Source organism: Leiobunum rupestre, chromosome 3, assembly GCF_980474605.1.
Source record: "Leiobunum rupestre chromosome 3, qqLeiRupe1.1.hap1, whole genome shotgun sequence".
In the NCBI taxonomy this organism is placed as follows: Eukaryota; Metazoa; Arthropoda; class Arachnida; order Opiliones; family Sclerosomatidae; genus Leiobunum; species Leiobunum rupestre.
In genome coordinates this window covers 43,692,937-43,749,908 of record NC_143386.1, presented here as the reverse complement: position 1 = coordinate 43,749,908, position 56,972 = coordinate 43,692,937, and the positions used below count along the sequence as shown (strand labels likewise).

At 38.0% G+C, this 56,972-nt stretch overlaps 9 protein-coding genes across 11 annotated transcripts; 4 read left to right on the top strand and 5 right to left on the bottom strand.

Moving 5' to 3' along the window:
• Positions 1–7,834: 7,834 nt before the first annotated feature.
• Positions 7,835–9,605, top strand: LOC149951859 (F-box only protein 22-like). Its single transcript, XM_090168310.1, has 5 exons — positions 7,835–7,851; positions 7,953–8,242; positions 8,303–8,528; positions 8,590–8,851; positions 8,912–9,605. The coding sequence occupies exons 2-5, from the start codon at positions 7,970–7,972 to the stop codon at positions 9,495–9,497; spliced, it is 1,347 nt and encodes a 448-aa protein (XP_090024436.1). The 5' UTR covers positions 7,835–7,851; positions 7,953–7,969; the 3' UTR covers positions 9,498–9,605.
• Positions 9,494–15,947, bottom strand: mxt (Eukaryotic translation initiation factor mextil). Of its 2 annotated transcripts, XM_090168308.1 has the most exons (16): positions 15,862–15,947; positions 15,254–15,445; positions 15,037–15,180; positions 14,791–14,963; positions 14,543–14,727; positions 14,054–14,115; positions 13,831–13,902; positions 13,312–13,372; positions 13,192–13,246; positions 12,803–13,126; positions 12,306–12,362; positions 11,957–12,244; positions 11,799–11,904; positions 11,358–11,425; positions 10,902–11,213; positions 9,494–10,840 (listed from the first exon to the last, which is right to left on the bottom strand). In XM_090168308.1, exons 2-16 carry the CDS (start codon positions 15,411–15,413, stop codon positions 10,727–10,729), a joined length of 2,181 nt encoding a protein of 726 aa, XP_090024434.1. In that variant the 5' UTR covers positions 15,414–15,445; positions 15,862–15,947; the 3' UTR covers positions 9,494–10,726. The 2 variants fall into 2 exon arrangements, with proteins under 2 accessions (XP_090024434.1, XP_090024435.1); XM_090168309.1 differs by lacking the exon at positions 13,831–13,902.
• A 72-nt stretch (positions 15,948–16,019) lies between these two features.
• Positions 16,020–17,652, top strand: LOC149951857 (E3 ubiquitin-protein ligase CCNB1IP1-like). 2 transcript variants are annotated; one of them, XM_090168307.1, is made up of 10 exons: positions 16,020–16,178; positions 16,256–16,271; positions 16,338–16,409; positions 16,474–16,544; positions 16,604–16,678; positions 16,740–16,854; positions 16,930–16,950; positions 17,015–17,227; positions 17,299–17,349; positions 17,425–17,652. In XM_090168307.1, exons 1-10 carry the CDS (start codon positions 16,116–16,118, stop codon positions 17,547–17,549), a joined length of 822 nt encoding a protein of 273 aa, XP_090024433.1. In that variant the 5' UTR covers positions 16,020–16,115; the 3' UTR covers positions 17,550–17,652. The 2 variants fall into 2 exon arrangements, with proteins under 2 accessions (XP_090024433.1, XP_090024432.1); XM_090168306.1 differs by having other exon boundaries at positions 16,027–16,178; positions 17,299–17,355.
• On the bottom strand, positions 17,645–22,113 carry LOC149951856 (uncharacterized). Its single transcript, XM_090168305.1, has 8 exons — positions 21,901–22,113; positions 21,722–21,783; positions 21,507–21,639; positions 21,168–21,312; positions 20,933–21,104; positions 19,719–19,896; positions 19,522–19,658; positions 17,645–19,455 (listed from the first exon to the last, which is right to left on the bottom strand). The coding sequence occupies exons 1-8, from the start codon at positions 21,929–21,931 to the stop codon at positions 19,282–19,284; spliced, it is 1,032 nt and encodes a 343-aa protein (XP_090024431.1). The 5' UTR covers positions 21,932–22,113; the 3' UTR covers positions 17,645–19,281.
• Positions 22,114–39,208: 17,095 nt separating this feature from the next.
• Positions 39,209–40,693, top strand: LOC149951855 (uncharacterized). The gene is made up of 2 exons (XM_090168301.1): positions 39,209–39,295; positions 39,483–40,693. The coding sequence occupies exon 2, from the start codon at positions 39,527–39,529 to the stop codon at positions 40,613–40,615; it is 1,089 nt and encodes a 362-aa protein (XP_090024427.1). The 5' UTR covers positions 39,209–39,295; positions 39,483–39,526; the 3' UTR covers positions 40,616–40,693.
• Bcat (Branched chain amino acid transaminase) lies at positions 40,687–43,778 on the bottom strand. Its single transcript, XM_090168300.1, has 9 exons — positions 43,650–43,778; positions 43,408–43,467; positions 43,031–43,348; positions 42,851–42,970; positions 42,594–42,754; positions 42,308–42,536; positions 42,174–42,242; positions 41,270–41,416; positions 40,687–41,205 (listed from the first exon to the last, which is right to left on the bottom strand). The coding sequence occupies exons 1-9, from the start codon at positions 43,743–43,745 to the stop codon at positions 41,167–41,169; spliced, it is 1,239 nt and encodes a 412-aa protein (XP_090024426.1). The 5' UTR covers positions 43,746–43,778; the 3' UTR covers positions 40,687–41,166.
• On the top strand, positions 43,776–44,770 carry LOC149951853 (dynein regulatory complex protein 8). The gene is made up of 4 exons (XM_090168303.1): positions 43,776–44,041; positions 44,117–44,189; positions 44,258–44,337; positions 44,394–44,770. Exons 1-4 carry the CDS (start codon positions 43,947–43,949, stop codon positions 44,617–44,619), a joined length of 474 nt encoding a protein of 157 aa, XP_090024429.1. The 5' UTR covers positions 43,776–43,946; the 3' UTR covers positions 44,620–44,770.
• LOC149951852 (multiple coagulation factor deficiency protein 2 homolog) lies at positions 44,653–45,615 on the bottom strand. The gene is made up of 4 exons (XM_090168302.1): positions 45,393–45,615; positions 45,250–45,336; positions 44,999–45,183; positions 44,653–44,935 (listed from the first exon to the last, which is right to left on the bottom strand). The coding sequence occupies exons 1-4, from the start codon at positions 45,551–45,553 to the stop codon at positions 44,811–44,813; spliced, it is 558 nt and encodes a 185-aa protein (XP_090024428.1). The 5' UTR covers positions 45,554–45,615; the 3' UTR covers positions 44,653–44,810.
• A 254-nt stretch (positions 45,616–45,869) lies between these two features.
• RpL39 (ribosomal protein L39) lies at positions 45,870–46,936 on the bottom strand. The gene is made up of 3 exons (XM_090170133.1): positions 46,834–46,936; positions 46,578–46,681; positions 45,870–46,070 (listed from the first exon to the last, which is right to left on the bottom strand). Exons 1-3 carry the CDS (start codon positions 46,834–46,836, stop codon positions 46,022–46,024), a joined length of 156 nt encoding a protein of 51 aa, XP_090026259.1. The 5' UTR covers positions 46,837–46,936; the 3' UTR covers positions 45,870–46,021.
• Positions 46,937–56,972: the final 10,036 nt, after the last annotated feature.

Below are 56,972 nucleotides of genomic sequence, written 5' to 3'. Positions count from 1 at the left end.
CCCGCTAATTCCAAGTTTGTTATGTACGATTCGGTGGCGCCATTGGCTACACTGTACGCGAAACTATTATACGCAAATACTTTTGGGATTGTGCGTAAAAGCGTTACACCCCTGGTTTTCGCTATTTGAAATTTCAAAATTTCCTACCTATAACGATCAACAGGAATCCATACATCTACTTGGAATGCTTATCGCGGCAGATTTTTGTCTCGATGTGGCTGACGGTTTTTTGACGTCACTATAGCCGCGTTCACACTAGACACTTTGGAACCGTTTTAAAACGGGTTCGAAAATACAAATTGTAAAATTTTGCTGTCGAATGTATTTATCATATGGCTTTTAATACAGATGACACTGAAAATGTTCAATTTTAGCTTTCGATACCGTTTAAAAACGGTTTCAAAGTGTCTAGTGTGAACACGGCTAAAGTTAACTGAACCACAGCCAACTTTGATCACGTGCTACAGCGGCCAACACATTCGTCGAATAGATCTTAAAAGAAATTGATTTGAAAATCTTCATCGGTTCATTGTGTAAATTGGCGCGTGCTTGCTCGGAAGGGATAATCTTATTGGCTAAGACAAATGCAGATAAATATCGCTAAGCCCACGTGATTCTATTTTATTATCAGAATAAATAATTACACGTGCGACGAAAAAATGGGCGATATCATCGAGATTCACGCGTTTTTAATTTAAAAACCCTTCCTTTTGACGGTTTTTATTTTGGAGCGAATAATTTCTTTTGGCGTCTATTTCCGCGACCAAGGATTTTCCCCCTATAAACTGTACTATAACGTGTAGGAGTTCAGCGCCACGCTCGGTTTTTATATTGGCTTCAGTGTAAAAACTATTATAATATAATAATCCGCTAGCGGCGCTCACGTCATACACATCTTTTGCTCATAGGTTAACACAGAAACGTCAACGAATGAGATGGCCGCTGTAGCGCGAGGGAGCGTGAGAGATCAAAGTTGGCCGTGACTGAACAAACCAATACGTGAGAGGGGAGCGCGCGCAGAGGGTTTTTTTTCTCTCGTAGGCGGGGCCAAAGCCGTCAGAGTGATCTTACCATCCGCGATAAGGCAGGATAAGCATTCCAAGTAGAGGTATGGATTACTGCGATCAATTGTTGCATAACCTTTTATATTATTTATAAAAAATTAATGAATTAGCCTTTTCGTTTACATTGAATTGAGGCTGTTAAAACTTAATAATAAAGACGTTCTCCAAATAAATTTCTTTTGTGCTGTGGAATTTTGTGGGTGTCATTTAGAGACCCAAATTGGTCTGTGGCTCTACTTTTAGATTTTTATGGGCAAATCTTTCTCTAGGTGATAAGCCTAAATGATACATCAATAGATAGGAAATGTCGATCCCCACATTTGTTATAGATAGAAAATATCACCCCCTCCCCTCGTAACAATTATATGCATTTTGGTGATCGGGGCCCCAAACTTGGGCAGTACCCTTTTTTATTTCGCCCATGGCCCATTTTATGATTTATCATATTGTACATAATTCTCCAACCTATAAAGTTATCAACGTTGCATCAATCGATTAGAAATTTCGCCACCTTAGTTGCCTTCATATCACTGTTGGCGATCGGGGGCCCAACCGATAGAGCTGACGTGTGTGTGAATGATCTGCAGGTCAAGTCAAACCATCGCTGCACTAGGATTTTCGCAATAGACGCTTCAATAAATCATCCTCCAAGGAAATCGCCTAGAAGTAATATACCCGAGAGCCAGGACCTGCTAGTTACTGTTTATATAGTGCTTGTTAAAATAATGGAAAATCTTTACCTTTACGGCAGCAACAAGCGTTCCCTTTGAACCATGTAGCTTTTTTGACATATTAAGACTTAGCAAAAACAAGACGTTCTATGAAAAGTGACATAATTACCAAAAGTGTGACAATCCCTGTACTTTCTTATGCTAAAGGTTTAATGAATGCTCGACTCGAGATCGACCACGTAAAAGACTATTTATTGTCGCCTTTCTGGATCTTTTTTTAGTCTATGGTATTATATGGTAGGTAGATGGCGATAGCATCTCCACAGAACGACTAAAAATCAAAAAATACACTAACTTTGACCGGTGCTACTTAGTTCCTCCGTTCCTCACTACGAGGCGTTATTTGTTGGTTTTAACTTCCTTCCCTCCCCAAGGCATACTTTCCCTTCTCCCCTCCCAACTTGTATTTCGCTCGTAACATTCAATACGAAATAGGTCCGATTGACAAACTTTTGGTTCTATTAACAGGTGGAAAGTTTCCATTATTTCAACACGCACTATTAACAATTTGCTTCTTGGCGATTTCCTTGGAGAATGATTTAATTAAGCGCCTATTGGAGCACTAAAACCTGAGCAGTTTTTTGGTTTATTAATCTTCCATCTCTAACGCTATTATTTTCTCGTTTATTAGTATTTGAGCTTTTGGGGTGTTTTCTTGTTGGCGGACGAAGTCTGAAACCGGATAGCTTTAATCAGGTGTTAATTTTCATAGCTTATTGTTACTTTTGGCGCTTTTATTAATGGACAAGTTTAACAGGGTGATTGATTAAGCGTTGTAATGAGTTTAGTGCGTTAATTATGTTTAAGCACAGATGGATGAAGATAATGTATTTATGTAAAGGGTGGTGGAGAAAGTTGGCCTTAGCGATTTTCGTCTAGAAATATACATACTAAAATTGTAAATTTTGCGTAGTTTCGGCAAGCATTTATTTTACGGTAATGGCCAGGGCTGTGGGAATACTCGAACATCATCGAGTACTCGGCTTTTTTTTTTAGGTCGAGTACTCGAACTCGACCTCGAATAAGTAACTGGAGAATACTCGTCGATTACCGAGTACCAAAAAAATGCATATTCGGGTATCCGATTACTCGAATAAGCTGCTCTCTAAACTCGTCGAGTATTTTTTTTCTATTCTCGTTGCTTCAAAGTTCAAAGAGGGGTTTTTACAAAAAAATGGGGGGGGGGTAATAAACGGTACCTACAAAGTTGTAGAAACTGTATTTTCAGCATTGAAAGTTACTTCATACCCCTTTTAAATTTAATTTCATAATTTCTTGAATAAAACCAGCTCCTAATCAAGTACTCGATAACCCGACTCGTTAAAAATATTACTCTAGGGTTTTTTTTTAGTTACTCGACTAGAATAAGAGAAAGTTTCCCCTTAATCAAGTACTCGATTACTCGACTCGACTTCAATATTACTCGACTCAAATACTCGATGAAAAAAGTTTGATACTCGATAACCGACTCGATTGCCTAAAGCCACTAATCGCATTGGTTGTACAGAGTTTATACACACAATCCCTAAGGCATTTGTGTGTACGAAGTCGTACCATGTAGCCGCCGCCGAATCTTACATAACTCTTCAGCAATTAGGTCTAGAAGGGTCATTTGGGCGCTTGTTAAGTTTAACTCCAGAGTTCTATTCCCTAAAATAAGTTTCTATCCCGGATACTTTTAGTCTCTCCGTAGAATATTATAAACTCCAGAGCTTTTTCAGTCTTGTGTTAGAGTTAGCATTCGCTAAAATAAGCTTGACCAATTAGAGTTAATTTTAATTTCAATTTTCACCCGAGGTACATTCCGCAACAAAGGCTATTCCGAACAAAAATTTTAACCTAAACACAAAGTCAATTGCTCAAAATTAGAATCGCGAGAGCTTTTATTTTAAACCAGGAATCCATAACGCTACACACAGAAAAATATGTAAATTTTACAGTAAGCTGCGGTCAGCATAGATGCCAGCAGAATGTTGTAAATTTCACAACCAACTCTGACTGTTTTTTTTATTTTCATGCTTCCTGTTAAATTTACTGGACAGTCTGCTGTTTAAAAATACAACAAGATAAAGTTATATTTACAGAGTATTGCTGTTTATTTAACCTTCATTCCAGACGTATTTAATATGGTAAATGCATGCAGTTTTTACAGTAAAATCCAATATTTGTAATATTCCAGTGTTGGCCGTAGTTTTAGTTATCAAACGTATTTAGTACAGAACCTATTCACAACGTTAAGATTTCATCAACATTTTTACGGATCAAACCATTATCCTATTGGTTTTATTAAAAATTTTAAAATATTTTATTAATCAATTCTTGATAGAATTATATAAAAATTTACATCAATTATTAAATTTATTATATCAAAAACTTTGACGAAATATTTTCATAATCCAACAGAGAAATGTAATCATGTTTCGCTCGAGCCTTTGTAGTTTAGAGTTATGGGGAAAACCGAAGGAAAGTAAACTATTAACTTGGTTTCAAATTATTAAGCACACGTTGAACAAGGGTTGTAATTAATAAAGCATTTTGCGTGGGGTGCTACTTATACAAAAGATAATATAAAAATATTTTTATCGGATATTATTATATTTAAAACTAAAATGAAACTTGTGCGATTTAAAAAAATGTTTTGACAACTAACTAATAATTAGTTGTTTTATGTACTAGCGCTTATAACAGAAAAAACAGCAACGTGTGGTAAATTTTACGCATTTTTGAAGTAAAACTTCAACCACGGTTTCATATTGTTAATTTTAATATAACTGTCATTTTAAAAACAGTACGAATATTAATTTTTACAGTCGCTACTGTTTTCTTCAAAATACAGCAAAAAGCTGTAAATTTTACGACAAACTGCTGTTAACCCACTTCAACTGCACCTTGCTGTAAATTATAAACCGTATTTACTGTTTTTTTCAACAGTAAGTTTTGAGTGTGTACTTGGAATGAATAACGGCTTCGATTCCCCGCCGTTGTGGCGGAACATAGTAGGCGGAGCTTATAAGCCTTTGTTTGTCACTGAATTTGACGTCATTTAAGGCGGTATAAGCGTTCTAGCCCCTCCCACAATGTTCCGCCACAAAATACCACAGGGGATATGGGGAGATACTCATTCCAAGTAGCGTTATGGATTTCTGTTTAAACTTATATTTCTCAATTTAACAGATTTAATAATAATAATAATAATAATCAGCTAGGCTAATACCCAAGGCACCACCTTAGGCCTAAGTCATCAAGCGACTTTTGAAGCCTTTAATTCAGGTGGCCGGGTTACAATGCGTAGGAGGGTGGTGGCAAGCCCCGCAAGCCACGCGAGCCAACAGCTCCCTACACTAACTATTACCGTTAACCTCAACAAGTTTTTATGGAAGGGGAAACCGAAGAGCTCGGGGGAGATTTCTAATGCCCAATAGACGCTTCAATAAAACATCTTCAAGGGAATCGCCAAGAAGTAATATTTCCGAGCAAAAATTTAAAGGAGTTGTAGGGGTGAGTTGAGAAGTATGCTTGTTTTATTCCCATTTTCCTACGATGAGTTAAAAGAGCCCCAGAGAGCTTCAAAGTGTGGCTTACTAGCCCCTGGAAGTAGGCTGCAACAAGCGCAAAACCAAGCAGCAAGGAAATGCGAACATTCAGGTTTGGGTTCGTGTGATAGGTACAAAAGTACTTTGTAAACAAATTGAGGTAACTAGCGTAAAAAAGTAAACTTAAAGGGATCCCTCACTCACAACAGGGGAAGGCATAGGGATCACAAAAAACTGGTTTTGAAACACACTGAAAGTCTGGATTTTATGTTACCCCTCTGCCTCCCCCTGTTGCGAGTGATGGATCCCTTTAAACAAAGTCGTGATGGCCCACGCATTCGCAAATTCATCGTACCCCTGAAATCGCATTTCCCTGCTACTTGGTTTGGCCATGGGCCAAATAATGATAAATCCAGGACATGACTCTATGCGAAAAACCCGTCCAATAGCGCTAACACCCGACCACTATTGCCCCCTATTGGGAAAAACGCGCGATCGCGGACCTACGTCATTTTGGGGGCATATTTTTTAGGGGCAGTTTTCAAAAATAATACACGTGGTCGGAATATTTATTCACAGTTATCATATATAGTGTGGTTATAAATGTAAGTACTTATTTTTATACTTACTAAATTCGTAATTAGTATAATATATATCATTATATGATATTAAACATATTCTTTCCTAGAATAGTTAAAATTAATCTAAAACTGAGGGGCCAATATGGCATAATTTTTGAATAATAACCGCCACTTATTTCCGAATTCCGATTTAGTCAACACAAGATGGCGTTCCGGAAACCGGAAATTTCTGCTTGATTTTGCTCCCATTTTTTTTTATTTGCTCCTTTTCCTCACCTACTAAAATGGCCGCCTGTTACTTTTGGTGGACGACTGATTTAGTACGTGTGAAGGTACCAGAGTCATGTCCTGGATTTATCATTATTTGGCCCATGGTTTGGCGCTTATTGGAGTCTACTTCAAGGGGCTAGTAGGCCACACTTTGAAGCTTTCTGGCGCACTTTTCACTCATCGTAGGAAAATGGGAAAAAAAGGCATACTTCTCAACTCACCCCCTACAACTCCTTAAAAATTTTGCATTACCTTTTGAAACACCCTGTATAGTGCTTGTTGAAATAATGGAAACTTTTCACCTTTACAGTATGCAACAAGTGTTTCCTTTTAACCAGTTAGCTTTTTATTGACATATTACGGCTTAGCAAAAACACGACGTTCTGTTTCCATGCGAAAAGTTTTCATTATTTCAACAAGCACCAAATTAACAGTGACTTGTAGGTCCAGGCTCTCGGAAATATTACTTCTGTGCAATTTCCTGGAAGATGTTTTATTAAAGTGCCTATTTAGTGAGCTTCAAATTTCAACCTTGGGGTAGCTCCCATTGCATCTTTCTTCGTTAATCTGGTCTTCACCGAAAAGTAACTAAAATCCATTTCTTAATATTGTCCAAACAGTTAATCCCTCTTTATTTTAACCGCCCCCACAGGGAAGAGGAATTCCACTGCCTAGCCAGTTCAGACCAATAATTTCCCCTCCTTACTATTCCTTCATGCTGCGTCATTGATGACGTAGGGATGCAAACTATGTTATACAAATGTATTTGGAAAATTATAGATTGAAATGTGATTTGTGAAATTCTGGGTGTGGGGGAATTATGAAATCTAGCAGGGTATCAGTTAAATTCGAAGTTTCAACGCGAAATGACTCATATGAATGGTTACCGAGAGCATCTGTAGTCAGTATGTGGATTGGGGATTAAGGAAGTAAGATTTACCTTTAAAGTTAAAGAAGTACTCCTTAAAGGGCCACAGAATCGTTTGAATTTTGAAAGTGGGGCTACAGAATTGCTTGTTTTCGAAAGAGATAATTTATGCGGCGTCACTTGGTGGAAGGGGAGGAGCTATCTGAATTTAGGACAAGATTTTTCAAATTATCTTTATAATATGTCAACCCTAATTAATATTTTGTTGATTAAATTAATTGATTGTTGTGAGTTGTGACCGATAATTATGACGACGCCAAAAAGCAAGAATAGAACTAACGCGGGGTGAAATTTTAAAAAGGAATATTCCTGTATTTATGAATAGTTTTAAAACCCTAACTTTTAAACTTATTTTCTTTTGTTTAAAACAAAAATTTTCATAAACATAACTACGACCCCAATATTTCGACAAAATTCAAAAACACCGCCAATAGAGTGTTGTCGTCTGAAACCCTGCGACGTCACCATTGTAATTTGCCTATTGATAAAAAACGGTAACTGTCATGGCGGCCACTATTAACACTACAGCTGTGACGTTACAAGTTTTCAAAATCGTATCAGACGACAACACTCTATTCTCACCCCTTATTAGCGTATTTATGTTTTATGAACCTTGTTCTCACCCTATGTCATAGAAAACCAATCGGCGATTATCTGCGCCATCTATCTAATCTATTTTTAATAATTTTCGTATAGGTGCGTGATGGCCTATGATGGTGAAGTTTTTGTTGCAGTTTGTGTTACGTATTAACTAAATTTACGAATACGTCGAAATATAAATATACTTGAGATTTTACGCTAATATAATTGATAAACAATGAATTCTTCTTCCTCTTTTTCATCAGACTCGGATGAATCTATCATGAATTCTTCTTCTTCAAGTGACACTTGTAACAGTGATAACCTTGCCGCTTCCGACGATGAAAATTCGTCGGAAGCTCAAGAGATAGAGTGCAACCCAATAGTAGATGAAAAGATGGGTGCATTTCTGTCATCCACACCTCCCGTAATAGAAAAAATTCTAATAAACATGAAAGCCCAAGATTTGAACCAATGCGCTAGAGTCTGCAAAATGTGGTCCCATATTGCTCAGATAATTAAGAAAAAACGTCGCTCACCACTTTTAGTGTTCCAGGTTTGCTAAAACTGGTATATACAATTTATGATATTGACTATATGAATTTACCAACTTAAGGTTTCAATCAATGACAAACGCCATTCACGTCACATCACAACGGTAGACAGACAATTTGACCCTGAGACTCATAAGGAATACGTATGCAAAAGACCACTGGAGCTCCTGTTTCGATTTAGCCACGCTCTGAGAAATTCTAGCATAGAACCACATTTAGGAATCTTATTCACATGCAAATTTTTGTTTGATAATAATGACAAATCCTTGAGAAAAAGAATTACCGATGGTATTTATTCTTTTCACTCCAAATTAGAAAATGTTACTTAACTTCATTTAATTTATTATAGAAGTGAAGTGGATAACCAAATATCTGCCAAAACAAAGTTCATTCATTTGCCTCGCAACGCAAGGAGTCATTGGAACTCCCATTTCAAGAATTTGGCCTTACGAAGTAGAGAAATCCGCTGCAATATCTGGGGTCTTTTTCCCTAAGAACCTACCTGGGATTAAATTCCATCATTTTGAAATGCCACTTCGTGTTAAACAAAAACGATCATCGGATGGCAAAGCGCAAGCCAAAAGTGCACTTACGAACGAAGAAGTTTACGAGTAAAAATCAATTGTTCATCACAAATATAATCTCAAATCATAATACAATTTATTTTACAGAATTACCAAAATACCACTGGACACTAAAATAAAGTGTCTTCTACTTTTGGTCAGCGAATTTCCACAAGGCTACATCCGATCTTTAACCAGAGGGGTTATTGATTTTTTGTTAAAAAAGAACAATTACCATGTAGCTTTTGGCGGTGGTGTAGCGGATGTTGTAGACTACAAACAAGCTGAAAACAACAGAACAAAATTTTGCGCTGTGGGAACCGCCATAGCTATTTCTGGAGACATTGAAGCTGCTTCGGTCATTGTACCGCCTGAAATTCAAACTGAAAGACACGTTCTTGAGAAGTTGCAAGAGTTAAAGAATGGGATAACCTTCAAGCAAAAAACCTTGGGATTTTTATTTGCCTGTTGCGCCAGAGGTTCAGAGATTTTTGGTGAACCGAATGTAGAGTCAAATTGTTTTAGACGCGTATTCCCCGGTGTTAAATTAGTAGGCATGTTTGGTAATGGAGAGTTTGGGATAGATTATCTTCCTAACAAAAAAATAACCCCTACGTCCGCAACAAAAAGAGATGTCTCATACACTCATTGTTTCACATCAGTCTTTGTAATATTAACATGGAATGAAAGTTAAATTTGTCAATTTTTTTATTGCTCTTGTTAATACTAAAGACATTTGTAAAAAAAAAAAATAACAAGCAACATATTCCAAGAAAAATCTAATAAACATCAGAAGTTTCTCCCCCCAAAATCGAAATATTTTCCTTGTTTCCAAATTTTCTGGGAGATTCTTTCTACTTTAAGGCACTTTATCTAATGTCTTTAACACTTAAAAAGAGCCGCATAGGTTAAGAAGTTAAAAAACATTCAACAAAAGATATCGGAAGACTAAGAACTAAAGTCTAGTTGTTAACCAACTTTTCCCGTATCAGAAAAAGGTCACGCTTCTAGATAGCCAAATGTTTCCATGGTTTTGATATTTTAGGCCATTTTTCGAAATGAAAATAGACAATACGTAAAAAGGGCAAGAGTTTTTGCACTGAGTTTGATACCAGTTTGGTATACAGCCTTAGATAACACAAAGACTTTCTTTGCGTAAAAAATTTAATTTTGTTTTAAGATGCTATTATTAGAGCTAAGATACACCCAAACTGCAATCTTGGGTAAAATATTTACCGAAGATCATTAGAAAATAATAAAACCAATATTAGAAAATCTAGGTTTGAGCCATTGAATTAGGAATAGTACCACTAGAATTACAGTTTCAACCTTCCTTCCTCGAAACAAATTTCTAAAAATTGAGAACTCTTATCATTTGTCAGTGGTGCCATCCGCTGTTAGCGGCGGGAACTATATTCTATGAAAAACAATTTTTTCAATATTCCACTTTGAAATTGATAAATGGCGCCACGGTATAATGATAGAATTGACGGCATGGTGTGGGGTATCGAAATTTCAGAATGTTTCGCGAAACCACGACTCTAGCGGTACTATTCCCAATTCTATGGTTTGAACATAATAATTTACAAACTAGTTACATATTTCTTTAAACCTATAATATTTTCTTGACTAAGTATTTAAATATCTATACATTAGAATTTTAAACTAAATTTACTATATATTTCAATAATAACACTCTAAATCATCTTTTCATTTGTTATTAGAACTGGCTTTTTGTATTTGACTACTACGTTACTATACAGCTATGGCTATCACGTTTTTTGTTAATTTTTATACACTCTTTAAAAAGACCCCTTTAAGTATATAATCCACATACCACCTTTGGTATATACGTAAAAAAAGTATTGTGACTTTTTAAAGTCCCCCGTTCCTACAACCTTTTAAAAGTATTAACAAGTCCTACTAAAGTCCACCATCAAAGGATTCTGATTTGGGAGGGCTAACAGAGTTTTTCCATCTCGAAGTGGATGGCCCAGGTACAGGATAAGTTGCGGGATCAAAATATTTGATGGGTTCCTGAAAGAAGAACATCGTTTTAGTATTTAATGGAATGCGGAACTTACAAACAATAATTTACCGCTCGTAATATGTTTTGAGCTTGCGCCTGATCCAAAAACGTATCAGGCTGAACAGGAAGCATTTTGCACAACGGATTGTTGGCACAGTCCAATAAAAACTGCCTTGAGTAACAGATCCTCGATTCATTTTGAGATTTCGGGACTCCCATCGAGTACTCCAGCTCTGGTGACGATTTTGATCGACTTCTTAACTGCCTATCTTGACTAGAAACATCTTCTTTGGAAGAAGAGTCCCCTGAATTAGTTTTCTGAGAGAAATTAGCCCTGCGATTTTTAGCTGCTGAAGAAGCTGGGTCTGTGATCTCCTCAGTCTTTACAGGAAAAGAATAAAATGAGGAATGGAGATAAGATGAACAACTCGGCCACCTGAATTAATGGCTTTAAGTCGCATAAGGTGGTGCCTTGGGTATTAGCCTAGCTGGTTAATATTATTATTAACAATGAAAAATACTTACTCTCATTAAATCTTCAGGTTTACTATTTGGAAAAATTGGCTGCCTAACAATCGTGACACTAGCACCATCTTAAAAATAAAAGGAATTTAAATTCTGAATTAAATATTAGGGGCGTGCGAGTCCTGTTTATTAGGTTTCAGTCTTGGAACATATAACTTGCGAGCCTTCAGAGTCCAATTTTGCAATACTCATTCGAGTCTGGATTTTAACTCTTTCAAGGCCAATTAGAATCTTTATTTTCTAAGAGTCTTATTCGATCCCTAAATTTTATACTAACCATTTAAAATCAGAAAAAAATATTTTAAAAAATTATTAAATTTGTGGCTAATTTAAAATTTCCAATTGATCATTTAAAAAATACAAAAATTCTCGAAAACCCGACTGACTCAAATTCGAGTACTCACACAGCCCTGTTAAATATTACGAGCGTCAAAATATTACTTTGATTTTGGCCAACTGTGTTTGGCAAATTTTGAAATGAAAATTTTGACCCTGTTATCGATGTTGATCTTCTTAACTCAGCATTTTGCATCGATTGGAAGCTCACCTAAAATCACAACGCATATAATATTAAAACAGTCAAAGCTAACTAGGCTTACTCTGTTTTGGGCCACGTTTTCTTCATCGGGGCTACTTTCTCCCGCTTTAACCGTACGTTCTTCCTCACTGGAACTAGTTGCTGCAAGACCATTTGACCCGCTACCATTCGACCCACTACTATTTCCTCTATTAAGAGCAGCAGCTTTAACTTCAGATCCTCTTGAATAAATGTTACTCGGATATTGTTCGTTTAGCGCAACAAAATTTTGGTGAGTTTGTTTTAATCCAAGAGTGGAGCTGGAAGCCTTTATTAAAGTTGCTGTTAGAGCAATTTCTTGTTCTCTTTGCTTAAAATGGAAATTATGAACTTAGACAAAAATAAATGGAATAAATTTATTTAAAATAAACCTTTTTTTCTAACTCTGCCTCCCCAGCAAAAAATTCTTCCAAAACTAATTTTGCTTTCTGAAAATATTGAAAAATTAAATGAGATTTATACCAAAGTTTAAAACCAAATTTTAAGCTTTAGACTACAAAACTGGCAATAATAGCGTTTTCCATTTAAACCCCTCCAAGAGTGACCCGTTTGGTTTCCCACGCCATTGCTCTAGATCAGAGGTGCTCGGAGGACCAATCTAATTGCACCCAATGAAATACAAATTTTTAAGAGAGCGGCGTATCGTCTGCTATCTTCCGAAACTCAAGCATAAGTATATGAAGTACGTATTCCATTACGGGGAAGATCGGATCAATTCGTGAGGGAGCAACAGAAAACGTAAATCCGTCTCGGAGCTGCTCCTTTTTCCCAAATGGAAAACATTTCATTTTTCAGGGCGATCAGAGAGCGCTCGGAGCAGACCAATGGAAAACACTAATAAAAAACTATTTTATAAGTTAATACTTACATTAACAACCTCGGCTTTAGTTCCTGATATTTTCAACACATCCATGCCAACATTTACAGTATAAGAATATTCTCCAATCGTGGTATCACTCATGCTGTGACTGTGAACGAGAAGTTTCTTTTTGTTTTCTTGAGATGAGATTGGTCGTCCAGCTAGCTCTGTAGTGTTCGTCACTAGAGAGCTACTAGCCGTTCCTTGGTAGAGAGCATTCGAGGTGTTATGCTGAAATCTGTTACTGCCTAAACTTTCTTCCGAAGCAGTGCTGTTTAAACTCGTAGACGAATCACTGGCCACCAAACCTGCGATACCCATTTCAGGCATTTCCTGCAAATGAAAACCCTCAAATCAGATAAAAACTCTCACAAAGTGTAGGTAATATGATCATGTACCCTAATTGGAGATGCATTTCTCCTAATAGTATCCTCAATTAAGAGTTTGGCTGAACTAAAGTATGAAATAAGTAAATTTAAAATACAAAATGTCCAAGGCTTGGAAATTTCATGACATACTCTATATTTTCTGCTTGAGGTCCAATTATTTGAACCAGTCTGTCTCTTGTTCCGGGTCCAACTGCAACAATTGAAAAATTAAATTATATTATTAGAACTGATATAAAATTAAAAGTGTCACTAAGAAGTTATGTTTAATAAAATACTTCAGCCAAAAGCAACTCATATTGCCTTTGACTAACTTTTTCCATAATTTTTTTAAGTCAAATTAACTCTTCTTAAAATCAATCATGCAATCCTTTTAATACAATTTAAAGAATGTAAGGCACACAGTTATGCTTAGTTTGTTCAAAACAAGTATTGTTATGCAACGCAAAAAGCTAATTTCTACAGGTTACTCAAGACATTTTTAGGGGAATTTCTTCGGGCAACTACTGCAAAATCACTCTAGTAATTAAAGTTTAACATCTAACACAGCCAGGTTGTAGGTAGTTAGGGAAGAGTTATCGAGGGATTGAGAGGGAATAGTAGGGCATGCCAAAGAAAACCTCTCTGAAACATGGTGTAAGAAAGAGACACCTCTTTGGAATGAAATGACGGTATCGCTGAGCTCTTCTATCATGTGAACTCGTCGGCCCTTGATTCCCATCACTGACAAAGTCAACCAACAATGGGTATATAATGATAAATAGGTAAAAGGAAGAAGAGAAATCTAAAGTATCCCTTACAACGGAGATAATTTCCCAAACAAAATCACTTCCCCTAATATTATTCTCAACCCTATCATATCTTAAATACTTGCCTTTTCCAGAATCGGAATTGCGGATAACAACTTCATCTTTCAAAAAATTCTTCCCGGGAATTCTAAATAAATAACATAAATTTGATTAATCATCAGACAAATAGCAGAGTACACATCAAACAAAACTGATGAAAAATATAACAAGTAAAAACTAATAAAGAGTAAACCAAGTTTAGTGAGCTGAATGAAATGAGGAAAAGAAGCCTAGTCGAGCTAAGAAAAAGGTGAACCTAAGCATAGCTGAAGAGAGAATCAAGGCATAGATTCGCAACTTAAAAAAAAGGAGTAATTTCTGAATTAATAATGTTAGGTTCGCATTATTGTATAAGGCAATTCAGCTTTTGTCAATCCTTTCTAATTTGTATCAAGAATAAGAAAAGGTTTGGAGCGGAATACTGCACACTGGGATACGCCAATGCAAGCACTTAGGTACCACAAAGGTTCAAACTGTCAAAGCTAAGCTGAGAAAAGGAATAAAACTATAATTACTTAGTAGGATGAGGAAATTTTCCAGAATTTTTCAAAACCTCCCCAGGTGAGAGAGTAATTTGAGAGCTAGAATGGCTGAGAACATGTGTCGGTGATAATATCGGTGTTTGATTTGGATTAAATGTTGCGGGTAAGGTGGCGGAAGTCATGAGGCCAGATGCAGTACCAAAATATCCTGTATTAGGCTATGAAATTTTTTAAAAATTATCAACATTTTAAAGAGATGTAATCTTTTAAAAAACGATTACCATGTTGCTAATATCTGAAAGCTTTTGTTTATAGTAAGTCTCCAGCATCATATCATTTTTCCAACCTTTAGCTCTAAGTTCAATGACTTCCAACAAGTGAGTTCGAGCATGTAGCCCTAAAAGTTCCGATCTGGATGCGTTCCTAAGTGTTTCAAAGTATCGATCCAATTGTTCTAACACATTAAATAAGATTAATTCACTTTTGTTTTTTTCTTTTAATTCTTGGCTCAGATTCTAAATTTGTACCTTTGTATTTTTCTTCTAATTGTTGACCCCAAAACTTTAGCTGACTACATAGTTTAACAACCGCAGCATTAGTGTTTTTATCATAATTCCCATTTGTTATTGTTAAGTTTAAAGCTGCCAATTCTTTAATTATATCATCAGGAACTATAATTAAAATGTATTAATAAAAGTACACAACAAGCGTATTTAGAGATTCAAATCATTCATTAGCCCATACCAAGTGATTTCTTAATCGTAACACTTTCGAAAGTGGAAGAAGTAGGGGAAATTTTCTCAATCGTAGTTTCAGAAACCGATGCCTTTAAGGGTCTTGGTCGATCTGGCTTTCGGGCATTCCGAACACTCCCAGCTTTACTTGTTGTTACAATAGTGGCCATTATTAGAATAAGGCTGAGGTCAGGGTATCTGGCTGTAAAATAATGATTTTTTTACATTTAAAAACAGTTAATAATTCAGTACAAATTTATTAAAGTTTTCCAATGGCATCTCTAACAATCTAGCTGCATATTAATAAGAAATAATAACAACTTTAAAGTAAGTCAGCAAGATGAATTTGTAAACGAGGTTAATGGCCTAGGGCTTAGCCATTTACTTTTTGAATATACAGTTATACAAATGCAATGTAGGAGGACAACTAAAAAATTAGGTAATAAGCCTAAGCTTTTGAAGCCTAGATAGAAGCCAAGGCTGGTTAATAGAACTAGACTTAGAGATGTCACTACGATTATTGCTGATTGATAATGCAATAGTATATCAATCAAATGTAACAGTCGTTTAAAATTTATGATTATATTTAAATAAAACGTAATAAGAAAACACAATTACCCGAGCGTAATCGCCGTTTTCAAACCAGTCAATTTTAGCCCGCTCTTCCCTGTCCTCGCCTGCTATGCTGTAACTGGAAGTGAAAAAAATGGGCAGATAAACGCAAAATGTATTTTCAGTAATAGATAGCTACGTCATATTTATTCTTTAATTTTATTCGTTGCCTTTGATTGGTTTAAATTTATGCTTAGAATTTGCGGGTTTTTCAAAAGATGAAAATGGAAGTTTCTTAACAAAGCATTTTTTTAATAAAAATGGACGGCGATTTGATTTGCAACTTTAGTAAATGTGGAAAAAGGCTTTCTACTTTAGCCTATGTATGTTATATTATAGTTAATAGATGAACTAAATAACCAATAAACAAAATTTATTTACTGAACCCACTTTTTCTTAGGTTACATCCTGCTCCCGTATCCTTTAAAGCAAAATTTTTATATAATTTAAAAATAATTTCGGAGTACTTAATGGAAGCTTAGATATCTTTTGTAATGAAGATGGAAGTCGGGAGTTCCAACAAAGCAATAATGGCTTTCTTACTTGTCCTGCTTGTAAGCCATACAATTAAAATGTGAAACACCTTAGACAATCATTAAAATTTTAAACATTATCAAGGTGAAAATCCTATTTCAGGAAAGCTTGATGTTATTCAAGTGGATTTAAATCCCTCGGAGGAATATAAATCAGTTAAGTTATAAACATACCTTAGTCAATCGAAAACAAACTTATTATAAGTAATAAATAGATGATTTTGGCTGGTCTGCGTCCGGATGTTATTTTGGAAATAAGCACTAGGGCTTTGGCATTTTGGAATTTTCAAGTAGATATAACAATTTGGAAAAACTATAATAGAAAGATAAGTAAAACCTCCAAAACTTTAGATGCAAAATGAACTAAACATTCAAAAGCACAATGCAAGTAGATATAAAGATAAAATAGGTCAACAACGCCAACAATATGAGACAGTTATTGAAAATAATAAGTTAGAATTAGGCTGTATCCTTAGAATTCATAATATTTAGAAATATAATCATTCACTGAGCAATTTCACTTAACAAAAAAATTAAAAAGTATGCAAAAAACAACTAAAAGGTTAATATAAAATGTATATTTTGAAACCAGTTACTTTAAAGGTACTAAGAACTACTTTAAACAGGTTCTAAAGAAGAAAATGAAAGTTTAAAAACTCGTATAAATGAGATGAGTGAAAAACTGAATGAGAAAACTCGACAATATCAAAAGTTGCTGACTATGTTTGATACAATGAAAAGAAAAGCAATAGGAACCGCAATGGTAGAGAATAAATCAAACCAAAGATCCAGTAAAACTCCTTCTCAAGTACCAATGTTAGGACTTAATTACGCTGAAGGTAATAAACAAAATTTTTTACTAGTAGTTACTCCAATTAAATAAGCTTAATTTTGTATTATTTCCTTGTAGATATTTTGGGAAATAAAAAACAAACGAATATGGAATTGAAAGATACTGAGGGTGAAAGTAAAATGCAATAAATATTAATTTAAAATATGTTAAACTTCAATATTTAACACATGAAAAAAATTTCAGTTGATCATTCTGTCACTCAACCATTTGCCTATCAAACAGCTCAGGAAGATTTCCAACTGATGGAAGAGCAACATGCAATAGGGGGGAAAGAGCGCAAAGTTAGATACAATGCCAAGAGAATTTAATATATACTTTTAAAAATTAATACAATATACTCAAACGTTTTGGTTCATTTATCAACTATGCTTATTTAATAACCATTCAAAATTGTACTATAAATATATAAAGTGTTCATTTGTTGACTTTTCAATTAAAAACTTTTATGTCTTGAAATATTAATTTATTTTTACCACAAACGTTTCATTAGAAACATGAATACACTATCGCTGGATGGCACCGTAATTAAATAGAAATAGATTATTTCTATCAACTTACAGTAGCACTTGGGATTGAGGTTTGCAAATTTCATAATGAAAAATGGATAGTTATATTAATCGTACAAATTCTATTGCAAATTACATAAAATTGTGATAACGTACATGGTGAAATATTATATAGACTTAAAAAACTTTACATTTACCAGATAAATTAAAAAATTTTATATAAACAAACTGTCCAATATATGATATAAAAACTGCTACCTATCGTATTTAAATAAACACTTAGTGCGCTCTATAAAAAACCTTCTGGGCAATATAAAAAACACTTTCTACATAAATATATAAACACTCATTCTTCCCAAAATTATGTAACATTGTTCATTTTCTTTTTAATGAGTGATTGCGGTTCTACTCTAAGCGACACTAGCATATTATTTCCAAAATTTCAATGATACTTAAAGGGAATCTAGAGACAGCTCTTGGTGCTTGACTAACGTAATTTTTGAGGTTAATACAGGGCACAATAATAAATATACTAAGCAATTTACCGGTACATAAAATATATGAAAAAAAAATCAAATAATATCCTTTTCTAATGATATATATTCATAAAGGGGTCAAAATGTAAACTTTAACCAATGACTATATTTCATTGTACCCACAGGTAGATTTGATTTAATTACCAACCTTACAAAGAAATTAAGTAAAAAATATGGCCAGCTATTTTGGCACAAGCCCATAATGACTTTTTGGAAAGACAATGCGCGTATTTGATCATTGAAAAGTTTTTCCCCCGAGTAAATAAATTTGTTATCTTTAAAAAAAAGTTTTTATCAGATCTTCAATGTATTGTAATAAGTTAAGACGTATCTGCATACGCAATTCAGTTTATCAAACCGAATTTATTATTATAATTAGACTTTTTATGGGAAAAGTAAAATATTTCCTCTCTCTCCTTGAAATATATTATAAACCAAAATTGTGACTTTATTTCACTGTGTATTTAAAGAACGAATATGGGACCTCTCTTAATTGATTAAATTAAAAATATATGAAAGGGTTTAGAATTATCTGCCCATTAATGCAAAGTGACTTATTTAAGTAGGCAATTGGATTGACAATATAATCCAGGTAATTATTTGGGTATTATTTTAATTTTGCGAATGGTACAATTTGATCACTGTGGATTACGTGGTGTAAATCATTAAATTTAGAATATCTATTAACAGTTGACCATATAAAGCTTAATATGCCTTAACCCTTGGCCATAGAAAACAGCTGCCACGGTTTAATTTAGGGAGCTCATCCGTTGTATTTGAAATTAGCAGCCACAGGATAAAAACCAATGGGAACAAAATTGAGCAATATCTTTAAATTGAAATTCATAAAATGACTAAATATAAAAACATAATGATAACAAAAATTGAACAAATTCAACTTCCAAAATAGCTAAAAGAATTCTTTGGTGCACAGTAAAAGTCTAAAGGACATTAAATTTAACTAAAAATTAGGAGGACTGCCATCTAACCTGTGTTACTCAAAGTGACGTGCGCTCATCATACACCACGACAACTTCATTATCAACCAACGAATCTGTATCTTTGTGTAAGAATGGTAGTGGGTTCAGGAAAGCAGCGCAGTTTTTGTTCATTGCAATGGCAGCTGCGCTATCATTCCCCATGCGATTCTTACGTTTCTTGCTAAAGTTCACCTATAAAAAATATATTTGATCAAAAAATTTGGCAAAAGTATATAATTTTGATGGTAATATTTTTACTTTAGCGTAAAGTTCATTTAAATCATCTTCAGTGGATAGAGGTCGATTCCGAACCCAATTAGGAAGGCTGTGTGTTTTTAAGGTGACACCGGGATCAGCCATCAACCTGTATTTAAAGTTACTTGGTTCATCCAAAGCTGAAAATAAAGCCAATTATTAGAAGCGTTAATTAGGTCAACAATAGCTTTGTTTTATACCTGAATATGAGGCACATTGACTAATCTGAGGTACATTTCTGTTACGATCAGACTCTGGAATACAAGGAAGTCCAAAAATATCAGAAACGCTGTTTGGTTGGCCCAATACATTTGACGGTTGCTTATCAAATGCCGACGGTTGACTAGAAGGTCTTGATTTGGTACTTTTCGCTCTCACCTATAACATAAGAAAAGGCAGATTTCATCAAAACATTGTAACTAGGGCTGTGCGAGTACTCGAAAATTGCAAGTACTCCGAGTACCCGACTCGGACTCGGGACTCGAAAATCATATTTCCAGTACTCAATTGGGTACCCGAGTCCTTCGCCAAGACTTAAAAATTACTCGAGTGGACTCGAGAATATTAAAAATACCCAGCGAGTCCACTATTTCCCGTCGAGTTTGCTTCTGCCTGTCCCCCATTAAATTAACTTCCCAAATACCCTGGTGGTGGGCCAACATGTTCAGGGGGGCTATTCTGTAAACATTCGAATGGGAATTCGATTTCGATACCCTTTACCATGTCGAGATCGACTTCGACAATTTGCATTGATTTATGCTTATTCGAAATCTTTACCAAATACCATTCGTCGAGATCTCGAAGTTCGAAATCTAGTTTTCGATTGAAAATTGGATTTCGAATATTTACAGAATAGGCCCCCAGGGGTTGGCCTACTACCAGGGTATTTGCTTTCCAGGCAAGTGATTTTAAGGGGGACAGGTGGAAGCAAACCTAGTTAAGTTCTTAATTTTAGGTTTCTCTTTTCTGGTCAAGATTTGTTTGTTTTTGGATAAAATATGACGAATAATATTATTTAGTAGTCAATATTTATCACAAAAGTAACAAATCTCTGATAATATAATTTAGATTTAAAGTTTTTTTTATATAATTTTTTAATTCCAATTGGCAATGGCTCATATAAATTTATGTTAAGGACAAACAATAATCATTTAAAAATTATTTCTGATTTCAAATGGTTAGTATAAAATTTAGGGCTCGAATTGGACTCGAAAAAGTTAAAATCAACTTCTTATGGACTCGAAGGCTCGAACGAGTATTGGAAAATTGGAATCGAAGACTCGCAAGTCCAATTTTACTAGACTCGGGACTCGACTCGAAACCCAAAAAACAGGACTCGCACACCCCTAATTGTAACTACAAGTAGACAAAATAATACTCTTAATTATTATTATTAATAAAAAAATAATCTTACTATGAGTTTGCTTTGTTCTTTGAATTGCAGAGACTGAGTGCGTCTCAACCCATTTTTATTTGAATCTATAAGCTGAGTTTCGTAGTGTTGTGTTGGTTTTCCACCTACGTAAACTACCATATCATTTTGTAAAAAACCTTCATTTTGAGGAACTAAAGCAGGAGGCGGAGGGCTAAAATCCAAAATCCTGTTAATTTTCGAAACAACTTAAAATTTTAATATTGATCTATGATACCTGTGAACCACCGTTGGTTGCATCTGTTTCCCAGCGCCTCTTTCAATAGTTTCAACGCTGTAAGCCTTTTCACGGTTTTGCCTTCCTCGGCAACAATGCCATACTATCACGGCTATTAATATAATTACAGTCAGTCCAACAGCTCCTAAAAATATATAAATTTTATAATTATAAACTATCATAACTCTAAACAGAAATAAGATGATTTAATCAAATTCCTATCAAATGTATTTCTATTGCGCAAATTTATGATAATCGCATTATCTTATCTTAACAAATTCAACGAGATTATGATAATCGCACTATCGTATCTTAACAAATTGAGCGAGATTGAATGACCTGCAGCTGCACCGATGAGAATAGGAAGGTCGTGTATTGAGAAGCCAAGCAAAACTCGGGGCTCTGATATTCCAGACATATCAGTGCCGTTTCTGTTGGATCTATCCATATAGGCAAGCATGGTGACACTTTGCTACATATATAATAGAGTTTATCATCAAGATGAGAAAGTGCACGAAAATTATTGTGCCTGAAATAGAAATATATTTATTTACCTGAACCACCACATGGTGATACGTCTGAGGTGATGGGCTAACTGTAGTTGAAATTTCAATATCTGAATAAAGCAGTACACCAAAACACTGTTAGTAACTGGTCTTTCATTTTGCAGCCCAGGCTTAATGTTACAAAATATTGCAATTTAGCTTTCATAAATGTAGTTTACGTAACTTACTTTTAGAAGGATCCATTAAAGGCATGCCCATCTTCTATTCTAATTATTTTTCTCGTTCGCGCAAAATATACATTGCTAATACCTAAATTCTATTATTTTCAATTAGATGTATGAAAATCTACCATCATCTTTGTATAAAAATAGCCAATGCCAAATTGTCTGGCGCCAGAAGACGAGGTGACTCACACCTAAAGAGATCTCCCGCGAAGTGACCTTTACCTTTGACCTACAGCCAGCGTTGCCAGGCGTACAATACTTATTGTATACATCGATAATTCCGAGTTAATTTTTGGAACGTACGATATTTTCATCGACATACTATCAAAGATAATTTAAACTCGTACCCTAGATTTGAATACTGAGAGCTTTCCCATTGACGGTTTTGTTACGAAGCGTTTACCCTTTTCCGGCACGTGACCTCAGAAAAATCGGGCTCCATCGGCTGCGGTAAGGTGCAAACCATGGAGCGATTTTTTTCTGAGTTCCGGCGGGAAGGGGGTAAACGCTATCGGCAATGCGCGAGAGAGTGATTTCGAATCTAGGGTACGAGTTTAAATTATCTATGATACAAGGGCTGCGTTCAGAAACGCTCACCGGTGAGTTCGCTGAGTCACCGCTGACACCGGTGTTTTACTTAACGGTATTTTAATTTCGGGTATTGACGTCACGATAGTCACCGGTGAGACACCGAAGTCCCCGAAAGAGATAGTCGGTTTTTCCGATAACTGACGTCATTACTGACGTAAAACTACTATTAATGCTACGCTATTTTAAAAAACACCGATGACTGAATAAAAGCGTTCAGCAACTTACGACGTAATTATGACGAAAAAGCTCATCGGTGGAAAATATAAATCCATCGGATTTTTTCTCGTTGACTGTTTCTGAACGTACCCTATATAGCATCTACATAATAAAACTCTAAGCCCCTTTCGTCGCATTTTTTTTCTGACTTTCATTCGCTACTCTAACGTGGCATCGCCACAGGTACACGGAGGTACACACCGAAGGTATGCCTAGCGCCTCGCCTTAATACTAGGTCATTGAGTATCTATATAATAAAACTCTAAGCCCCTTTCGTCGCATTTTTTTCTGACTTTCATTCGCTACTCTAACGTGGCATCGCCGCAGGTACACGGAGGTACACACCGAAGGTATGCCTAGCGCTTCGCCTTAATACTAGGTCATCTACATTTTTTTTTCTGACTTTGATTCGCGCCTCTCACGTGGCGTCGCGGAAGGTACACGGAGGTACACACCAAAGGTCTCCCTAGCGCTTCGCCTTAATACTAGGTCATTGAGTATATTTCAGAAATCGGGTCTAACGTGACATCATGAAGGAATAGTAGGGAGGGGAATTCCGAGGCGGAGTTAAATCCAACACCGTAGTGACAACCATAGAAATAGAAATTAGACTAGAAGCACGATTGGATTGGGCGAGGACGTACCAGCTAGAAGGCAGCCATAAGAGTGGAATCACGATAGTCGCGCCATCTCATAGAAACAATTTAAACTAAATAAGTAAATATGGTCACGTGAAATAACATAAAACAGATCGTAGGCAACGTATTAAAAACTTTTTTTTATTTATCTGACATTATATTAAGTTATTTAAACAGCTTTAGGAAAATCATAAAAATCTCCAAAATCTACTATATCTACCGTGTCACCCTTAAAGTCACGCGTTAACGTTGCGCAATCATTGTAAGTCTTATTCCGAGATTATTATAAAATATTTTCTATAATATTACATACGTATGAAATGATAATTTTATTTCTTTCCCAGATCTCTCTTTGCAATGTGAAAAAGCGCAGTTTTTAACCATTTTTGTTTGCGGATATGCTTTTAGACGCAAAAATTTAAACACGAAAAGATCGCCGCTGCGCACGACGTGATACGCAGTAGATCGCCTTTTTTCTCCTCTTCGAAAGTCGCGTCGTAGCCATGGCGACAATGTTTAATGCGTTTGTCAGATGGCGCGTACATCGCGATTCCACCCTAATGTCAGCCTTCTAGCTTGCCTGTTTCCCTTGGGATTGGCGGAAAGGGCAGTGCTTCTAGTGTAATTTCTATTTCTATGGTGACAACTCGCCGCTGCCGGGAGGGGGCCATCGAAGAAATGGGGGATGGTCGTGGTAGACTTTTTTACACTCGATCGGTAGATCGCGTCCTCTATTAATAAGAATATACATATAAAACCGTTGGAAATCGCGTGGTAAATTTGAATCTTTCATGATAATGGATCACACCTAATGTAAAATAAAAGTTAAGAAAATAACTAACCCATATCTTATTTATACTTTGTTAACTTTTCACGTTTTCTTGTATTTAATATTTATACACAAGTCTTGTCTTAATTTTCTCCTGGATCTCCCGCGTTTTTCTTGTTTTCAGAATCAGAATAAACACCGTCCGATAGATGGCTACACTGAATTCAGTTTTCCGTGTCACGTGTTAAAAGTCTACCACGATATCCCCCTTTATTTCAACGGCCCCCACAGGGAAGAGGAATTACACTGCCTAGCCAGTTCAGACCAATAATTTCCCCCCTTACTATTCCTTCATGGTGACCTCGCCTAAGGTAATTTCTCTGTGTATAACCATAGAAATCGGATAACAAACTAGAACGCTTAATCGAATGGCTGACAAGGTACCGATTAGATTCTGGGCTAAAACGACAGTAACGCCATCTGCGCTGCCTCTAGAGGCGCGCTCGCGCTTAGCTTGTTAAAAGTTTTCCCCCCCACCCCATTGAAATTAATGTAAAGTTGGCGATAATTAAACGTTAATTAACCTACCAAATGATATAATAAATATTCCGCTGACAATTTTTCCCGTTTTTATGAACCTAAATGTAATATAAAATCGTCTTGAAAAATCGTTTATCGCTTTATAACATTCAAAAATAATATTTTTCCCGCACCATGTAGATTGTAGATATCCGAGCATCTGATCGTCTAGGTAAAGTTTGCGTTGTCAACGAGCGTATTAGAAAGAAAAATGAGATTTTAGAAAGTAGGTTGTAATTCGGAACGTCATAATACTTTTCACGAATTTTGTCATCGGTGAATTATAAATAGGACTTGAAATAAGTTTCAATGTTTATTTAAAAGCTAGTTTCATAACTTTTCATCCATTGGTTCGTTCAGAATGTATCTTTAAAGTAGACGAAAATTTTAAGGCGCGGAATCTCGTCTAGGTAAAGTTTGTGTTGTCAACACGCGTATGTGATATCGGAGCACTGAAAAATCTAAAGGTTCCAACAGCTATCGGTTCGTAGATGAAGGGAATACGACACTCGCAAGAAAGACGCTCGAACACGTGATAAATTTACCAAAACATTTTATTTACATTTACTTATAATAATACTCATTGTACAAAGAACTAAGTTTTAATCTAAAACTGCGTCTGGAATTAATTTGCAGAGCTAGGTTTCATGGTGGACAGTGCGAGAGCTAATCGACAACTATATTCAAATTAAAAACCACTTCCCAGCTAACATCGGCAAAGTACAGAATTAGAACTAAAAAATTAATCTTTAAAAAATTAAATAGCTATCTACAACGAGTTTTTACTAGATAACTATAAAAAAAATAATTCCTAACTTTAACTCTAGCAAAGAAAATACTACTAAGTTTTTTTTCTATACAATATACATGTATACTAGTTTTTTAGGTATCTGATTTAACAGCGTATTAGAAAGCAAATGAGATTTTAGAAAGTAGGTTGTAATTCGGAACGATATTAATACTTTTCACGAATTTTGTTTCATAACTTTCATCCATTGGTTCGTTCAGAATGTATCTTTAAACTTGGATAAAGGAATTCCTTTATCCAAGGTTTAATCTACTGCGTATTTTGAAATGGAAAAACCCGATTACTATCGTTAAATCTTGGTTAAATGATGGCGAACGCTCCTTGTAATAAGAAACAAATAACGAAATTAGTGTTCGTACGGGGACCCCGACCCCGACCCCGACTGTCGCAAATCAAGTCGGGGTTTTCCATTTTTCGGGGTTATGTTTTCGTAGTGTAATTTTAAATTTTCGCGCCGACGCACCCCGCTAAATCCTAAAAATATAAAATAGATAGGTTCCTCCTCTCCCTTTTTTCGTGGGCGACAATCGAGGGGTCCGACACTCGTCTAAAATGCGTACGAAATTTGAAAATCTTCAAATCTTGACATCCAGATTTGAAGATTTGACCGAAATTTCATAAATTTACAAAATTTGCAGAATTTCCAAAATTTATATGTGATTTGCAAATTTCAATGAGGTTTGATAGGGATTTGAAAATTTGGATGAGATTTGATAGGAATTTGGAAATTTTAACGAGATTTGATAAGGATTTGGAAATTTTTATGAGGTTTGATGGGGATTTTCAAATTTTCATGAGATTTGATCGTGATTGTCATTTTAATATTTCATTAATTTGACTGTTTTTCGAAAATCTATAGCTCTTTCGAGCTCGGTTCACATTTCTCTCATTATATCATATCGATTCAAGGGGCTTCAAACCGTTTTCGTCAAAGTTTCTAGTGTTAACGCGACTCAAGTCGTATTCACACTAGATACTTTAACCGTGTTCACACTAGACTCTTTGTAACCGTTTTTAAACGGTTTCGAAAGATAATATTGAATATTTTCGTTGTTATCTGTATTAATAGCCATACGATAAATACTTTAGAAAGCAAAATTTTACAAATTAATCATTCGAAACCGTTTTAAAACGGTTCCAAAGTGCCTAGTGTGAACGTAGCTAATGTGTATAACCCGTGGTCGTTGCGCTTCGCCTTAATATTAGGTCAAGTATATTTTGGTCATTAAGTTTGTTTTTGAAATTTCGGATCGGATTACGCACTGGCTCGAATTTCGCACTGTAAATCGGGACTCAAGGACGAGCGTATTTTTATTTGTTCGTCATGAGAGTAAATCAGCCCATGGACTAATTAACAACAGGTACGGCCCAGATCTATAACATTTCCCTATAAAGACCCCAAATAAAAGTGTTAACTCGTTCAGCAGCGTTGCCAGGCAAATATTTTTTAACCTGGTGATTCAAACGTCATAAACAGGAAACAGATTTTTAACGGTTTTAGCGGTTGTGATTTGAATTTTCAAATTATTCATCATCAAAAAAAAGGTAAACAACTATTAAGCCTTGGTACAATCATTTATATTTATGAATAATAATAATTACCGTAACAAATTTGGGAATTGCTTTCAGACGGTAAGCAGAATATTTTACTATTTGTACGATTGAAAAAGCTAGACATTCTAAATTTTTACGACGATTCATTTAAAAGACTAGAATATTAGCACCGCATGGTAATCTCGTGGTTAAAATTTTAAATTCCAAGCATTCCAAGGAAGCTTCTTGCCCTATTTTACTCCCCCCGCCTATTTTGAATCACCAGCCTATACAAGCATTTCCTGTTATGCCCGCGAGTACCGCTAGAGTGCGTCGATGCTTGTTCTTTTTACTTTTTCCCCGGGCTGGACCGTCCCTGTTGTTAATTAGTCCATGATCAGCCATTGGATACGGGGGGGTTTAAAGGAGTACAGATGGGTTTGGGACGCCTCCGAGTTTTTGAGTTATTTTTGCGGGGAAAAGGGTATCACGGAAACTCTCGCATGGGAAAAGGGGAGGGGAGTACCATGGTAACTATCACATGGGTAACGGGGGGAGGGGGTACCACGGTAATTATCACATGGGAAAAGGATGGAGGGGGTACCACGGTAATTATAACATGGGGAAAAGGGTGGAGGTGGTACCACGGTAATTGTAACATGGGGAAAATGGTGGAGGAGATACCACGGTAGCTATCACTTGGGAAATGGGGGGGGGGGAGGGATTACCAAGGTAATTATCACAGGAAAAGAGGGGAGTGGGTACCACGGTAGTTATCACATGGGAAAAGGGGGGAGGGGGTACTACGGACATTATCACATTTGAAAAAGGGGGAGGGGGTACCACGGTAATTATCACATGGGGGAAAAGGGGAGTGTTCGGTTGTACACATCGTAATTTTGTATAGTACATCTACCTATATTCGTTTTCAAATCTTTATATAGCGCACGCGCGCGTGAAAGTGAGTTTTTGGTTGCTGTTAAAAAAGGTGTTATTTTGCGCGTGTAAAAATAAATTAACGGCCAGTTCTGTTTTGAAATAAGAGGAAAAAGGTTTACCGGTTTTTATGTCGGAAAAGTTCGCGTCTTTTATTTCGCTGTTCACGACATTTTTTGGTCCGTCGAGCCGGATACATTCGTCAACTTGATTATGTTCCTCAACTAATCATCGAATCGGCTATCTTTCCGTGAGAGACAGTGAAAATTAGCGTGGATTATCCGTTGGAAACCGTTTAAACCATCGATCATATCCCGATCGTAAACGAATCAACATAAGTCATCATGGATGTTCTGGTGAGAAGAAGAGCAGCTATCAAGGGACAGATCACCAGGATTGAAAATGCGGTGGGTCAAACAGCAACGAATCTATCTGACGTCGCCTTGAAGCTGTATGTAGACAAGGTGGAAAAACTATCGAAAGACTTGGATGAGGTTCACGATGCCGTAGTTGCAAATATCGATCCCGACGACGACGACCTCGCGGATCACGAAGATGAATACAACCCTCTAGTCGCTCGACTCGAAGATCTGACAATCCTACTCGTCACTGAATCAAATGAAAGAGCAGCAAACATTCCAGTGAGACAAGTCAGACCAGCTAGTGATGTACGTTTACCTAAGCTGGAACTTCCATCATTCAGCGGTGGTTACGTCGATTGGCTTCCATTTCATGATCTCTTCACGGCCACCGTACACAACAACGAATCGCTCACCGGAGCTCAGAAGTTTCAGTATTTGAAGTCATCATTACGAAACGAAGCAGCGCTCCTAGTTCAATCTATTCCGGTAACTGACGCTAACTATCTGGAGGCTTGGGATATCTTAAACAATCGGTTCAACAATACCCGGGAAATCATCGATGCACACGTAAAACGTCTCTTCAGTCAAACTAACGTCATCCAAGAATCTTCATCCGCTTTACGAACGCTCATCGATACCACCGCCGAATGCATAAGGGCGCTCAAGGTTCTCAAAGAACCAGTACAACATTGGGACTCCATACTACTTCATCTTGTAAAGGAAAAACTGGATTCAGAATCTCGCCGATAATGGGAACTTTCCCTGAGGGGGACCGAAAGACCAACTTTCGAGGATCTCGTTACATTTCTTGAACAACGGGCCAGAGCCTTAGCAGCAGCTCCGCCTACAACTACTGCAATCAAGTCGAAGCCTCCATTACATCAGAGACCAAGTACAAAGGCTCATCATGGTGCTCTGAGCGAGACGTGTCACTTTTGCAACGAAACACACTCGGTATACAAATGTACCAATTTTCTGAATGCATCTTCGGACGAGCGTTGGAACATGGTCAAGAGGAGTGCCATGTGTTTCAATTGCTTACGAACCGGTCATCAAAGCAATGACTGCAAATCTGGTCATTGTAGGAAATGCAACGCACGACATAACACACTTCTACATCAAGAGAAGGAATTAACGAAGACGAAGGCAACCTCCGGTGTAGTTTCATGCCCATCTCGTGAAATAATTGGATCAACCCAAGTTATCTTGGCAACCGCAATGGTCCAAGTCAAGGGACTTGACGAGCAACTTTATCCAGCCCGAGCGCTTCTGGACTCGGGTTCTCAAGCCAGTTTCATCACGGAACAATTCACGAGGAAACTAAGATTGAAGCGAACACGTTTCAACGTCTCAGTTGACGGAATTGGAGCAACCGGAATGAACACCTCTCAAGGCAGTGTCATGGTGAATATTCAGTCAAATATCATTAACACGTCGGAGGTCATCGTCGAGGCAATCGTCCTGAAAAAGGTCACGGATTATTTACCTAACAGTCCGTTCGATCCTGGAAATTGTCTACACTTGAAAGGCTTAACACTCGCTGATCCAACTTTTCATAGCCCTGGACAAGTGGATATTTTACTAGGTGCTGACGTGTATCTAGAGCTCTTACAAGATGGCATTTGCAAGGGGAAAGAAGGTCTTCCAGGTGCCTTTAATACTCTTTTCGGATGGGCAGTTTCCGGTCCATTGCTGATGGCCGGAAGAAGTTCGAAAATAAAGGTCCACCATTGTACATTGGAAGCAGATTTGAAACATCTTTGGGAGCTAGAAGACATCCAGCCTCGAAGAATACTATCTCCAACAGAAATTCAATGTGAAAAGAACTTTGAAGAATCACATACACGTGACTCTACAGGAAGATTCACTGTACGATTACCAAAGATAAACGATGCACCAAAACTTGGAGATTCTAAACAAATGGCAATCCGTCGATTCTCTCACTTAGAACGACGTCTACGTGTTAACCCGAATCTCTATGAGGAGTACCGCAAGTTCATGGGGGAATACATTGCCCTTGGACATATGGAACTCATTCCCTCGAATGAAATAAAAATCGAAACCAATCCATCTTACTACGTGCCTCATCATGCGGTATTCAAAGAAGACAGTACCACCACGAGAGTTCGTGTAGTGTTCGACGCCTCTGCCAAATCTACAACTGGAGTTTCCCTAAACAATCATCTGCTAGTGGGGCCAAAACTTCAAGATGATTTGGTCAACCTCCTTATTCGCTTTCGTCAACATCGCATTGTAATGAAAGCAGACCTTGCCAAAATGTTTCGTCAAATTAGAGTACATCCAGACGACTCCGATCTTCAAAGAATTGTTTGGCGAAACAACTCACACGAACCCTTGCTCGAATACCGTTTGCTAACGGTTACATATGGAACCGCATCAGCGCCATACCTAGCAACTAAAGTCTTGAAGCAACTCGGCCATGACGTGAAAGAGACACTTCCGTTGGCATCTTCGGCTTTACAAAATGACTTCTACATGGACGATCTAATGACAGGAGACGAAACGATTGAGAACGTTTTAAGACTTCAGTCAGAAATCATTCAAGCTACATCTCAAGCAGGATTTGAAATAAGGAAATGGGCGTCGAATGAAGCTGCATTATTGGATACACTACCAGCCAACATGAAGGATTTACAAAAGCCACTATGCATCGAGAACGACGAATCAGTCAAGACTCTCGGCCTATATTGGACTCCTTCGGCTGATAATTTCTCGTTTATGGTTACTTCTCCAGCGTCAAGAAGTTCAATCACTAAACGTACGATTCTTTCGGATACAGCAAGGATATTCGATCCTCTGGGACTGTTGGCACCAGTAACCGTTCGAGCGAAACTGATGTTACAGGAAATGTGGCAGCTAAAATTGAATTGGGATGAGCAACTTCCCCAACCACTTGAAGCTAAATGGAGGTCGTTTCGAACCGATTTACCAGAAATTGAAAACATTACGGTTCAACGGCGCATTTCGCAAGCTAATGCTACAGACATTAGCCTGCATGGATTTTGTGACGCATCGGAGAAAGCGTACGCAGCTGCCGTATACCTGAAGACGGTGAATAACAACGGACAAATCAAAATACAACTGATCGCTGCGAAAACAAGAGTCGCTCCGCTCAAACAAATCACACTTCCGAGACTGGAATTATCTGGTGCATTACTTTTGGCTTCTCTGATTCAACTGATCAGGGAGTCATTGAGATTGGATATAGCTGATGTTCATTGCTGGTCGGACTCAACAATCGTCCTAGCTTGGTTGAAAGCTCCACCGCAACGTTGGAAAACGTTCGTAGCCAATCGAGTGTCAGAAATCCACGAGAAACTACCGAGAGCGCAATGGCATCACATTGCAGGAGACAGCAACCCTGCAGATTGCGCTTCTCGAGGAATATCCGCTAGCGAACTGGGAAATCATGGTCTCTGGTGGCATGGACCGCAGTGCCTTATTTTCGCCGCAACAACGCAAGAACTACATGAACTCTCAGAGCCAAATGAATGTTTATCCGAGGAAAGACGAATTATTTCGTTAGTAACACATCATCAAATGGATTTCACGCTCCTTTCCAAATTTTCAGCGCTTAAAAAACTCATTCATATCACCGCCTACATTCTACGTTTTGTCTTCAATTCGCGAAATGCGACAGAATTGAGGATTACTGGACCTTTATCGAAGGAAGAGAACGAAAAGGCGCTATCCCATTGGATTCGGGTCGTCCAAAGCAACAGTTTTAACGAAGAGATAGCTTGCCTTAAACAAAACAAGGAATTACCACGGAAAAGTAAAATCCTTTCGATGCGTCCGTACATCGATCAAGATGGGATTCTAAGAGTTGGTGGCAGACTTTGCCACTCCAACTTACCATACGAACAAAGGCATCCGGCACTGTTACCGAGACAGAGCAAATTAACAGAACTTCTAATACAACACGAGCACGAAAAACATTTTCACGGAGGTGCTCAACTACTAACTTCTGTCTTACAGAAACGTTATTGGATCGTCGGTCTTCGTGATGCCATACGTTTCCATATCAGAAGATGTGTTTCATGTGTACGACAGCAGGCAGTCACTGTAAAGCAACTTATGGGCGATTTACCACCAGCGAGAGTAAATCCTGCTCGGCCATTTTTGAAGTGTGGAGTCGACTACGCAGGACCATTTACCCTTAAACTAATGAAGGGACGAAGTCACCTCAGGTTTAAGGGATACATTGCCGTCTTCGCTTGCTTTACCACAAGATCAATTCATCTTGAACTTGTCAGTGACATGACCACCGAAGCATTTCTGGCAGCATTGAAACGCTTTGTTGCTCGACGAGGAAAATGCGCCGACATTTACAGCGACTGTGGAACCAACTTTACAGGAGCCGATCGAGAGATGAAAACATTCATCAAATTCGTAGTCTCTACAAACAACAACGATCAAGTGTCACGATGGCTCGCAGACGAAGGAATTAATTGGCACTTCAACCCGCCTGCAGCGCCACATTTTGGAGGCCTCTGGGAAGCCGGGGTGAAGTCCGTCAAGTATCATCTGAAACGAGTTCTTGGCACCATGGTTCTAAACTTTGAAGAAATGCAAACGCTTCTTTGCCAAATCGAAGCTTGCTTAAATTCACGTCCTTTAACGGCGTTAAGCTCGGATCCAAACGACTTCAATGCGTTGACACCTGGACATTTCCTAATCGGAGATGCGCTCACCGCAATACCCGAACCCGATCTCACTTCTGAAAACGTCAACCGCCTGTCACGTTGGCAATTGGGCCAACAAGTACTGCAGCACTTTTGGAACCGTTGGCGAAATGAATTCCTCTCTCGCCTTCAACAACGTCCAAAGTGGACTACACCAAAACCGAATCTACGAGTCGGCGACTTGGTCTTGCTCAAAGATGAAGATTTACCTCCAACCAAGTGGAGAATGGCAAGAATCACTGAACTTCATCCAGGACAAGACAATCAAGTTCGCGTCGTAACTGTCAGAACCTCTGACAAATCACTGAAAAGACCCGTAGTTAAATTATGCCAGTTACCACTAGACTGATTTTAATTGTATTCAAACTGTTTACTAAGGGTTATTTATGTATGCAAATGTAACTTTTCGGACTTTTACTATCTCATTTGAAATTCGTTATTTCAAGGCGGGCGGAATGTTCGGTTGTACACATCGTAATTTTGTATAGTACATCTACCTATATTCGTTTTCAAATCTTTATATAGCGCACGCGCGCGTGAAAGTGAGTTTTTGGTTGCTGTTAAAAAAGGTGTTATTTTGCGCGTGTAAAAATAAATTAACGGCCAGTTCTGTTTTGAAATAAGAGGAAAAAGGTTTACCGGTTTTTATGTCGGAAAAGTTCGCGTCTTTTATTTCGCTGTTCACGACAGGGAGTAAGGGCCTTACTGGGGTGGTTCTTCTATGGGGAAAAGAGTACCATGGAAATTATCCCCTGGGAAGAAGGGAGAGGTGAGTACCACGGTAATTATAACATGGGGAAAGGGGAGGAAGGGCCTTACTGGGGTGGTTCTACTATGGGTAAAAGAGTACCATGGAAATTATCCCCTGGGAAAAAGGGGGAGGAGGCTTTACTGGGGGGGGGGAGGTTCGACTATGGGGTTAAGGGTACCACGGAAATTATTGCGTGAAAAAAAGGGTCGGGGGCCTTACTGCGGTGGTTCGACTATGGGGTAAAGGGTGCCACGGTAATTCTCACATGGGAAAAAGGGGAGGCGGCCTTACTGTGGTGGTTCGAATATGGGGAAAAGGGTGCCTCGAAACACACTACTAGCTGAGGGCCCACCTGTAAGGCGGGCTTCTCAGCTAGTCTACATAATAAAACTCTAAGACCCTTTCGTCTAATTTTTCCCCGACTTTCATTCGCGACTCTAACGTGACATCGCCGAAGGTACACGGAGGTACACACCGAAGGTATACCTAGCACTTCGCCTTAATACTAGGTCATTGAGTATATTTTAGAAATCGGGTCTAACGTGACATCGCCTTAATACTAGTTCATTGAGTATGTTTTTGGAGCTTCGGATCGGATTTCGCGGTTTTCTCCGTATCTATCTATATCTATATTATAAGGAGCGCTTGGTAGGTCGGTCGTACGTCCGAGCTTTCTGGAATATTTGCTTAGTATGTCATGAAGCCAAAGGCGGGGCGGCGAAGAGAAAGCCAGCGTGGGACGGAGAGAGAAGCTGCTGCCTTTCGCTTTGTTAGTGGCTCAACTATAGCCTTTTTTGTGATTTTGCTAAGTCAGTAACGATACCAAAGGCGGAGTGGCGAAGACAAAGGCGGCACGGGGCAGAGAGAAACCGGGACGGCCTTTCGCTTTTTTACTGGTGGCAAAAGTGACATAGTTATTATATAATTATGTCACTTATGCTGGTGGTGGTTCGACTTGCCTATAGGTAGAGATAGCGACGTCGCCACCCTGCGCTTCCCACGCTGAAGTAATTATAGTCGACCTTGAACCACTGACGTTCGGGCTTTGGATTAGTCACTTAGCAAATCGGGACTGCCTTTCGCTTTGTTACTGGGGTCATCTTTATTATAAATACCACTAAGTCGTCGCCGTCCGAGCTTCGTCTTTCTGGCCTCTGTAATCGAAAACTCTGTTTAGCCGGCCGAGTAGTAAAGTCTGCGCGTATGGGTAGTGGCCCCTCTTTCTCCACGCTATTCTGTGGTCGAGAAAATCTATTAGCTCGGTCTCTCGGAGTCTTTATACTAAGTCGAAGCAGCAGTAGGTAATATTGTCAAACCTGGGAGGTGGAATGCGGCAAGTTTTTTGACACTCCCGGCCTTTCCGCCGTTTTGCGAGGCGGTCAGGCCGGGAGTGTCTCTGTCTCTCAGAGTCTTTATACTCAGTCGGGGCAGCAGTAGGTAACATAGTCAATTGTCAAAGCTGGGAGGGGAACGCAGCAAGCTTTTCGACACCCCCGGCCTTTCCGCCGTTTTGCGAGGCGGTCAGGCCGGGAGTGTCTCTGTCTCTCAGAGTCTTTATACTAAGTCGAAGCAGCAGTAGGTAATATTGTCAAACCTGGGAGGTGGAATGCGGCAAGTTTTTTGACACTCCCGGCCTTTCCGCCGTTTTGCGAGGCGGTCAGGCCGGGAGTGTCTCTGTCTCTCAGAGTCTTTATACTCAGTCGGGGCAGCAGTAGGTAACATAGTCAATTGTCAAAGCTGGGAGGGGATTGCAGCAAGCTTTTCGACACCCCCGGCCTTTCCGCCGTTTTGCGAGGCGGTCAGGCCGGGAGTGTCTCTGTCTCTCAGAGTCTTTATACTAAGTCGAAGCAGCAGTAGGTAATATTGTCAAACCTGGGAGGTGGAATGCGGCAAGTTTTTTGACACTCCCGGCCTTTCCGCCGTTTTGCGAGGCGGTCAGGCCGGGAGTGTCTCTGTCTCTCAGAGTCTTTATACTCAGTCGGGGCAGCAGTAGGTAACATAGTCAATTGTCAAAGCTGGGAGGGGATTGCAGCAAGCTTTTCGACACCCCCGGCCTTTCTGCCGTTTTGCGAGGCTAGGCTGTCTCTCGGTCTCTTCAAATTTTAAGGGACGAGCGTATTTGTTTCTGTTCGTCATGAGGGGGGAGCAAATCTACCATTGGATACAGGGAGTTTACAGAGGTACAGGGGGTTTTGTGACGAGAGATAAAGTCGAGTTTTTGAGTAATTTTTGTGGGGAAAAGGTAATACGGTAATTCTGGCATAGGGAAAAGGGGGAGGGGTGCCTTACTGGGGGGGTTTGGACATAGAAATCTCATAGGTAACTAGAATGCTGCCGCCTACGGCCGCGCTTGTCGCCAGTTCGTTTTGAACCTTCAGCCAATGAGAGGCCGTGGAGTGGTTCCGCCCAAGGAGGATAATAATCCTCCTTGATTCCGCTACTATCGCGGGAGCTAGGTGACGTCATTCCCTCTGGTGACATTAAATTCTTGGCAGAACCACTCTTTGAGTTCTGAATGGCTGAGATCTGGCTATCGTCTGCCACGGCGTTTGGTCCATTTGCCAGTTACACTGCAGCATTCTAGTTACCTATTAGATTTCTATGGGTTTGGAAGAGAGAGAAAGGCGAGTTTTTGAGTAATTTTTGTTTGTAAAACGTACCACGGTAATTCTGGCATGGGGAAAAGGGGGAGGGGTGCCTTACTGGGGGGTTTGGAAGAGAGAGAAAGGCGAGTTTTTACGTTATTTCGAGAGAGAAGCCGAGTTTTTACGTTATTTCGAGAGAGAAGCCGAGTTTTTAAGTTATTTCGAGAGAGAAGCCGAGTTTTTAAGTTATTTTTGCGAGGGAAAAAGGGTACCCCGGTAATTCTGGCATGGGGGAAAGGGCGAGGGGTGACTTACTGGGGGGTTTGGAAACATGGTATTTTCCGCCCGTAGGGCGGTCCTTCAGCTAGTTTTAGTGAAAATCTCTAGTAACCTTGACTATTAATAATATAGTACGCATTTTTTGATAATTCAGCTCTCACGCGTACAATAATGTACGATAACTTTTAAATTGGCTGAAATTTGACTTTTTATCACAACTTTTTAATCCATCGAAGTTTAAGTGTTATTAAAAAGTTTGATTTCACAAATTTAACGTCACTATTTCCAAAGATAATATAACTACGTACCCTAGATTGGAAATCAAGCACTTTCACGTTAACGCAGGCTCTTACTGAGTTCCCGGCGGAAGTCGGAAGAAATGGCCTCCATGGAGCTGGCAGGGCTACCGCATAGAAATCTCATAGGTAACTAGAATGCTGCCGCCTACGGCCGAGCTTGACGCCAGTTCGCCTTGAACCTTCAGCCAATGAGAGGCCGTAGAGTGGTTCCGCCAAGGAGGATTATAATCCTCCTTGGATCCGCTACTATAGCGGGAGATAGGTGACGTCATTATCTCTGGTGACATTAAATTCTTGGCAGAACCACTCTTTGAGCTCTGATTGGCTGAGATCTGGCTATCGTTTGCCACGGCGTTTGGCCCATTTGCCAGTTACACGGCAGCATTCTAGTTACCTATGAGATTTCTAAGGGCTACCGACACCTAGTTAAAACTTAAAGTTTTAGTGAAAATTGCGCCGTGTTTTTTGACTTGCGATTTTCAAGATACCAGATATTTTTGCGTTATATTGTTTTAAAACAATAATGGATCATGCCTGTAGCTTTAAAAATGTTTTTAAACGAAAGAAAACTAAAGGCGAGTAATATAATCTTGGGTTATCTATTGAAATTCCTTATTTCTCACCCTGCTATGGAGCCCAATTTTTTTGACTTCCGGCGCGAACTCAGTAAAAGCCTCACGAGAAAACGGGCTATCGAGAAACGCCGAGATTTCGAATATACACTCTTTTACGCGCGTCTTTCCCCCCATCAAGGACCCTCCCACGATTTGCTCCACAGGCAGCTGCCATAGACTTACTGCACGTAGCTCTACCATGGAAAGTTCTTTCCCCCAAAACCCGTTCTCTCGCGTGTAGCACGGTAATGGCGACACCCATGAAATACGCGCGTAAAAGAATCTATAGGGTACGTAGTTATATCAGAGATCCTGGCAGTTATAGAGATGCGAAACTCCCTATACCCTAAGCAAACCAGTTTTTTTTCAAATTTTTGCCGATCGCAGCGACGCCTGTACGTGGGGAGTAATCGCAGAGATCCTAGGATTGAAGAAACCAAGTTGAAACTGGAATTGAACTATAATTTATTAGTTTAAGTATTTTTTATACATTAGTATATATTTAAAATTTATTTGAAATAAAGTTCATATTTTAACTGTTTATCATTTTAAAATATTTTAGGCCTTGTTTAACCACAATAAAGAAATAAGAAACAGGATTTTTGAGAAATTAGGACTAAATCAAGGATTTACGCTAATATTTTAAAGTTTGTTAATATTTAGTGATTAACTTTAAGTAACTTGCGATCTAAACGTTTCTGGGCCTTGTTATTGGTATCTTTTTCAAAAAGATCGCGTCTTCCTACATTTTCTAGCCATTGTTTTGAACTGTATTTTGAAAAACAAAGATTAAAATATAACTCTAATTAAAATAACTTATGTTATATCCCACCGTTCTTTTTCTTTTGGAAACTTAAATAAAGAAATGCGCTGTTTTTCTTTACAAGAATTACAAAAACAATAGGTTCCAGGCATTTTAAAACTTTATTTCGAAAATAAAACGCGTTTACAATTTTTGCGTCTCTCGGCTTGAAACGGGCGCTTCCTTCCGGCCGAAGGGCGGCGCTGATGCTTGCATTTTTTTTGTCAGGTTTTCGGCGGAGTTTCGCATCTCTATAACTGCCAGGATCTCTGGTTCAGTGCTTCCACTTTGAGGGTATTTTACCCTTTTTCGCGTAAAATTGACCTCGAGAGGGATTTTTTTTCAAGATTGAGGGTAATGGGTAAAATGAGGGTATTTTGAACATTTCACGGGAAATTTAAGGGTATTTAAAAATTTTGAAAATATCTACCATGAAATATAATTTCCTTTTTTGACAAAGTGTAACTAAGTTGGCCGTAAGTGGAAAACTGGTTTTGCTTATGTCGAGGCCTTTTTAGGTTATTTCTCGGTTGTCAGCTTTACCGATTGGAGCAGACAAAAATATTGTTTTCGTCCCTTAATAAGCGAATTGCATACCTATCATTAATATTAGTGTCTTTTTCTTTGTAAAAATTAAAGAAAAAACTGTGATAATTAAACTATATTTGTGAAGGGTATTTTTCAAATTTGGAAAGGGTAAAAGTGGGTATTTTTCAGCTTATGTCTGGGTAAAATGATCTTTTGGAAGTGGAAGCACTGCTCTGGTTATATTATCTTTGCTATTTCACACAAAATTGAAATTTATAGATATTTTTCAAGCGTACGATAATTTATTTTTGAAATCAAGAACTGGCAACGCTGCCTACAGCTGAAAGCTCAGGAGAATCTCAAGTTCTCAACTCGATGATTTCCATTATTTGCTGGTCTGAGGTTTGTTTAAGATTGACGATATTTTTTTATAGCATCATTAAGTTGCAAGTCATTCATTAATTAGAAAAGACAATGCCATTTGATTCAGTCAGCCTTGATATAGCAGATATAATAAACTTTCCCCCGCTAACATTACCCAATGGTTGTGGCCTTGGCTCAGCTCAACTTTTAGAACTTTCTTTACCAGAAGATGTTCCAACCACTTTCGTTCCAACTGTCACAGCATCAGACATGCTTGTTGCCAAATCCAAGATTGAACCAGCCCCTACAATTTATTTACCGTCTAAAGAAAATGCAAAGGAGCAAGGGCCAGAATTTGCTGTATTTCTTAAAAATTGCCTAGAAAGGATGACTAGTATTGAAGAGGTAGATGTTCCCCTGGTCAACTGGCACATTGTCTTGGGACGTATGATAGAATACGAGCCAATTAGGGATCTTGTGTACATGGCACTTAAGAGTCAAATAAAATCAGCAACTGCCAACGAAGCGGCTAAAAAGCTAAATCTAAAACCACCAAAAAAGAAGGAATCACGCAGAACCATGTATCAAAACAATGTAGTTTATGAGACATGTGTGGAAAACTATGGAAGATTAATTGATGTTTTCATTTTCCTCGCCACATTCCCTAAGAACCCACAAATGGATTTGAAAAAGAAAAGTTATGTCAAAGAAGAGAAACATTTTGAGCAATGGATTTGTAGTAGAATACACGCTATTGGAAATAAAGCGGGTGTACAATTTAAATTTATCCACCCTGATTGGATAAATTATATGGAATCACCAATGATGAAACAGTACTTTAGCATTGCTCAGTTTTATCGCTGGTATCCAGGGTTAGGAGGTGAATTAGCCAAAATGGTTCATAATTTTGAAGGGCCTTTTCCATTTTTCAAAGTTCAAGCTATAGATGAGCCATTAACTAAGGAGTTTATGAAAGAAGTGAAAGGAATATACCAGTGGGCTGGTCTAAAAGCTTTTGATATGAGTTGCAATTTTGCCCGACAAATGAGCTGCTTGAAAGTGTCTAGGATCAGCAAAATCAAAAAAGAGGGAGAGAGTGTTTTGAAGTTAAAACAAAATCTAACAACAGAGCTTGGAGATATGGCACCTTACGCTAGACTTATGGATCATCCTCTGGCTGCTCAATGCAACACTGTTAACTATCCTAATTTATATAAAACTGTCATGCTCTACAAACAAAAAAATGATCCTAAAATGGCTAAATTTAAAACCTATTTCGGCAAAAAGACAATCAACAAGGACATTATTCTCGAAAACCTTGTTCTTATCGAGAAAATTGATGAAATTAGAGCTTTTTGATTTTAAGTCATTTTTATTAATGATTCAACAAAGAAGTTTAACAAAATATTGGAGATTTGCGTAAAACTACAAAAATAAAATTTGTTTGAAATGTTCGCAGATTCTTTCCATATACAAACAATAACATTAGGGTAAAGAGATTCAAAAACAATTTATCTGTCACCCAGATATAACAAAGTACCCATATAAAAACAATAGCCCAAAGCATTTCCCAAATAATAGTAGTAAAAATATATTCTTTATTTTAGCTTCATAATGGATTATTAAGGCACTTATTTGGCTTTGCATCACAACTTTTCGCTAATTTTTAGAGAGCCAAGTGGCAGAGGTGCCAAAATAGTGAGAATTGTACTTATGGGTAACAAAACTAAACTAAGTAACGTTAAATTTGGCATTTATACACATAAAACTGTAATAAAAATAAAAATGATATTGTATATAACCTTTGTTCTTGGCCCCTTATATGTAAATATATATAATTTATAACAACCATGGAAAAATAGTTTTAGGTGTGTTAACATTTTGTATTTCATTGTAAAAAATGAGTAAAGTTAGATATCTTCACCCCATTTGTGACTTGCACGGCCAAACTTTAAAAAAGAAACTCAATTTTAGATTAGTTCATAAATATTGTGGTTTAAGAAACAATTTTACTTGTATATCAGTCACTGTTTTCAGCATTCTCGCAGTTAACGGGTCCTTGTGCTCCATCGTTGGAATTTTTAAATCTTGTCCCAAGTAATGTATGTTGCCAACAGGGCAAACAACGCAAGCGGTGCCAGCTCCAAAGATTTCAAGAAGCTAAAATGAAAAATATTTAATTCGTATGTACAAGTATGCGACTATAAGGCCAGGCTAGTATAAGAATAGACCATTAGTGTCTAAGAAAAAAATAATAGACCAAAAATACATTTAGAAAATATGATTTAACTTCATAACTGTAAATACTTCTTAATCATCAAGACACCTTAAATTCTAAACCTTCAACTAAATCTGATTTAAAAATATAAGAATGGATCAGTTTTCATTATTATGGTATAGAAGAAAGATGTACAGCAGTTACTTAAGGCGGCTGCACGCATGACTCAAAGCGAGCGGCGCAACGCGAAATTATAAAAATCCTAGTTTCATACGCTTTGCTTTCTCGTTTGAGAACTTCATTTTTGAAACGACGCATGCGTGCACGCTCAAAATTCGCTTGCGGGCTTTATTTATTCATTAGACTTTTTTTTAAATGTCTTGAAAATTAGTCTCGTGCTCATATCATGGGGACATGGTTTAATTTTTTCCTTAATGTCCTAAAACTAGAAAAAAATTCCAGTAGAAGTGTGGTTCCTCATTTTAAAATTTCAAGATTTGTGGACAAATTTAGCAAAAAAACTATTTATTCATATGTCAATAAAACAATTTCGAGTCTAGTAATAGACTGAGCTTCACTCGGCCAAATACAGTTTAAACACTTTGAAATTGATAATTATTTATTAACAATGAATAGTCACCCCAAAAATTATAATTCTGTTGGTTTCGCACAGATCAATATATATTAAAAGCAACTTACTCTATTTTCTTTCAAAGCTTTAATTACATCCTTCATAGTTATAATCTTTTCCGACACTTTGAATTCATTCTAGAGGGATTGTTTTGTTAATGAAATTAATTTTTCCTAAAAGTTATTAACAGACACCATCATACCCATTCTCTGGCCAGATCCAAAATACTCTGTCTGGTAACACCGGGTAAGATAATACCATTCAATGGTGGAGTTATCAGTTCTTTCTCACCATTTTCATTAATCCAAAAAACAAAGAGATTCATTGTTCCAACTTCTGTAAGTTGATGAGTTTCTCCAAAGAGCCAAAGAACTTGTTGGAGATTCATTTTTTCAGCATGTTTTTGAACTCCAATTGTTGGAGCGTAATTTCTACTCAAGATAAAAAAATAAACATTTCATATTAGTTAATAATTATTCATCACTTACGCTCCAATTTTCTTGTCACCACAGCCACCAGGCCACGCACGGATAAATTTAGGGTCAGCGAGCAAAGAAACTGGTTTAAGTCCAGTAGAAAAAAAGGGACCAACAGGTCCGGTTATGACATACAGAATACAGTGATTTGAACTCGAAACACCCAAAGATGACTTTTACAACACAATAGAATTTATAAAATAAAAGCAAAATGCAAAAGGGAAACAAACCATGCATGATACTCCATAATTAAAATTGGAAATAAATACTTCAACTCCTATGAAAGTTGGTCTCAGGTACATGGTGCTGAATGTATGATAAGGCACCCATTCTTGGTCAATTTCTACTAATTTTTTAATGCATTTCAGGAACTCGTTTGAATCAAATAGCTGGAAAATTATATGTTATTAATTGTCCGTACTATCTACCCTTCAAATAAACCTATTTACAGGTAAGTGAAGACGTTCAGAAGACATGTACATCCTCTTCATATTTAGATCAGGGCGAAATAGTCGAATTTTGTTGTCAACTCCACGATAGGCTTTCATTCCTTCAAATAATTCTTGCGCGTAATGGAAAACTTTGGCTGATGGATGCAAATGAAAGTTGTGAATTGGGCATATTCTGGGTCGGCTCCAGCCCTGGCTCGATTTCCACTGAATTTCAAGCATGTGATCGCTAAAATTCTGGCCAAATACCAAATTGTTTGGATCGGGTTTAGGGGTCATTTCAACGGTGCTAGCTCGTATGATTTCTAAATCTGAAAACTTTTAAATACAATAGTAAATGAGATGATTTTATTTAAAGTTCTTAGAAGGTCCCGTACTTTGAACGAGTTTTCCGCAGTTGGTAGACCCCTATCCAGATGGACCCATTTTTTGACATGCTACAAACATGGAAGATAATTTAAAAAAAAATTAAAGAATGTATCCTAACCTAGTCCTGCCTTGGATTAATAATAGAAGCTAACGCTATTATGTAATCTTCAAAGGCTTAGGAAACTTAAAGCAGTTTTTATAAGCAAATAAACTGTTCAAAATTTCAAAATAAAAATGTCTATTTATTTACCTGGGGAGTTACTTTGGCACTTAAAAAATTACTATAAAAAAATGATTTTGATGGAAAAGATTTCACAAAATGATTGACGATCCTGCATGGCGCCATTGATGTTGATTTGCTCGCAAAACTCGCGCGATTTCAATTTTTTTGTCCTTGGCATTTCTTTTCAACGAATAGGAAACGGGAATGGTTTTGCGGTAAATTTGAATAACATTCCAGCTGCTGCATTTCCATAAACTATGGTGACTGGTCACGCGATTTTATTGATTTTTCAAACAGAAAATACTTTGGTCCAAATCCAAAACAATGGCGAAAACAACATTCGAATCAGACATACAAAGACAAATAAACGAAGCATTCCGCATTTTTGATCAAAATGATACTAAAACTGTTGATATAAGGTGAGGACCGTGAGGGAGGTCAAAAAACATGGTGACCAATTCAAAAACTATAAAAATATTTTATTAACAATATAGAGAGGTAGGAAGCATAATAAGAGCGCTCAGCTGTTGCCCAAGTGAATCAGAATTGAAAGATATATTAGCCGAGGTATTAAAATTAAGATGGTCGTTTTACGTTATAACATATAATTTCCACTTGTTGAAAGTAATTTGTAGATTGAGGATGATAATACTCCTGGATACGTTCACATTGATAAATTTTTGCCAGTGATGACAAAGATTATGATGGAACATAAGTAGGCCACCTCACACAGTCTTATATTCAAATAAAATTTAAATAAAACAATTTAAGGTTTAAACCTGCATCAGCCACGATACTCATGGAAGCTTTCAAAGTATTAGATCCATCTAAAAAAGGTTTTCTAACAGAAACGGAATTTACCAGGGTTATGATGGAAGAAGGGGAACCTTTTACTAAGGAAGAAATAGAAGAAACTTTATACGCTGCTGGTGATCCTGATACCGGTCGAATTGACTATAAAAACTTTGTAGATATGCTTACTTTTAACACAGATTAGCAATATTTTAAATTAGTAAAATAATTTTAATTTTGCTGGGTTTTTTATTGCATTTTGTTTATCAAATCAAAAGTTTTTGAATTTAGAAGAAAAAAGTCATTCATAATAAAATTTATATAATTTAATAACCCCACTCATAGAATCACTTCCAAAATCCCTATTACAATTTAACCTTTTTTAAATTATAGAATCTATACTCCTTGTGTAATGTCAGTGGCTAAATTAGCTTTTGACCGTCTACCAAAAATAAATTCAAAATAATTAATAAATCCGTCGTAATCTGTATCATCATCTTTTAAAATGTCATCAATGATACCTATAACAACAATCATTAATGACAAATAGAATGAAGTGGATATGTTAGTATGTAAAAACATACGGGCATCGTGGGAAAATTTTGCATTCCATTTTTTCTGTTTCCTTCCTTGTATAATTGGGCCCATAACTTCGTCTAATTCATCATCAGTAGCTTTAGTATCTTTCTTGGGTTCACCCCCAACATGATTCAAAGCTGCTAAGATCTCCAAACCATCCAACATTCCATTTCCATCTAAATCATGAAGTCTGAAAGATATTTTATGGAAATAAGCAAAAATTTCATTAGTGTAGATATTGGTAAAATGGTTTAACTGGAAATATAAGGATTCCATTTCTTCCTCCGACATTCCATCATGCAAATCAAAATTGAAACGATCCTTAAAATCTTCTTTTAAATGTCTAAAATAAAAGACATCATCGTTTGTTTTACAGATCCATGTTTAGCATTAACTCACTCCCAATCTGTAATAACTTTGTTATCGTGAAATACATTAGTATTTTCATCATCATCAGCAGGCCAATAATGATCATGCCCGTGATCTCCAAAAGAGTAGCAGGGGCTTACTTTTAATGCAAATAATAACACGAAAGCCCAAATAAGATCTGTCAATGCCATATTGAAAATTGGTTGTAGGGAAATCCACGTGTCAAGTACAAATGATTGGGCTTATTTTACCAGAACGTTTTGACAATTTATCATTGCTTCAATCAGTATAAGCAGAGATAATACATCAACTTTAACCCCCTCCCCCCCTCTCCAAGCTAAGAGTTCTTGTTATCAATACAAGCTTCCACATCTTGTGTTAGTATTATACGACCACCTTCCTTAGTCTATGATACTACTATTAGAAGGATAGTCTAGTTATCAACTAAGAAGCAATATTATTGGATCTTACACTAGCAGTAGGAGAACAAAATATACTCTCACACAGTTGGATTTTCAATTACTTTTAATATATATGGAAAAACATTTATTTCCTAACAAATGAACAAAGTTCATCAGCATTCCACAAATCACAAATTTAAGCAATTGAATTTCCAAAAAATGTTCAGAATGGTACGATAACACTGGTCTTGAAGCCATCTACAACTTCAGCTTTGTTCTCCTCCAGTGACGCCTCTTAGCGTTGTACCTGTAATAATTTCCAATAGTTTCAGGTAAGATGTCAATTGAGCATTCTAATTATTGCATCAGAGCAAGTATAATATAAGTTAAGCCTGTTTGAAAATTGAGCCTCAAATTTGATAAAAAATTTCCAAACAGCCAGTAAGTTTCAAGCTGCCCAAGATAACGTTTCCAAGCGGAGATTACCACAGAGCAATGTTGAAACCAACTCCAAATTTGTTGATCAACTTTCAGCTGTTCCTTGCCATTAATTGAGCGTAGTTTGCAATTCTCATTACGCATTTCTTTTGATATGGCCAGTAGAATGTTAAAACTCACAAATAAGGGCACACAGAGTAGTTGAGATAATTTAGTGGAAAACACTTTAAGAAGTTTAAGTAAACGGGTGGGCCTTTTGATTCTAGTCATAGTTCAATAACCACACGTTTTGGGACAAGGCTTACCAAACCGACAAACTACAATTCTTATTAAGAAGTATTATACATACCAAGAAATAAATATATAATATAATTACCGAATGGAGTTTCCTGTTCGCATACGAATCCATTGTGGAATTGGCCTATTTTGTTTTAATTTCTTTGCAAGCTTCTGCTTGATTTTGAATGTTTTGTGGGCTGCCTGAAAAAGTTAATTCAAGGGTCAAATTCGGTACATCAAAAGAAGAAATGGCAAAAATCGTAAATAGTAATTCTAATTTAATAATAGAAATTTCCTCCCTAACTAAAATAATTAGTATTTAATTAAATATTTTATTAAACGAAGACACCTACCATATCGAAGTTCTCGAATACGGAACACGACACAAAATGGATCCTCTACAGCGTTGCCAGGTCCTGAAAATCCAATTACATTAGTACTGTACAAAAGCCAGATCAAAGACTATATAAAGCCAGATTCTGTGAAAAAAATATCGCACAACTGAAATTGCCGGTAAATTTTAATTTTGTTGGAATTATTGTTGTTGATCTTTGTCGAAGCATTAGATATTAATTTTACAACACTGTCAACGTTATTGGTTTGAAATATGCACCTTCCTAAGCTTCCTACCACTAATTTATCAAAATACGTTTTAGCAATAAAAATAGCGTGGGGCAAATTACTTATAATAATCGCTTTCTAAAACTACGTCATTAGAAAATATAATAATAATAATAATAATAATAAAAATCAGCTAGTCTTATACCCAAGGCACAACCATATGCCCAAGTCATCTAGCTACTTTTATTGCCTTTAATTCAGGTGGCCGGGTTAAATAGACGCTTCAATAAAATTAATCATCCTCCCAGGAAATCACCAAGAAGTAATATTTCCAAGAGCCAGGACCTGAAAGTCACTGTTTATTTAGTGCTTGTTAAAATAACGGACATTTTTCACCTCTACGGCAGCAACAAGCGTTCCCTAGGACGTTTCCTTTTAGCCAGTTAGCTTTTTCGACATATTAATTGGCTTAGAAAAAACACAGTGTTCTCACTGTTCTGTTTACAGGTGGAAAGTTTCCATTATTTCCACAAGCACTATATAAACAATAACTTGCGGGTCCTGGCTCTAGCCTCTCGGAAATATTACTTCTTGGCGATTTTCTGGGAAGATGATTTATTTAAGCGCCTATTGCGTAGGAGGGTGATATACACGTTTGTAGCACAATGCTTACATGTAAGCTGGGTGAAGAAGGTTTTTATTCATACTTTGGGAGAATGACTATGTTGAGACACGGACTGTAAATTTTAGAGGACCGGTATTCCAGAGGTATTTTACGCCCCGTTCACCGATCAGGCTGACGGGAGACGCTCAAGGTCATAAAAAAAACTAAAGCGCGTGTCTTTCGGTCGGCCAGATTTCCAGATAACATGTGGGGGGGGGGGTCTATCTCTATGCGTGTTACAGATGACCTTCACGGACTCTCTCTCTCTAGTTCGAAGTGATTGATGCTCGGGGAAACCAAAATTCTACAGGGGAAGGCTACGCTTTACTCGTCCTCTAAAATTTACAGTCCATGGTTGAGATGATCCGCGGGCCTCATTTTATTGCAACCCTACAGTGAGGTTAGTGAGGATTATACAATGACATCAAAAATAAATAGATATAAACAGAAAGTCTCGCATTTGCGGTATTCTGTACCTTTCCCTTTGGTTTCCATGAGCTCTAAGGTGCAAACCACCAATGCTTCCCACCCTTTGAGTGCCACCCAATCAGATCGCCTCTAAAGCATTTGGACATTTTGGTCGGAAATTTTAAAAGTAGTGTTTCGCGATGCTAAACACCCTGGCGGGATTTCCTATAAGATCTTTCGATGGTCCGCTTAGTTTTCAGTTCTAGATGGCTCGAAAAAAAAACCCCAGCTCAAGTGGAATTAATGCCTAAAAATGCTAAAAACCAGGCAAGTCAATGTAATTTTTACATAAAAGAGTTGCATACGACTGGAATCCAAAATGAACTCATTGAAATTGAGAACAATGGAGATATTTTTTAAAAAAGCAAAGCGTTAGAAGACTTAGATAAGGTAGACCTAGGCTTAGTAACTGAATATCCAAAATCTGTGGAAGAGAAAGAAACGAACACTGAAATATTCGGATTTATAATTCCTTTAAGTAAATGGGATGAAATAAATAGGTTTACGTCTTCAGCATAATTCTTAATAATAACATCCATAACTCTCCGAGAATTTTCCATAATTATAACACAAAATTAAAACATTAAGTTTTGATTTTGGTACACACGTGCGCGCGGAGACTACGAACTTCGCTGCTAGCTATTTCGCGGAGAGCGACGTTTTTAAAACCAGTTTTCGCATGTACCTCGTACAATGCCCTAAATTTGTAACGGTCCGCGAAGGGGTCGGCACCGCCTAAAGGGGTTAAAGTAGTTTCTCAGATTACATGGCGCGAACTTTGCCTCCAAAGTGCTAGTGGCTCTGGGTGAAAATCCGGAACCACTCCTGCGTAGAGTTTGTAAGTTCTCTCCCCACTGGTTAAAGGGGTTTTCCACCGAGATCTTCGGTTTCCCCTTCCCATAAAAACTTGCTTAGGTTAACGGTAATAGTTAGGGTAGGGAGCTGTTGGCTCGCGTGGCATGAAGGGCTTGCCACCACCCTCCTATGCATTGTAACCCGGCCACCTGTTACTTGATCACGCACAAGCAGCATTGCTTATGTGGTCGAAGGTGGTGCCTTGGGTATTAGCTCTATTTAAAAAACAAACAAATGCGAGACTTTCTGTTTATGTCTATTTATTTTTGATGACATTAAAGAAAAGTTTAAAAAAAAGGAAAAATAAAATAGTTGAATAAACATATAAGATAATTTTAGAGTACAATGAGAGAAAATACAATTTAGGAGGCGGAGATTTAAGAGCTGAAGCACGAATTATTGTTCCGGGTGTAAATAACTTCGTACACAACGGCGTACTGACCACCTGGAAGTGGCGGCGTAAGATGTCTGGAACCCCGAGGCGGAAATGTTTCGTCGGCGGGGCGGCCTCCTCGCCCACCCCTGCCTAGCTATGGCCCGCCACCCTATCGAACTTTTTGACAGGCAAATGGCACCCCTAGCTACCCTGGCACCCGGGACGGACCACCACTTCCACCTAGTTTCCATTCAAACCCTCCCTATGGTAACGAATTCCAAAGCGATAGATATTGTGCGGTAGGCAAAGTGCCATTGTCGGAAACTAGTTTTAGCACGGGGTTTAATAATTATTGCGCTGTTTTGTGAAGTACATCAAAATTAAAGAATGTACTTGTATCTACAAGTGTAGATTATCGTTTATTGCGTGCCGTGTAAGTGGTGGTCAATGATTAGTTTAGAGTCCCTTTGAGATGGTTGTAAGTTTTCAACAGAAGCGGCCCGAGCAAGTTTTTCAAGTGGTTCGAGATCTCATTGTGACGCCCACCCCAAATATACAATCGCTTATTCGTGACAGCGCGAGGTCAGGTGTCACAACTGGTATTGCTCCCGATCTATCGTTGCATTTTCGGCAACCCCTATGACGGTTCCTGGCGCGGGTTTTCAGGTCCTTTTGTCAACTTTGTGAACCTACTGTGAGCTTTAGTTAGTTGGTTTTGGTCGCCCAATAATGGGGGACACCACACTTCCGAGGCATAGTTTATCTGGGGAGGACAATAAGCACTGAAATAAAACATCTTCAAGGAAATCGCTAAAAAGTAATATGTCCGAGAGCCAGGGCATGAAGTACTCCACATAACTCTCCAAGAATTAGGCTTGGAAGAGCCAGAGATATCTTAATTAGTAATAATATACTTTACTTCAGGATTTAGAAAGTGGGATACACTTATTGGGCTCCTGAGTACGCACTTAGTAACGTACAACAGGTAGTCTATAGTAATAGTGAGTGTAGGGAGCTGTTGGCTCGCGTGGCATGCAGGACTTGCCACCACCCTCCTACGCATTGTAACCCGGCCACCTGAATTAATGGCTTCAAAAGTCGCTCGATGACTTAGGCCTAGGGTGGTGCCTTGGGTATTAGCCTAGCTGATTATTATTATTATTAAAGTAGTGATACAAACAAAAATAAAAATAGGGAGACTTAAGGGAGAATTTACACACACACTATGGAAAGTTAATTAATTGAAAAGTGACACTCAGGGGAATTTACAAAGAGTGCATGGAGGTAACCAAAAAAAAATATATACAGAAGTATTATAAAAAGGACGGAGTAGACTAAAAAGTCCAGCCACGAAACTTGTCCAGACGGGATTTAAAGGCACATACCGAGGATTTAGCTTTTACAATAGAGGGAAGCTCGTTCCAGTTATTAATCACACGTTGCGAGAAAAAGACCCTTTTGGTTAGACAGAGTTGGAGCTTTACGGCCAGTCAACTTAATCGTAAAAAATTGGTCGGCTTCCACATCGTATAGGCCATGAACTATTTTAAAGGTCTCGATTAAGTCAGTGCGAAGTCGACGTTCAGAGAGGGACCAGAGGCCCATGCGTTTAAGTCGATCAGTGTAGGGGAGGGTACGTAAACCCGAGACAAGTTTTGTAGCTTTCCGCTGTACCCGCTCGAGTCTTTCAACATCTTTAACTATAGGTGAGGGACTGAGGGAGGGGACCAAATACTTGAGCAGTAATCAAGGTGGGGACGGACGTAGGTACTATATAATATCTTAAAAGATTTGGCACTGAAAAAAGAAAAAGAGCGCTTTAATAGGTACAGGGCTCTCATTCCCCGGGCAGAAGCAGCTCTGCAGTGAGTGTCTCCCAACATGCGACCCGAGAGCATTACCCCTAAATCACGAATGATATGCTTGGACTCAATAATTCGGCCACCAAGACGATATTACTCCCGCAGCGCAGGACTGATGATTTTGCCGAATTAAAGCTCATACCGTTAGAGCAGACCCAAAGGTCGAGAGCATTTACATCTGATTGAAGGAGCAAGGCGTCGGCCGTTGAGGAAATATCATGCTCTCGCTAGCCCGTTATGAATTTTGGAGATCGGGCGCCCACAAGTTCGTCATTTCCCCATTTTAGTGATTGTTTTTGCGATATTCGACTTTAAATCTACATACTTTTTTTGAAATTAAGAATGACTTGATTGAAAATTATATTTTTAGTCAGTACTGAAATGAATGTATTCATTTCAACTATGAATATCTAACTACGAGTATATCATTACCCTTTCTACCATCTGGCAGAGACGTACCGACCCGGGTTCAGGGGGTACATTTGGAAGCGGGCGCCAAGCTGTCTTTCATGTAGGGGCCCCAAAACACTCCTATCTTTAAAATATCAAAGCTATTTATCATTTCTTTTTATATAGGGGGCGCCATATACCCTCGGTACGCCTCTACCATCTGGGGCTAAGATGGGAGGTGCTTTTCTGCGTTTGTACATAATCATCTTAGCGACTGAGGCTAGACCACATGGTTAAAATGAATACATTCATGATAGAACTGATTTCTCGAATTGGAATTTGGGACATCACCGATCCATGTAGTGGTGCGCGCTTTTACAGTTAACGCATCACAGCTAGGATTCTCACACGCTTTGTTTTTATCAAAGGAATGATCGTTACCGCATCTAGCATAGATGTCTGGCTTCACCGTCGCCCTACAGTTTCTGGCAAAGTGTTCATATCGTCTACAGCTATAGCATTGGCTGGGGCCTGCCTCGTAATCGCACATCCTGTAAGACAGAAGGTAACTCTGGTCGGTGCTTTTCCGCGAAATTCTCAGAGATCCGAATTGTAAGATCACGTGCACTCGCTCAAGGGCAAAGGCAGCCAGAGAATCACCCGCGCCGTCAAGCAGCACTCTCTATCGCAGCCCTCTTCAAAGTCGACACAAACGGCCTTCTGGCTGGATATCGACGACTTCAGGACTTTCATCAGGGAGCTCGTGCCGAACTTATTACACCCCAGCTTGATGCTGCACTCTTTCTAAGTTTGCGGATAGGAGTAAAGTAAAATAAAAAGTAAATACACGTACGGTATAATAAAAAAAACGAATAAAACACTTTGACTAGTTTTTTATAATTGTATATATATACAGCGGACAAAATTGTTTCGTCATCGTTGTAAATATTCTTTGTACCAATGAATAGAACTTCATCTCTCTTAACAAAAAACCAGTTGGAAAGCCAAAAAATACCTCTCCTCGGAAGAGTTTATAATTTTCAGTGACGCCAGGGTTGTAGAAAAAGAGGGTTCCTTTGGAAAAACATTTTCCCTAATTCTAAAGGCGTATGCACACATAGCCTTCGCGCGCGAAAATTCGCTGGCAAATCGCGTCGCGTGACTTAAATAAAGGTTTAAAGGTTTTTATTGCCGTAGTTGAACTACACTCTTTTTGAATAGAGCGGCTCCTTGCGGAGCTCAGCGAGACTTAAAACAACAAAATAAAAAACACATGTAAATAAACTTTGAAAAAAATCACAAATATAGCACTGTACTGGAGTAGGGGGGTTACTGACTAGCATTTCAACTCAAGTTTGTCCTTCGCCAAGCTAGTTTTAGTCTGTTCCAGGAGCACAGTATATGGGAGACTACACCATGGTCCCAAGGGTCCTCCTTTAAACCGAGTAGAGATTCCAGGGGTTTTCCTCTATTAGTGACCCTCCAGATGCGAATATCCTCATCTACTTCTGTCTGGGGACATTCTATCAACACATGCCATATATTTTCCTTGTCTGCCCCACATAGTTTGCATACCGGACTATAAGGGCCGAGTTCGGCCTGCCTTTCTCCAGTCAGCAGCGACCCTGTCCTAGCTTGGAAAAGGAGCCCACTGCTATAGCTGTTGTTATAGCAGTTCTCTACACGGGGTTTGCTTTTAGACGTATACGTTTTTAGACTGGATTTGGCTTTGACCTGGCCCCTCCAAAATACCTCCGCTGCCTCTTTCATTTCAGTCTCAGTACACCTTAACCACTCCCTGTAGTTTGAGCATGTGCCCCTACTAGTTCCAACACTATATATCCTATCTAACTGAGCCACCCTTTTAGTCCAATCGGTGTCGTGACCATTATTTCTGATAAAGTCATATACCTGTTTGACTAGACGGTTTTGGTCCAAGAGCTTTAGAGGTCCCAGGTATTTGACTTTACTTCTACACTCCCGGAAGGCCATGGAAGACCAGCCCATTTCCCCTTGTATAGCCGCATTGGCGGCGAAAGGGCCACCATTTAACAGCATTTTACCCACATCTTTCTGAGCCCTCTCTAGACACGCATTCGTATTCCCTGCAAGGCAAAGTACCTCATTAGCATACGTGAGGGCTGGTACAGCTACAGTCTTCCACAGCGTCCGACCCACCGAGTATCTATTGTAGGAAAACGAGGCCATATTGCTGATTGCCCAACGTAGCCTACTACTCTTGCCCTTAACTATTCTCCACATTTCACTGAGAAAGTGCTCCCCTTTAGATGTTATTACAATACTAAATAAGTGTACTTATCAACAACAGACACCGCTTCCCCGAAAAGTTTAAAATCATACTCCTCATTAGTTGGGAAAGAGCCATTGCGAATCATGGCGTTGGATTTTTCCATACTAAAACTCATACCTTTGGAAATTGCAAACTGCGAGCATGCATCTAATATGCTCAGGGGCGGCTCAAGGGCCGGGCAACCCGGGCAACCGCCCGGGGCGCCGGTTTGAGAGGGGCGCCGAAATTGAGTTGTGCGCCTTTTTGGTTTACCATGAATTGGATTGTTTATAAATTTTTTTAATGAAAGCGTAACGTAATTTGAAAAATATTTATCTAATTAGAAATACAAATCGTTTTCCCAACCAAAATGTCCAACATCGTCGATGAACGTTTTTTTGCGACTAATTTATTTTACAATAGTAAATAAACCATAAAATTACGGTGCATAGTTCTGACTGATGAAGCATTTTCCAGGTATTTTCATTATAAACCAGGGTATATAATATGAAGAAGAAAAAGTGGTCGGGCGATACTACAAAAATAGAAGTGTGCCAGAATTTCTAGCCCGGTGTACCTAGCAACAGGGGCGATACCACTGGGGCCTATCATAATAGTGCCCTACGCCAGCGTCCCAAAGCTCGGACAGGTGACAAAACCAGCATGGGTAGTAGTACCCTACTAATGATGGTCGCACCTTTGACGCAAACCACTCAACCCAGCAACAGGTGCAGCAATGGGTTGACCAATTCTCACTTCGCACACAGCCGTGGGATTAAAAGTGGATGCTATAGCAACTCCAGCCGACACCCTACCTACGTAGATAAAGAGTCATACCCTTTGGAGAGAGCTCCTAAAGGGAAACCACGGGAACACAGTGGTCCACATAACCCAGCACAGCTGGCACCGTAGATCCCGGTGTTTTCCAAAAGGCCGGGAAACAGGACCACCGTGCCCTCATACGGAGGCCCGCCACCCCACAGCAGGCTACCCAATCCGCCAAGGTGGCCAGTTTGCACGGACCCTCTCCATTAGCCTGAGCCGAAGCTCAGTTTCCAGTGCGCCACCACCCTTATGGGTTACAACAGACGGACCCCAACTCCCCGGTAAAACCACCAATTATTGCACACTCTAACCCATTTAGGCCCACAAGAATAGAAGAAAGCCCAAAGTAATACAGTACTTCAATGAACTTGCTTGCTATTTCGTTGTCGTTTATCCAGCTTTATGATAAATAAACTAGCAGACCATCTTCAAGAATTATATTTGTTTCTTAGGCTATTATGAAACTACATTTAATATTCTAAAATGCATTTAAATCGTTTTCGATGGCTAGATGTTTTAATAATATTGTTAAAGCAATTAATGTAAGGAATAAAAGAATTAAGTTTACTAAGAACAACCCGTGAGTTAAAACTAAAAATATCCATTATTTTTATCTTAAACTCACGGGTTCTTTGTAAACTTAATTCTTTTATTTCACATACAGTTTGTCTTAATTTAATCGGACCAGGCGTTTTTCATAAAAACTATAGTTGCTAGAAATGTGAAATTATCAGGATAGACTCTCTCGGGGAGGACCATCTTCTTTTTAAATTTTCAGAAAAATCGTAAAATATTTCACCGTTTTGAAGTTTTTATTTTTTGAACGATAGGTGGAAAACGAAAAGTTTCAAACAACAAGTTGTAGAGCGTACTCGAAAACCTTCAATGAAATTGGTTTGGTCAAAAACGGACAATATTTCATTGAAATAATACGTCATGAAAAACAAACAAGTTGTTACTACCCAAAAAGGTTTACGTCTCATGAAGAAGAAAGAGAAACCTATCTAATTTGAAAAAAGGACTATTTTTTAAGCCAAATCATTTTAAATAATTTTTTAGAGAAAATACAATTTACATAGTAGAATTCCAGAATTCCCGCGTCTTATTTTAGATGAGGTTCAATAATTCCACCGTCCGCTGCAATACAAATCCGTGCGCGATGAAGCCTATTTTGAAATAACGCACGGACCATCTCGGGAGTTACGAGTTAAGCTTGTTTTCCACTAGCGCTAGTCATAATGTTATTTTCTTTACGCGCGTAAAAACGTTTGAACGTTCAAAGCTGAAAAACGCGTCGTTGCGCGCGCTAGTGGAAAACAAGCTTTAAGCCCCATTTTCATGCTCGCTGGTAGCGGGGTACAAATACATATACTTATTTCAGGATACAACATCTGAAATAATCGATTCAATTCACGTGCATTTCTTTGACAATCTCCGTAGTATAATTCGACCATCCTAAACCGCTGTTCACAGGTATAACGAGGCATCTTTTTATTTTACTGGAGTGCGTTCAGAGAATGATTTTAAAACGAAGCTGTGTCTCTTTAAATACTAAAATGGAGCCACACTTTAAGCGACAGAGTAGTGCAAAATGAAAAACACGTGGGAAATTCAGTTGGCATAAATTAGACGGTTTCATGGACTTCTTTCAACATTCTTGCCCCAAATAAGACGCGTGAAATCTGGAATTCAACTATGTAAATTGTATTTTCTCTAAAAATTATTTAAAATGATTTGGCTAAAAAAACAGTCCCTTTTTTATCTTAACAAACATACGATCATTTCAAATTAAAAGTAACCCTTTTTGGTTAGTACCAACTGGTTTTTTTAAATGACGTATTATTTCAATGAAAAATTGTCCGTTTTTGACCAAACCAATTTCATTAATGGTTTTCGAGTACGCTCTACAACTTGTTGATCGAAAATTTTCGTCTACCACCTATCGTTCAAAAAACAAATTCAAAGCGGTGAAAAATTTATCGATTCTTCTAAAAATTCCAAAAGAAAAGCGTCCTCCGCGAGATAGTATATCCTGATAATTTCACATTTCTAACAACTATAGTTTTTTGAGAAAAACGACTGGGCCGATCAAATTTGGACAACCTGTATATTAACCGTGATACTATTCAGTATGGACATAATAATTAATGTACTTAAGTTATACTATTCTTGCCACCTTACCTAGTGTTTCAAGCTCCATG

Bases quoted from the DNA above. Each gene is read 5' to 3' on its own strand.
- Bcat (XM_090168300.1), bottom strand. From the start codon at position 43,745: ATGGCGCCATGCAGGATCGTCAATCATTTTGTGAAATCTTTTCCATCA. The intron at 43,349-43,407 runs GTACGGGACCTT...TGTATTTAAAAG, and splicing joins CTGCGGAAAACTCGTTCAAA to TTTTCAGATTTAGAAATCAT. The intron at 41,206-41,269 runs GTAAAATTGTTT...TCTTTTTTAAAG, and splicing joins AAACAGTGACTGATATACAA to TTTGGCCGTGCAAGTCACAA.
- RpL39 (XM_090170133.1), bottom strand. The intron at 46,071-46,577 runs GTAATTATATTA...AAATTATTACAG, and splicing joins CGAACAGGAAACTCCATTCG to GTACAACGCTAAGAGGCGTC.
- LOC149951859 (XM_090168310.1), top strand. From the start codon at position 7,970: ATGAATTCTTCTTCTTCAAGTGACACTTGTAACAGTGATAACCTTGCC. The intron at 8,243-8,302 runs GTTTGCTAAAAC...TACCAACTTAAG, and splicing joins CACCACTTTTAGTGTTCCAG to GTTTCAATCAATGACAAACG. The intron at 8,529-8,589 runs GTATTTATTCTT...AATTTATTATAG, and splicing joins GAGAAAAAGAATTACCGATG to AAGTGAAGTGGATAACCAAA.
- LOC149951856 (XM_090168305.1), bottom strand. From the start codon at position 21,931: ATGGGCATGCCTTTAATGGATCCTTCTAAAA. The intron at 21,105-21,167 runs GTATCATAGATC...TTTGGATTTTAG, and splicing joins CAACCAACGGTGGTTCACAG to CCCTCCGCCTCCTGCTTTAG. The intron at 19,659-19,718 runs GTATAAAACAAA...CTTTATTTTCAG, and splicing joins TCAATGTGCCTCATATTCAG to CTTTGGATGAACCAAGTAAC.
- LOC149951852 (XM_090168302.1), bottom strand. From the start codon at position 45,553: ATGGCATTGACAGATCTTATTTGGGCTTTCGTGTTATTATTTGCATTA. The intron at 45,337-45,392 runs GTGAGTTAATGC...CTTTTATTTTAG, and splicing joins AAAGTTATTACAGATTGGGA to ACATTTAAAAGAAGATTTTA. The intron at 45,184-45,249 runs GTTAAACCATTT...AATATCTTTCAG, and splicing joins ATGGAATCCTTATATTTCCA to ACTTCATGATTTAGATGGAA.
- LOC149951857 (XM_090168306.1), top strand. From the start codon at position 16,116: ATGGACGGCGATTTGATTTGCAACTTTAGTAAATGTGGAAAAAGGCTT. The intron at 16,410-16,473 runs GTAAGCCATACA...AACATTATCAAG, and splicing joins CTTTCTTACTTGTCCTGCTT to GTGAAAATCCTATTTCAGGA. The intron at 16,679-16,739 runs GTAGATATAACA...CCAAAACTTTAG, and splicing joins TGGCATTTTGGAATTTTCAA to ATGCAAAATGAACTAAACAT.
- LOC149951855 (XM_090168301.1), top strand. From the start codon at position 39,527: ATGCTTGTTGCCAAATCCAAGATTGAACCAGCCCCTACAATTTATTTA.
- LOC149951853 (XM_090168303.1), top strand. From the start codon at position 43,947: ATGGCGAAAACAACATTCGAATCAGACATACAAAGACAAATAAACGAA. The intron at 44,042-44,116 runs GTGAGGACCGTG...TTAACAATATAG, and splicing joins ACTAAAACTGTTGATATAAG to AGAGGTAGGAAGCATAATAA. The intron at 44,338-44,393 runs GTAGGCCACCTC...AAACAATTTAAG, and splicing joins AAGATTATGATGGAACATAA to GTTTAAACCTGCATCAGCCA.
- mxt (XM_090168308.1), bottom strand. From the start codon at position 15,413: ATGGCCACTATTGTAACAACAAGTAAAGCTGGGAGTGTTCGGAATGCC. The intron at 13,127-13,191 runs GTACATGATCAT...TTTCATTTGCAG, and splicing joins GAAATGCATCTCCAATTAGG to GAAATGCCTGAAATGGGTAT. The intron at 12,245-12,305 runs GTTTATTTTAAA...TTCCATTTTAAG, and splicing joins AGGCAGAGTTAGAAAAAAAG to CAAAGAGAACAAGAAATTGC.